This window comes from Hypanus sabinus, chromosome 6 (assembly GCF_030144855.1).
Source record: "Hypanus sabinus isolate sHypSab1 chromosome 6, sHypSab1.hap1, whole genome shotgun sequence".
Classification (NCBI taxonomy): Eukaryota; Metazoa; Chordata; class Chondrichthyes; order Myliobatiformes; family Dasyatidae; genus Hypanus; species Hypanus sabinus.
The window spans coordinates 111,555,487-111,626,736 of NC_082711.1; positions in this window are offsets into that span (position 1 = coordinate 111,555,487).

Sequence of the window (71,250 nt, forward strand, 5' to 3'; positions counted from 1 at the left end):
GTAGAGGACAAACAGTGGGAATGAGAGAGTGGAGAGTTTAGACGGTAGAGGACAGACAGAGGGAATGAGAGTGTGGAGAGTTCAGCCGGTAGAGGACAGACAGTGGGTATGAGAGTGTCGAGAGTTCAGACGGTAGAGGACAGACAATGGGAATGAGAGAGTGGAGAGTTCAGACAGTAGAGGACAGACAGAGGGAATGAGAGCGTGGAGAGTTCAGACGGTAGAGGACAGACAGTGGGAATGAGTGTGTGGAGAGTTCAGACGGTAGAGGACAGACAGTGGGAATGAGAGTGTCGAGAGTTCAGACGGTAGAGGACAGACAGTGGGAATGAGAGTGTGGAGAGCTCAGACGGTAGAGGACAGACAGTGGGAATGAGAGTGTGGAGAGTTCAGACGGTAGAGGACAGACAGAGGGAATGAGAGTGTGGAGAGTTCAGATGGTAGAGGACAGACAGTGGGAATGAGAGCGTGGAGAGTTCAGACGGTAGAGGACAGACAGTGGGAATGAGAGCGTGGAGAGTTCAGAAGGTAGAGGACAGACAGAGGGAATGAGAGCGTGGAGAGGTCAGACGGTAGAGGACAGACAGAGGGAATGGGAGTGTGGAGAGTTCAGACGGTGGAGGACAGACAGTGGGAATGAGAGTGTAAAGAGTTCAGACGGTAGAGGACAGACTGTGGGAATGAGAGCGTGGAGAGTTCAGACGGTAGAGGACAGACAGAGGGAATGAGAGCATAGAGAGTTCAGACGGTAGAGGACAGACAGAGGGAATGAGAGCGTGGAGAGTTCAGACGGTAGAGGACAGACAGTGGGAATGAGAGCATGGAGAGTTCAGACTGTAGAGGACAGACAGAGGGAATGAGAGCGTGGAGAGTTCAGACGGTAGAGGACAGACAGTGCGAATGAGAGCGTGGAGAGTTCAGACGGTAGACAGACAGTGGGAAAGAGAGCGTGGAGAGTTCAGACGTTAGAGGACAGACAGAGGGAATGAGAGCGTGGAGAGTTCAGACGGTAGAGGACAGACAGTGGTAATGAGAGCGTGGAGAGTTCAGACGGTAGAGGATAGACAGTGGGAATGAGAGAGTGGAGATTTCAGACGGTAGAGGACAGACAGTGGGAATGAGAGCGTGGAGAGTTCAGCCGGTAGAGGACAGACAGTCGGAATGATAGCGTGGAGAGTGCAGACGGTAGAGGACAGACAGTGGAAATGAGAGAGTGGACTGTTCAGACGGTAGAGGACAGACAGTGTGAATGAGAGTGTGTAGAGTTCAGACGGTAGAGGACTGACAGAGGGAATGAGAGTGTGGAGAGTTCAGACGGTAGAGGACAGACAGTGGGAATGAGAATGTGGAGAGTTTAGACGGTAGAGGACAGACAGAGGGAATGAGAGTGTGGAGAGTTCAGCCGGTAGAGGACAGACAGTGGGTATGAGAGTGTCGAGAGTTCAGACGGTAGAGGACAGACAATGGGAATGAGAGAGTGGAGAGTTCAGACAGTAGAGGACAGACAGAGGGAATGAGAGCGTGGAGAGTTCAGACGGTAGAGGACAGACAGAGCGAATGAGAGTGTCGAGAGTTCAGACGGTAGAGGACAGACAGTGGGAATGAGAGTGTGGAGAGTTCAGATGGTAGAGGACAGACAGTGGAAATGAGAGCGTGGAGAGTTCAGACGATAGAGGACAGACAGAGGGATTCAGAGCGTGGAAAGTTCAGACGGTAGAGGACAGACAGTCGGAATGATAGCGTGGAGAGTGCAGACGGTAGAGGACAGACAGTGGAAATGAGAGAGTGGACTGTTCAGACGGTAGAGGACAGACAGTGTGAATGAGAGTGTGTAGAGTTCAGACGGTAGAGGACTGACAGAGGGAATGAGAGTGTGGAGAGTTCAGACGGTAGAGGACAGACAGTGGGAATGAGAATGTGGAGAGTTTAGACGGTAGAGGACAGACAGAGGGAATGAGAGTGTGGAGAGTTCAGCCGGTAGAGGACAGACAGTGGGTATGAGAGTGTCGAGAGTTCAGACGGTAGAGGACAGACAATGGGAATGAGAGAGTGGAGAGTTCAGACAGTAGAGGACAGACAGAGGGAATGAGAGCGTGGAGAGTTCAGACGGTAGAGGACAGACAGAGCGAATGAGAGTGTCGAGAGTTCAGACGGTAGAGGACAGACAGTGGGAATGAGAGTGTGGAGAGTTCAGATGGTAGAGGACAGACAGTGGAAATGAGAGCGTGGAGAGTTCAGACGATAGAGGACAGACAGAGGGATTCAGAGCGTGGAAAGTTCAGACGGTAGAGGACAGACAGTGGGAATGAGAGCGTGGAGAGTTCAGACGGTAGAGGACAGACAGGGGGAATGTGAGCGTGGAGAGTTCAGACGGTAGAGGACAGACAGAGGGAATGAGAGCGTGGAGAGTTCAGACGGTAGAGGACAGACAGTGGGAATGAGTGTGTGGAGAGTTCAGATGGTAGAGGACAAACAGTGGGAATGAGAGAGTGGAGAGTTTAGACGGTAGAGGACAGACAGAGGGAATGAGAGTGTCGAGATTTCAGACGGTAGAGGACAGACAGTGGGAATGAGTGTGTGGAGAGTTCAGACGGTAGAGGACAGACAGTGGGAATGAGAGTGTCGAGAGTTCAGACGGTAGAGGACAGACAGTGGGAATGAGAGTGTGGAGAGCTCAGACGGTAGAGGACAGACAGTGGGAATGAGAGTGTAGAGAGTTCAGACGGTAGAGGACAGACAGAGGGAATGAGAGTGTGGAGAGTTCAGACGGTAGAGGACAGACAGTGGGAATGAGAGCGTGGAGAGTTCAGACGGTAGAGGACAGACAGTGGGAATGAGAGCGTGGAGAGTTCAGAAGATAGAGGACAGACAGAGGGAATGAGAGCGTGGAAAGGTCAGACGGTAGAGGACAGACAGAGGGAATGGGAGTGTGGAGAGTTCAGACGGTGGAGGACAGACAGTGGGAATGAGAGTGTAGAGAGTTCAGACGGTAGAGGACAGACAGTGGGAATGAGAGTGTGGAGAGTTCAGACGGTAGAGGACAGACAGAGGGAATGAGAGCATGGAGAGTTCAGACGGTAGAGGACAGTCAGAGGGAATGAGAGCGTGGAGAGTTCAGACGGTAGAGGACAGACAGTGGGAATGAGAGCACGGAGAGTTCAGACTGTAGAGGACAGACAGAGGGAATGAGAGCGTGGAGAGTTCAGACGGTAGAGGACAGACAGTGCGAATGAGAGCGTGGAGAGTTCAGACGGTAGACAGACAGTGGGAAAGAGAGCGTGGAGAGTTCAGACGTTAGAGGACAGACAGAGGGAATGAGAGCGTCGAGAGTTCAGACGGTAGAGGACAGACAGTGGTAATGAGAGTGTGGAGAGTTCAGACAGTAGAGGATAGACAGTGGGAATGAGAGAGTGGAGATTTCAGACGGTAGAGGACAGACAGTGGGAATGAGAGCGTGGAGAGTTCAGCCGGTAGAGGACAGACAGTCGGAATGAGAGCGTGGAGAGTTCAGACGTTAGAGGACAGACAGAGGGAATGAGAGCGTGGAGAGTGCAGACGGTAGAGGACAGACAGTGGAAATGAGAGTGTGGACTGTTCAGACGATAGAGGACAGACAGTGTGAATGAGAGTGTGGAGAGTTCAGACGGTAGAGGACTGACAGAGGGAATGAGAGTGTGGAGAGTTCAGACGGTAGAGGACAGACAGTGGGAATGAGAATGTGGAGAGTTTAGACGGTAGAGGACAGACAGAGGGAATGAGAGTGTAGAGAGTTCAGCCGGTAGAGGACAGACAGTGGGTATGAGAGTGTCGAGAGTTCAGACGGTAGAGGACAGACAGTGGGAATGAGAGCGTGGAGAGTTCAGACACTAGTGGACAGACAGAGGGAATGAGAGCGTGGAGAGTTCAGACGGTAGAGGACAGACAGTGGGAATGAGAGTGTCGAGAGTTCAGACGGTAGAGGACAGACAGTGGGAATGAGAGTGTGGAGAGCTCAGACGGTAGAGGACCGACAGTGGAAATGAGAGCGTGGAGAGTTCAGATGGTAGAGGACAGACAGTGGAAATGAGAGCGTGGAGAGCTCAGACGGTAGAGTACAGACAAAGGGATTCAGAGCGTGGAAAGTTCAGACGGTTGAGGACAGACAGTGGGAATGAGAGCGTGGAGAGTTCAGACGGTAGAGGACAGACAGGGGGAATGTGAGCGTGGAGAGTTCAGACAGTAGAGGACAGACAGAGGGAATGAGAGCGTGGAGAGTTCAGACGGTAGAGGACAGACAGTGGGAATGAGTGTGTGGAGAGTTCAGACGGTAGAGGACAAACAGTGGGAATGAGAGAGTGGAGAGTTTAGACGGTAGAGGACAGACAGAGGGAATGAGAGTGTCGAGAGTTCAGACGGTATAGGACAGACAGTGGGAATGAGTGTGCGGAGAGTTTAGACGGTAGAGGACAGACAGAGGGAATGAGAGTGTGGAGAGTTCAGCCGGTAGAGGACAGACAGTGGGTATGAGAGTGTCGAGAGTTCAGACGGTAGAGGACAGACTGTGGGAATGAGAGCGTGGAGAGTTCAGACGGTAGAGGACAGACAGTGGTAATGAGAGCGTGGAGAGTTCAGATGGTAGAGGACAGACAGTGGAAATGAGAGCGTGGAGAGTTCAGACGGTAGAGGACAGACAGAGGGATTCAGAGCGTGGAAAGTTCAGACGGTAGAGGACAGACAGTGGGAATGAGAGCGTGGAGAGTTCAGACGGTAGAGGACAGACAGGGGGAATGTGAGCGTGGAGAGTTCAGACGGTAGAGGACAGACAGAGGGAATGAGAGCGTGGAGAGTTCAGACGGTAGAGGACAGACAGTGGGAATGAGTGTGTGGAGAGTTCAGACGGTAGAGGACAAACAGTGGGAATGAGAGAGTGGAGAGTTTAGACGGTAGAGGACAGACAGAGGGAATGAGAGTGTCGAGAGTTCAGACGGTAGAGGACAGACAGTGGGAATGAGTGTGTGGAGAGTTCAGACGGTAGAGGACAGACAGTGGGAATGAGAGTGTCGAGAGTTCAGACGGTAGAGGACAGACAGTGGGAATGAGAGCGTGGAGAGTTCAGACGGTAGAGGACAGACAGGGGGAATGTGAGCGTGGAGAGTTCAGACGGTAGAGGACAGACAGAGGGAATGAGAGTGTGGAGAGTTCAGACGGTAGTGGACAGACAGTGGGAATGAGTGTGTGGAGAGTTCAGACGGTAGAGGACAAACAGTGGGAATGAGAGAGTGGAGAGTTTAGACGGTAGAGGACAGACAGAGGGAATGAGAGTGTCGAGAGTTCAGACGGTAGAGGACAGACAGTGGGAATGAGTGTGTGGAGAGTTCAGACGGTAGAGGACAGACAGTGGGAATGAGAGTGTCGAGAGTTCAGACGGTAGAGGACAGACAGTGGGAATGAGAGTGTGGAGAGCTCAGACGGTAGAGGACAGACAGTGGGAATGAGAGTGTGGAGGGTTCAGACGGTAGAGGACAGACAGAGGGAATGAGAGTGTGGAGAGTTCAGACGGTAGAGGACAGACAGTGGGAATGAGAGCGTGGAGAGTTCAGACGGTAGAGGACAGACAGTGGGAATGAGAGCGTGGAGAGTTCAGAAGGTAGAGGACAGACAGAGGGAATGAGAGCGTGGAGAGGTCAGACGGTAGAGGACAGACAGAGGGAATGGGAGTGTGGAGAGTTCAGACGGTGGACGACAGACAGTGGGAATGAGAGTTTAGAGAGTTCAGACGGTAGAGGACAGACAGTGGGAATGAGAGCGTGGAGAGTTCAGACGGTAGAGGACAGACAGAGGGAATGAGAGCATGGAGAGTTCAGACGGTAGAGGACAGACAGAGGGAATGAGAGCATGGAGAGTTCAGACGGTAGAGGACAGACAGTGGGAATGAGAGCATGTATAGTTCAGACTGTAGAGGACAGACAGAGGGAATGAGAGCATGGAGAGTTCAGACGGTAGAGGACAGACAGTGGGAATGAGAGCATGGAGAGTTCAGACGGTAGAGGACAGACAGTGGGAATGAGAGCGTGGAGAGTTCAAACGGTAGACAGACAGTGGGAAAGAGAGCGTGGAGAGTTCAGACGGTAGAGGACAGACAGAGGGAATGAGAGCGTGGAGAGTTCAGACGGTAGAGGACAGACAGTGGTAATGAGAGCGTGGAGAGTTCAGACGGTAGAGGATAGACAGTGGGAATGAGAGAGTGGAGATTTCAGACGGTAGAGGACAGACAGTCGGAATGAGAGCATGGAGAGTTCAGACGTTAGAGGACAGACAGAGGGAATATGAGCGTGGAGAGTGCAGACGGTAGAGGACAGACAGTGGAAATGAGAGTGCGGACTGTTCAGACGGTAGAGGACAGACAGTGTGAATGAGAGTGTGGAGAGTTCAGACGGTAGAGGACTGACAGAGGGAATGAGAGTGTGGAGAGTTCAGACGGTAGAGGACAGACAGTGGGAATGAGAATGTGGAGAGTTCAGACGGTAGAGGACAGACAGTGGGAATGAGAGCGTGGAGAGTTCAGACAGTAGAGGACAGACAGAGGGAATGAGAGCGTGGAGAGTTCAGATGGTAGAGGACAGACAGAGGGAATGTGAGCATGGATAGGTCAGACGGTAGAGGACAGACAGTGGGAATGAGAGTGTGGAGAGCTCAGACGGTAGAGGACAGACAGTGGGAATGAGAGTGTCGAGAGTTCAGACGGTAGAGGACAGACAGAGGGAATGAGAGTGTGGAGAGTTCAGACGGTAGAGGACAGACAGTGGGAATGAGAGTGTGGAGAGTTCAGACGGTAGGGGACAGACAGTGGGAATGAGAGTGTGGAGTGTTCAGATGGTAGAGGACAGACAGTGGGAATGAGAGTGTGGAGAGTTCAGACGGTAGAGGACAGACAGTGGGAATGAGAGTGTGGAGAGTTCAGATGGTAGAGGACAGACAGAGGGAATGAGAATGTGGAGAGTTCAGACGGTAGAGGACAAACAAAGGGAATGAGAGTTTGGAGATTTCAGACGGTAGAGGACAGACAGTGGGAATGAGAGTGTGGAGAGTTCAGACGGTAGAGGACAGACAGTGGGAATGAGAGCGTGGAGAGTTCAGACGGTAGAGGACAGACAGTGGGAATGAGAGCGTGGAGAGTTCAGACGGTAGAGGACAGACAGAGGGAATCAGAGCGTGGAGAGGTCAGACGGTAGAGGACAGACAGAGGGAATGAGAGCGTGGAGAGTTCAGACAGTAGAGGACAGACAGTGGGAATGATAGCGTGGAGAGTTCAGACGGTAGAGGACAGACAGAGGGAATGAGAGCGTGGAGAGTTCAGACGGTAGAGGACAGACAGAGGGAATGAGAGCATGGATAGGTCAGACGGTAGAGGACAGACAGAGGGAATGAGAGTGTGGAGAGCTCAGACGGTAGAGCACAGACAGTGGGAATGAGAGTGTGGAGAGCACAGACGGTAGAGGACAGACAGTGGGAATGAGAGTGTGGAGAGTTCAGAGGGTAGAGGACAGACAGAGGGAATGAGAGCGTGGAGAGTTCAGACAGTAGAGGACAGACAGTGGTAATGAGAGCTTGGAGAGTTCAGACGGTAGAGGATAGACAGTGGGAATGAGAGCGTGGAGAGTTCAGACGGTAGAGGACAGACAGTGGTAATGAGAGCGTGGAGAGTTCAGACGGTAGTGGTCAGACAGTGGGAATGAGAGCATGGAGAGTTCAGACGGTAGAGAACAGACAGAGGGAATGAGAGCGTGGAGAGTGCAGACGGTAGAGGACAGACAGTGGGAATGAGAGTGTGGACTGTTCAGACGGTAGAGGACAGACAGTGTGAATGAGAGTGTGGAGAGTTCAGACGGTAGAGGACAGACAGAGGGAATGAGAGTGTGGAGAGTTCAGCCGGTAGAGGACAGACAGTGGGTATGAGTGTGTCGCGAGTTCAGACGGTAGAGGACAGACAGTGGGAATGAGAGCGTGGAGATTTCAGATGGTAGAGGACAGACAGAGGGAATGAGAGCATGGATAGGTCAGACGGTAGAGGACAGACAGAGGGTATGAGAGTGTGGAGAGCTCAGACGGTAGTGGACAGACAGTGGGAATGAGAGTGTGGAGAGCTCAGACGGTAGAGGACAGACAGTGGGAATGAGAGTGTGGAGAGTTCAGACGGTAGAGGACAGACAGAGGGAATGAGAGTGTGGAGAGTTCAGACGGTAGAGGACAGACAGAGGGTATGAGAGTGTGGAGAGCTCAGACGGTAGTGGACAGACAGTGGGAATGAGAGTGTGGAGAGCTCAGACGGTAGAGGACAGACAGTGGGAATGAGAGTGTGGAGAGTTCAGACGGTAGAGGACAGACAGTGGGAATGAGAGTGTGGAGAGTTCAGATGGTAGAGGACAGACAGAGGGAATGAGAGTGTGGAGAGTTCAGACGGTAGAGGACAAACAAAGGGAATGAGAGTTTGGAGATTTCAGACGGTAGAGGACAGACAGTGGGAATGAGAGTGTGGAGAGTTCAGACGGTAGAGGACAGACAGTGGGAATGAGAGCGTGGAGAGTTCAGACGGTAGAGGACAGACAGTGGGAATGAGAGCGTGGAGAGTTCAGACGGTAGAGGACAGACAGAGGGAATCAGAGCGTGGAGAGGTCAGACGGTAGAGGACAGACAGAGGGAATAAGAGTGTGGAGAGTTCCGACGGTGGAGGACAGACAGTGGGAATGATAGTGTGGAGAGTTGAGACGGTAGAGGACAGACAGTGGGAATGAGAGCGTGGAGAGTTCAGACGGTAGAGGACAGACAGAGGGAATGAGAGCATGGAGAGGTCAGACGGTAGAGGACAGACAGTGGGAATGAGAGTGTGGAGAGCACAGACGGTAGAGGACAGACAGTGGGAATGAGAGTGTGGAGAGTTCAGAGGGTAGAGGACAGACAGAGGGAATGAGAGCGTGGAGAGTTCAGACAGTAGAGGACAGACAGTGGTAATGAGAGCTTGGAGAGTTCAGACGGTAGAGGATAGACAGTGGGAATGAGAGCGTGGAGAGTTCAGACGGTAGAGGACAGACAGTGGTAATGAGAGCGTGGAGAGTTCAGACGGTAGTGGTCAGACAGTGGGAATGAGAGCATGGAGAGTTCAGACGGTAGAGAACAGACAGAGGGAATGAGAGGGTGGAGAGTGCAGACGGTAGAGGACAGACAGTGGGAATGAGAGTGTGGACTGTTCAGACGGTAGAGGACAGACAGTGTGAATGAGAGTGTGGAGAGTTCAGACGGTAGAGGACAGACAGAGGGAATGAGAGTGTGGAGAGTTCAGCTGGTAGAGGACAGACAGTGGGTATGAGTGTGTCGCGAGTTCAGACGGTAGAGGACAGACAGTGGGAATGAGAGCGTGGAGAGTTCAGATGGTAGAGGACAGACAGAGGGAATGAGAGCATGGATAGGTCAGACGGTAGAGGACAGACAGAGGGTATGAGAGTGTGGAGAGCTCAGACGGTAGTGGACAGACAGTGGGAATGAGAGTGTGGAGAGCTCAGACGGTAGAGGACAGACAGTGGGAATGAGAGTGTGGAGAGTTCAGACGGTAGAGGACAGACAGAGGGAATGAGAGCATGGAGAGTTCAGACGGTAGAGGACAGACAGTGGGAATGAGAGCATGTATAGTTCAGACTGTAGAGGACAGACAGAGGGAATGAGAGTGTGGAGAGCTCAGACGGAGGAGCACAGACAGTGGGAATGAGAGTGTGGAGAGCTCAGACAGTAGAGGACAGACAGTGGGAATGAGAGTGTGGAGAGTTCAGACGGTAGAGGACAAACTGTGGGAATGAGAGCGTGGAGAGTTCAGACGGTAGAGTACAGACAGAGGGAATGAGAGCATGGATTGGTCAGAAAGTAGAGGACAGACAGAGGGAATGAGAGCGTGGAGACTTCAGATGGTAGAGGACAGACAGAGGGAGTGAGTGCATGGATAGGTCAGAAGGTAGAGGACGGACAGAGGGAATGAGAGTGTGGAGAGCTCAGACGGTAGAGCACAGACAGTGGGAATGAGAGCATGGAGAATTCAGATGGTAGAGGACAGACAGAGGGAATGAGAGCGTGGAGAGTTCAGATGGTAGAGGACAGACAGAGGGAATGAGAGCATGGATAGGTCAGATGGTAGAGGACAGACAGAGGGTATGAGAGTGTGGAGAGCTCAGACGGTAGTGGACAGACAGTGGGAATGAGAGTGTGGAGAGCTCAGACGGTAGAGGACAGACAGTGGGAATGAGAGTGTGGAGAGTTCAGACGGTAGAGGACAGACAGAGGGAATGAGAGTGTGGAGAGTTCAGACGGTAGAGGACAAACAGTGGGAATGAGAGCGTGGACAGTTCAGACGGTAGAGGACAGACAGTGGGAATGAGAGCGTGGAGAGTTCAGACGGTAGAGGACAGACAGAGGGAATGAGAGCGTGGAGAGGTCAGACGGTAGAGGACAGACAGAGGGAATGAGAGCGTGGAGAGCTCAGATGGTAGAGGACAGACAGTGGGAATGAGAGTGTAGAGAGTTCGGACGTTAGAGGACAGACAGTGGGAATGAGAGCGTGGAGAGTTCAGACGGTAGAGGACAGACAGAGGGAATGAGTGCATGGAGAGGTCAGACGGTAGAGGACAGACAGAGGGAATGAGAGAGTGGAGAGTTCAGACGGTAGAGGACAGACAGTGGGAAGGAGAGCATGGAGAGTTCAGACTGTAGAGGACAGACAGAGGGAATGAGAGCGTGGAGAGTTCAGACGGTAGAGGACAGACAGAGGGAATGAGTGCATGGAGAGGTCAGACAGTAGAGGACAGACAGAGGGAATGAGAGAGTGGAGAGTTCAGACGGTAGAGGACAGACAGTGGGAAGGAGAGCATGGAGAGTTCAGACTGTAGAGGACAGACAGAGGGAATGAGAGCGTGGATAGTTCAGACGGTAGAGGACAGACAGTGGGAATGAGAGCGTGGAGAGTTCAGACGGTAGACAGACAGTGGGAAAGAGAGCGTGGATAGTTCAGACGGTAGAGGACAGACAGAGGGAATGAGAGCGTGGAGAGTTCAGACGGTAGAGGACAGACAGTGGTAATGAGAGCGTGGAGAGCTCAGACGGTAGAGGATAGACAGTGGGAATGAGAGAGTGGAGAGTTCAGACGGTAGAGGACAGACAATGGGAATGAGAGCGTGGAGAGTTCAGACGGTAGAGGTCAGACAGTGGGAATGAGAGCGTGGAGAGTTCAGCCGGTAGAGGACAGACAGTGGGAATGAGAGCGTGGAGAGTTCAGATGGTAGAGGACAGACAGAGGGTATGAGAGCGTGGAGAGTGCAGACGGTAGAGGACAGACAGTGGGAATGAGAGTGTGGACAGTTCAGACGGTAGAGGACAGACAGTGTGAATGAGAGTGTGGAGAGTTCAGACGGTAGAGGACAGACAGAGGGAATGAGAGTGTGGAGAGTTCAGACGGTAGAGGACAGACAGTGGGAATGAGAATGTGGAGAGTTTAGACGGTAGAGGACAGACAGAGGGAATGAGAGTGTGGAGAGTTCAGATGGTAGAGGACAGACAGTGGGTATGAGTGTGTCGAGAGTTCAGACGGTAGAGGACACACAGAGAGAATGAGAGTGTGGAGAGATCAGACGGTAGAGGACAGACAGTGGGAATGAGACTGTGGAGAGTTCAGACGGTAGAGGACAGACAGTGGGAATGAGAGTGTGGAGAGTTCAGACGGTAGAGGACAGACTGAGGGAATGAGAGTGTGGAGAGTTCAGACGGAAGAGGACAGACTGAGGGAATGAGAATGTGTAGAGTTCAGACTGTAGAGGACAGACTGAGGGAATGAGAGTGTGGAGAGTTCAGACGGTAGAGGTCAGACAGTGGGAATGAGAGCGTGGAGAGTTCAGACGGTAGAGGACAGACAGTGGGAATGAGAGCGTGGAGAGTTCAGACGGTAGACAGACAGTGGGAATCAGAGCATGCAGAGGTCAGACGGTAGAGGACAGACAGAGGGAATGAGAGCGTGGATAGTTCAGACGGTAGAGGACAGACAGTGGGAATGAGAGCGTGGAGAGTTCAGACGGTAGACAGACAGTGGGAAAGAGAGCGTGGATAGTTCAGACGGTAGAGGACAGACAGAGGGAATGAGAGCGTGGAGAGTTCAGACGGTAGAGGACAGACAGTGGTAATGAGAGCGTGGAGAGCTCAGACGGTAGAGGATAGACAGTGGGAATGAGAGAGTGGAGAGTTCAGACGGTAGAGGACAGACAATGGGAATGAGAGCGTGGAGAGTTCAGACGGTAGAGGTCAGACAGTGGGAATGAGAGCGTGGAGAGTTCAGCCGGTAGAGGACAGACAGTGGGAATGAGAGCGTGGAGAGTTCAGATGGTAGAGGACAGACAGAGGGTATGAGAGCGTGGAGAGTGCAGACGGTAGAGGACAGACAGTGGGAATGAGAGTGTGGACAGTTCAGACGGTAGAGGACAGACAGTGTGAATGAGAGTGTGGAGAGTTCAGACGGTAGAGGACAGACAGAGGGAATGAGAGTGTGGAGAGTTCAGACGGTAGAGGACAGACAGTGGGAATGAGAATGTGGAGAGTTTAGACGGTAGAGGACAGACAGAGGGAATGAGAGTGTGGAGAGTTCAGATGGTAGAGGACAGACAGTGGGTATGAGTGTGTCGAGAGTTCAGAGGGTAGAGGACACACAGAGAGAATGAGAGTGTGGAGAGATCAGACGGTAGAGGACAGACAGTGGGAATGAGACTGTGGAGAGTTCAGACGGTAGAGGACAGACAGTGGGAATGAGAGTGTGGAGAGTTCAGACGGTAGAGGACAGACTGAGGGAATGAGAGTGTGGAGAGTTCAGACGGAAGAGGACAGACTGAGGGAATGAGAATGTGTAGAGTTCAGACTGTAGAGGACAGACTGAGGGAATGAGAGTGTGGAGAGTTCAGACGGTAGAGGACAGACAGTGGGAATGAGAGCGTGGAGAGTTCAGACGGTAGAGGACAGACAGAGGGAATGAGAGCATGGATAGGTCAGAAGGTAGAGGGCAGACAGAGGGAATGAGAGCGTGGAGACTTCAGATGGTAGAGGACAGACAGAGGGAGTGAGAGCATGGATAGGTCAGAAGGTAGAGGACGGACAGAGGGAATGAGAGTGTGGAGAGCTCAGACGGTAGAGCACAGACCGTGGGAATGAGAGCGTGGAGAATTCAGATGGTAGAGGACAGACAGAGGGAATGAGAGCATGGATAGTTCAGAAGGTAGAGGACAGACAGAGGGAATGAGAGTCTGGAGAGCTCAGAGGGTAGAGCACAGTCAGTGGGAATGAGAGTGTGGAGAGCTCAGACGGTACAGGACAGACAGTGGGAATGAGAGTGTGGAGAGTTCAGACGGTAGAGGACAGACAGGGGGAATGAGAGCGTGGAGAGTTCAGACGGTAGAGGACAGACAGTGGTAATGAGAGCGTGGAGAGTTCAGACGGTAGAGGATAGACAGTGGGAATGAGAGCGTGGAGAGTTCAGACGGTAGAGGACAGACAGTGGGAATGAGAGCGTGGAGAGTTCAGACGGTAGAGGTCAGACAGTGGGAATGAGAGCGTGGAGAGTTCAGACGGTAGAGGACAGACAGTGGGAATCAGAGCATGGAGAGGTCAGACGGTAGAGGACAGACAGAGGGAATGAGAGCGTGGAGAGTTCAGACGGCAGAGGACAGACAGTGGGAATGAGAGCGTGGAGAGTTCAGACGGTAGAGGACAGACAGAGGGAATGAGTGCATGGAGAGGTCAGACGGTAGAGGACAGACAGTGGGAATGAGACTGTGGAGAGTTCAGACGGTAGAGGACAGACAGTGGGAATGAGAGTGTGGAGAGTTCAGACGGTAGAGGACAGACTGAGGGAATGAGAGTGTGGAGAGTTCAGACGGAAGAGGACAGACTGAGGGAATGAGAATGTGTAGAGTTCAGACTGTAGAGGACAGACTGAGGGAATGAGAGTGTGGAGAGTTCAGACGGTAGAGGACAGACAGTGGGAATGAGAGCGTGGAGAGTTCAGACGGTAGAGGACAGACAGAGGGAATGAGAGCATGGATAGGTCAGAAGGTAGAGGGCAGAAAGAGGGAATGAGAGCGTGGAGACTTCAGATGGTAGAGGACAGACAGAGGGAGTGAGAGCATGGATAGGTCAGAAGGTAGAGGACGGACAGAGGGAATGAGAGTGTGGAGAGCTCAGACGGTAGAGCACAGACCGTGGGAATGAGAGCGTGGAGAATTCAGATGGTAGAGGACAGACAGAGGGAATGAGAGCATGGATAGGTCAGAAGGTAGAGGACAGACAGAGGGAATGAGAGTCTGGAGAGCTCAGACGGTAGAGCACAGTCAGTGGGAATGAGAGTGTGGAGAGCTCAGACGGTACAGGACAGACAGTGGGAATGAGAGTGTGGAGAGTTCAGACGGTAGAGGACAGACAGGGGGAATGAGAGCGTGGAGAGTTCAGACGGTAGAGGACAGACAGTGGTAATGAGAGCGTGGAGAGTTCAGACGGTAGAGGATAGACAGTGGGAATGAGAGCGTGGAGAGTTCAGACGGTAGAGGACAGACAGTGGGAATGAGAGCGTGGAGAGTTCAGACGGTAGAGGTCAGACAGTGGGAATGAGAGCGTGGAGAGTTCAGACGGTAGAGGACAGACAGTGGGAATCAGAGCATGGAGAGGTCAGACGGTAGAGGACAGACAGAGGGAATGAGAGCGTGGAGAGTTCAGACGGCAGAGGACAGACAGTGGGAATGAGAGCGTGGAGAGTTCAGACGGTAGAGGACAGACAGAGGGAATGAGTGCATGGAGAGGTCAGACGGTAGAGGACAGACAGAGGGAATGAGAGAGTGGAGAGTTCAGACGGTAGAGGACAGACAGTGGGAAGGAGAGCATGGAGAGTTCAGACTGTAGAGGACAGACAGAGGGAATGAGAGCGTGGAGAGTTCAGACGGTAGAGGACAGACAGTGGGAATGAGAGCGTGGAGAGTTCAGACGGTAGACAGACAGTGGGAAAGAGAGCGTGGATAGTTCAGACGGTAGAGGACAGACAGAGGGAATGAGAGCGTGGAGAGTTCAGACGGTAGAGGACAGACAGTGGTAATGAGAGCGTGGAGAGCTCAGACGGTAGAGGATAGACAGTGGGAATGAGAGAGTGGAGAGTTCAGACGGTAGAGGACAGACAATGGGAATGAGAGCGTGGAGAGTTCAGACGGTAGAGGTCAGACAGTGGGAATGAGAGCGTGGAGAGTTCAGCCGGTAGAGGACAGACAGTGGGAATGAGAGCGTGGAGAGTTCAGATGGTAGAGGACAGACAGAGGGTATGAGAGCGTGGAGAGTGCAGACGGTAGAGGACAGACAGTGGGAATGAGAGTGTGGACAGTTCAGACGGTAGAGGACAGACAGTGTGAATGAGAGTGTGGAGAGTTCAGACGGTAGAGGACAGACAGAGGGAATGAGAGTGTGGAGAGTTCAGACGGTAGAGGACAGACAGTGGGAATGAGAATGTGGAGAGTTTAGACGGTAGAGGACAGACAGAGGGAATGAGAGTGTGGAGAGTTCAGATGGTAGAGGACAGACAGTGGGTATGAGTGTGTCGAGAGTTCAGACGGTAGAGGACACACAGAGAGAATGAGAGTGTGGAGAGATCAGACGGTAGAGGACAGACAGTGGGAATGAGACTGTGGAGAGTTCAGACGGTAGAGGACAGACAGTGGGAATGAGAGTGTGGAGAGTTCAGACGGAAGAGGACAGACTGAGGGAATGAGAATGTGGAGAGTTCAGACTGTAGAGGACAGACTGAGGGAATGAGAGTGTGGAGAGTTCAGACGGTAGAGGACAGTCAGAGGGAATGAGAGCATGGATAGGTCAGAAGGTAGAGGGCAGACAGAGGGAATGAGAGCATGGATAGGTCAGAAGGTAGAGGACAGACAGAGGGAATGAGAGTCTGGAGAGCTCAGACGGTAGAGCACAGTCAGTGGGAATGAGAGTGTGGAGAGCTCAGACGGTACAGGACAGACAGTGGGAATGAGAGTGTGGAGAGTTCAGACGGTAGAGGACAGACAGGGGGAATGAGAGCGTGGAGAGTTCAGACGGTAGAGGACAGACAGTGGTAATGAGAGCGTGGAGAGTTCAGACGGTAGAGGATAGACAGTGGGAATGAGAGCGTGGAGAGTTCAGACGGTAGAGGACAGACAGTGGGAATGAGAGCGTGGAGAGTTCAGACGGTAGAGGACAGACAGAGGGAATGAGTGCATGGAGAGGTCAGACAGTAGAGGACAGACAGAGGGAATGAGAGAGTGGAGAGTTCAGACGGTAGAGGACAGACAGTGGGAAGGAGAGCATGGAGAGTTCAGACTGTAGAGGACAGACAGAGGGAATGAGAGCGTGGATAGTTCAGACGGTAGAGGACAGACAGTGGGAATGAGAGCGTGGAGAGTTCAGACGGTAGACAGACAGTGGGAAAGAGAGCGTGGATAGTTCAGACGGTAGAGGACAGACAGAGGGAATGAGAGCGTGGAGAGTTCAGACGGTAGAGGACAGACAGTGGTAATGAGAGCGTGGAGAGCTCAGACGGTAGAGGATAGACAGTGGGAATGAGAGAGTGGAGAGTTCAGACGGTAGAGGACAGACAATGGGAATGAGAGCGTGGAGAGTTCAGACGGTAGAGGTCAGACAGTGGGAATGAGAGCGTGGAGAGTTCAGCCGGTAGAGGACAGACAGTGGGAATGAGAGCGTGGAGAGTTCAGATGGTAGAGGACAGACAGAGGGTATGAGAGCGTGGAGAGTGCAGACGGTAGAGGACAGACAGTGGGAATGAGAGTGTGGACAGTTCAGACGGTAGAGGACAGACAGTGTGAATGAGAGTGTGGAGAGTTCAGACGGTAGAGGACAGACAGAGGGAATGAGAGTGTGGAGAGTTCAGACGGTAGAGGACAGACAGTGGGAATGAGAATGTGGAGAGTTTAGACGGTAGAGGACAGACAGAGGGAATGAGAGTGTGGAGAGTTCAGATGGTAGAGGACAGACAGTGGGTATGAGTGTGTCGAGAGTTCAGACGGTAGAGGACACACAGAGAGAATGAGAGTGTGGAGAGATCAGACGGTAGAGGACAGACAGTGGGAATGAGACTGTGGAGAGTTCAGACGGTAGAGGACAGACAGTGGGAATGAGAGTGTGGAGAGTTCAGACGGTAGAGGACAGACTGAGGGAATGAGAGTGTGGAGAGTTCAGACGGAAGAGGACAGACTGAGGGAATGAGAATGTGTAGAGTTCAGACTGTAGAGGACAGACTGAGGGAATGAGAGTGTGGAGAGTTCAGACCGTAGAGGTCAGACAGTGGGAATGAGAGCGTGGAGAGTTCAGACGGTAGAGGACAGACAGTGGGAATCAGAGCATGGAGAGGTCAGACGGTAGAGGACAGACAGAGGGAATGAGAGCGTGGATAGTTCAGACGGTAGAGGACAGACAGTGGGAATGAGAGCGTGGAGAGTTCAGACGGTAGACAGACAGTGGGAAAGAGAGCGTGGATAGTTCAGACGGTAGAGGACAGACAGAGGGAATGAGAGCGTGGAGAGTTCAGACGGTAGAGGACAGACAGTGGTAATGAGAGCGTGGAGAGCTCAGACGGTAGAGGATAGACAGTGGGAATGAGAGAGTGGAGAGTTCAGACGGTAGAGGACAGACAATGGGAATGAGAGCGTGGAGAGTTCAGACGGTAGAGGTCAGACAGTGGGAATGAGAGCGTGGAGAGTTCAGCCGGTAGAGGACAGACAGTGGGAATGAGAGCGTGGAGAGTTCAGATGGTAGAGGACAGACAGAGGGTATGAGAGCGTGGAGAGTGCAGACGGTAGAGGACAGACAGTGGGAATGAGAGTGTGGACAGTTCAGACGGTAGAGGACAGACAGTGTGAATGAGAGTGTGGAGAGTTCAGACGGTAGAGGACAGACAGAGGGAATGAGAGTGTGGAGAGTTCAGACGGTAGAGGACAGACAGTGGGAATGAGAATGTGGAGAGTTTAGACGGTAGAGGACAGACAGAGGGAATGAGAGTGTGGAGAGTTCAGATGGTAGAGGACAGACAGTGGGTATGAGTGTGTCGAGAGTTCAGACGGTAGAGGACACACAGAGAGAATGAGAGTGTGGAGAGATCAGACGGTAGAGGACAGACAGTGGGAATGAGACTGTGGAGAGTTCAGACGGTAGAGGACAGACAGTGGGAATGAGAGTGTGGAGAGTTCAGACGGTAGAGGACAGACTGAGGGAATGAGAGTGTGGAGAGTTCAGACGGAAGAGGACAGACTGAGGGAATGAGAATGTGTAGAGTTCAGACTGTAGAGGACAGACTGAGGGAATGAGAGTGTGGAGAGTTCAGACGGTAGAGGACAGACAGTGGGAATGAGAGCGTGGAGAGTTCAGACGGTAGAGGACAGACAGAGGGAGTGAGAGCATGGATAGGTCAGAAGGTAGAGGACGGACAGAGGGAATGAGAGTGTGGAGAGCTCAGACGGTAGAGCACAGACCGTGGGAATGAGAGCGTGGAGAATTCAGATGGTAGAGGACAGACAGAGGGAATGAGAGCATGGATAGGTCAGAAGGTAGAGGACAGACAGAGGGAATGAGAGTCTGGAGAGCTCAGACGGTAGAGCACAGTCAGTGGGAATGAGAGTGTGGAGAGCTCAGACGGTACAGGACAGACAGTGGGAATGAGAGTGTGGAGAGTTCAGACGGTAGAGGACAGACAGGGGGAATGAGAGCGTGGAGAGTTCAGACGGTAGAGGACAGACAGTGGTAATGAGAGCGTGGAGAGTTCAGACGGTAGAGGATAGACAGTGGGAATGAGAGCGTGGAGAGTTCAGACGGTAGAGGACAGACAGTGGGAATGAGAGCGTGGAGAGTTCAGACGGTAGAGGTCAGACAGTGGGAATGAGAGCGTGGAGAGTTCAGACGGTAGAGGACAGACAGTGGGAATCAGAGCATGGAGAGGTCAGACGGTAGAGGACAGACAGAGGGAATGAGAGCGTGGAGAGTTCAGACGGCAGAGGACAGACAGTGGGAATGAGAGCGTGGAGAGTTCAGACGGTAGAGGACAGACAGAGGGAATGAGTGCATGGAGAGGTCAGACGGTAGAGGACAGACAGAGGGAATGAGAGAGTGGAGAGTTCAGACGGTAGAGGACAGACAGTGGGAAGGAGAGCATGGAGAGTTCAGACTGTAGAGGACAGACAGAGGGAATGAGAGCGTGGAGAGTTCAGACGGTAGAGGACAGACAGTGGGAATGAGAGCGTGGAGAGTTCAGACGGTAGACAGACAGTGGGAAAGAGAGCGTGGATAGTTCAGACGGTAGAGGACAGACAGAGGGAATGAGAGCGTGGAGAGTTCAGACGGTAGAGGACAGACAGTGGTAATGAGAGCGTGGAGAGCTCAGACGGTAGAGGATAGACAGTGGGAATGAGAGAGTGGAGAGTTCAGACGGTAGAGGACAGACAATGGGAATGAGAGCGTGGAGAGTTCAGACGGTAGAGGTCAGACAGTGGGAATGAGAGCGTGGAGAGTTCAGCCGGTAGAGGACAGACAGTGGGAATGAGAGCGTGGAGAGTTCAGATGGTAGAGGACAGACAGAGGGTATGAGAGCGTGGAGAGTGCAGACGGTAGAGGACAGACAGTGGGAATGAGAGTGTGGACAGTTCAGACGGTAGAGGACAGACAGTGTGAATGAGAGTGTGGAGAGTTCAGACGGTAGAGGACAGACAGAGGGAATGAGAGTGTGGAGAGTTCAGACGGTAGAGGACAGACAGTGGGAATGAGAAAGTGGAGAGTTTAGACGGTAGAGGACAGACAGAGGGAATGAGAGTGTGGAGAGTTCAGATGGTAGAGGACAGACAGTGGGTATGAGTGTGTCGAGAGTTCAGACGGTAGAGGACACACAGAGAGAATGAGAGTGTGGAGAGATCAGACGGTAGAGGACAGACAGTGGGAATGAGACTGTGGAGAGTTCAGACGGTAGAGGACAGACAGTGGGAATGAGAGTGTGGAGAGTTCAGACGGAAGAGGACAGACTGAGGGAATGAGAATGTGGAGAGTTCAGACTGTAGAGGACAGACTGAGGGAATGAGAGTGTGGAGAGTTCAGACGGTAGAGGACAGACAGAGGGAATGAGAGCATGGATAGGTCAGAAGGTAGAGGGCAGACAGAGGGAATGAGAGCATGGATAGGTCAGAAGGTAGAGGACAGACAGAGGGAATGAGAGTCTGGAGAGCTCAGACGGTAGAGCACAGTCAGTGGGAATGAGAGTGTGGAGAGCTCAGACGGTACAGGACAGACAGTGGGAATGAGAGTGTGGAGAGTTCAGACGGTAGAGGACAGACAGGGGGAATGAGAGCGTGGAGAGTTCAGACGGTAGAGGACAGACAGTGGTAATGAGAGCGTGGAGAGTTCAGACGGTAGAGGATAGACAGTGGGAATGAGAGCGTGGAGAGTTCAGACGGTAGAGGACAGACAGTGGGAATGAGAGCGTGGAGAGTTCAGACGGTAGAGGTCAGACAGTGGGAATGAGAGCGTGGAGAGTTCAGACGGTAGAGGACAGACAGTGGGAATCAGAGCATGGAGAGGTCAGACGGTAGAGGACAGACAGAGGGAATGAGAGCGTGGAGAGTTCAGACGGCAGAGGACAGACAGTGGGAATGAGAGCGTGGACAGTTCAGACGGTAGATGACAGACAGAGGGAATGAGAGCGTGGAGAGTTCAGATGGTAGAGGACAGACAGAGGGAATGAGAGCATGGATAGGTCAGACGGTAGAGGACAGACAGAGCGAATGAGAGTGTGGAGAGCTCAGACGGTAGAGGACAGACAGTGGGGATGAGAGTGTGGAGAGGTCAGACGGTAGAGGACAGACAGTGGGAATGAGAGTGTGGAGAGTTCAGACGGTAGAGGACAGACAGAGGGAATGAGAATGTGGAGAGTTTAGACGGTAGAGGACAGACACTGGGAATGAGAGCGTGGAGAGTTCAGACGGTAGAGGACAGACAGTGGGAATGAGAGAGTGGAGAGTTCAGACGGTAGAGGACAGACAGAGGGAATGAGAGCATGGATAGGTCAGACGGTAGAGGACAGACAGAGGGAATGAGAGTGTGGAGAGCTCAGACGGAGGAGCACAGACAGTGGGAATGAGAGTGTGGAGAGCTCAGACAGTAGAGGACAGACAGTGGGAATGAGAGTGTGGAGAGTTCAGACGGTAGAGGACAAACTGTGGGAATGAAAGCGTGGAGAGTTCAGACGGTAGAGGACAGACAGAGGGAATGAGAGCATGGATTGTTCAGAAAGTAGAGGACAGACAGAGGGAATGAGAGCGTGGAGAGCTCAGACGGTAGAGCACAGACAGTGGGAATGAGAGCATGGAGAATTCAGATGGTAGAGGACAGACAGAGGGAATGAGAGCGTGGAGAGTTCAGATGGTAGAGGACAGACAGAGGGAATGAGAGCATGGATAGGTCAGATGGTAGAGGACAGACAGAGGGTATGAGAGTGTGGAGAGCTCAGACGGTAGTGGACAGACAGTGGGAATGAGAGTGTGGAGAGCTCAGACGGTAGAGGACAGACAGTGTGAATGAGAGTGTGGAGAGTTCAGACGGTAGAGGACAGACAGAGGGAATGAGAGTGTGGAGAGTTCAGACGGTAGAGGACAGACAGTGGGAATGAGAGCGTGGACAGTTCAGACGGTAGAGGACAGACAGTGGGAATGAGAGCGTGGAGAGTTCAGACGGTAGAGGACAGACAGAGGGAATGAGAGCGTGGAGAGGTCAGACGGTAGAGGACAGACAGAGGGAATGAGAGCGTGGAGAGCTCAGATGGTAGAGGACAGACAGTGGGAATGAGAGTGTAGAGAGTTCGGACGTTAGAGGACAGACAGTGGGAATGAGAGCGTGGAGAGTTCAGACGGTAGAGGACAGACAGAGGGAATGAGTGCATGGAGAGGTCAGACGGTAGAGGACAGACAGAGGGAATGAGAGAGTGGAGAGTTCAGACGGGAGAGGACAGACAGTGGGAAGGAGAGCATGGAGAGTTCAGACTGTAGAGGACAGACAGAGGGAATGAGAGCGTGGAGAGTTCAGACGGTAGAGGACAGACAGTGGTAATGAGAGCGTGGAGAGATCAGACGGTAGAGGATAGACAGTGGGAATGAGAGAGTGGAGAGTTCAGACGGTAGAGGACAGACAATGGGAATGAGAGCGTGGAGAGTTCAGACGGTAGAGGTCAGACAGTGGGAATGAGAGCGTGGAGAGTTCAGCCGGTAGAGGACAGACAGTGGGAATGAGAGCGTGGAGAGTTCAGATGGTAGAGGACAGACAGAGGGTATGAGAGCGTGGAGAGTGCAGACGGTAGAGGACAGACAGTGGGAATGAGAGTGTGGACAGTTCAGATGGTAGAGGACAGACAGTGTGAATGAGAGTGTGGAGAGTTCAGACGGTAGAGGACAGACAGAGGGAATGAGAGTGTGGAGAGTTCAGACGGTAGAGGACAGACAGTGGGAATGAGAGCGTGGAGAGTTCAGACGGTAGAGGACAGACAGAGGGAATGAGAGCATGGATAGGTCAGAAGGTAGAGGGCAGACAGAGGGAATGAGAGCGTGGAGACTTCAGATGGTAGAGGACAGACAGTGGGTATGAGTGTGTCGAGAGTTCAGACGGTAGAGGACAGACAGAGAGAATGAGAGTGTGGAGAGATCAGACGGTAGAGGACAGACAGTGGGAATGAGACTGTGGAGAGTTCAGACGGTAGTGGACAGACAGTGGGAATGAGAGTGTGGAGAGTTCAGACGGTAGAGGACAGACTGAGGGAATGAGAGTGTGGAGAGTTCAGACGGAAGAGGACAGACTGAGGGAATGAGAGTGTGGAGAGTTCAGACTGTAGAGGACAGACTGAGGGAATGAGAGTGTGGAGAGTTCAGACGGTAGAGGACAGACAGTGGGAATGAGAGCGTGGAGAGTTCAGACGGTAGAGGACAGACAGAGGGAGTGAGAGCATGGATAGGTCAGAAGGTAGAGGACGGACAGAGGGAATGAGAGTGTGGAGAGCTCAGACGGTAGAGCACAGACCGTGGAATGAGAGCGTGGAGAATTCAGATGGTAGAGGACAGACAGAGGGAATGAGAGCATGGATAGGTCAGAAAGTAGAGGACAGACAGAGGGAATGAGAGTGTGGAGAGCTCAGACGGTAGAGCACAGACAGTGGGAATGAGAGTGTGGAGAGCTCAGACGGTAGAGGACAGACAGTGGGAATGAGAGTGTGGAGAGTTCAGACGGTAGAGGACAGACAGGGGGAATGAGAGCGTGGAGAGTTCAGACGGTAGAGGACAGACAGTGGTAATGAGAGCGTGGAGAGTTCAGACGGTAGAGGATAGACAGTGGGAATGAGAGCGTGGAGAGTTCTGACGGTAGAGGACAGACAGTGGGAATGAGAGCGTGGAGAGTTCAGACGGTAGAGGTCAGACAGTGGGAATGAGAGCGTGGAGAGTTCAGACGGTAGAGGACAGACAGTGGGAATCAGAGCATGCAGAGGTCAGACGGTAGAGGACAGACAGAGGGAATGAGAGCGTGGAGAGTTCAGACGGTAGAGGACAGACAGTGGGAATGAGAGCGTGGAGAGTTCAGACGGTAGATGACAGACAGAGGGAATGAGAGCGTGGAGAGTTCAGATGGTAGAGGACAGACAGAGGGAATGAGAGCGTGGATAGGTCAGACGGTAGAGGACAGACAGAGCGAATGAGAGTGTGGAGAGCTCAGACGGTAGAGGACAGACAGTGGGAATGAGAGTGTGGAGAGTTCAGACGGTAGAGGACAGACAGAGGGAATGAGAATGTGGAGAGTTTAGACGGTAGAGGACAGACAGTGGGAATGAGAGCGTGGAGAGTTCAGACGGTAGAGGACAGACAGTGGGAATGAGAGCGTGGAGAGTTCAGACGGTAGAGGACAGACAGAGGGAATGAGAGCATGGATAGGTCAGACGGTAGAGGACAGACAGAGGGAATGAGAGTGTGGAGAGCTCAGACGGTAGAGCACAGACAGTGGGAATGAGAGTGTGGAGAGCTCAGACGGTAGAGGACAGACAGTGGGAATGAGAGTGTGGAGAGTTCAGACGGTAGAGGACAGACAGTGGGAAAGAGAGCGTGGAGAGTTCAGACGGTAGAGGACAGACAGAGGGAATGAGAGCATGGAGAATTCAGATGGTAGAGGACAGACAGAGGGAATGAGAGCATGGATAGGTCAGAAGGTAGAGGACAGACAGAGGGATTGAGAGTGTGGAGAGCTCAGACGGTAGAGGACAGACAGAGGGAATGAGAGCGTGGAGAGTTCAGACGGTAGAGGACAGACAGTGGTAATGAGAGCGTGGAGAGTTCAGACGGTAGTGGATAGACAGTGGGAATGAGAGCGTGGAGAGTTCAGACGGTAGAGGACAGACAGTGGGAATGAGAGCGTGGAGAGTTCAGACGGTAGAGGTCAGACAGTGGAAATGAGAGCGTGGAGAGTTCAGACGGTAGAGGACAGACTGAGGGAATGAGAGTGTGGAGAGTTCAGACGGAAGATGACAGACTGAGGGAATGAGAGTGTGGAGAGCTCAGACGGTAGAGCACAGACAGTGGGAATGAGAGCGTGGAGAATTCTGATGGTAGAGGACAGACAAAGGGAATGAGAGCATGGATAAGTCAGAAGGTAGAGGACAGACAGAGGGATTGAGAGTGTGGAGAGCTCAGACGGTAGAGCACAGACAGTGGGAATGAGAGTGTGGAGAGCTCAGACGGTAGAGGACAGACAGTGGGAATGAGAGTGTGGAGAGTTCAGACGGTAGAGGACAGACAGAGGGAATGAGAGCGTGGAGAGTTCAGACGGTAGAGGACAGACAGTGGTAATGAGAGCGTGGAGAGTTCAGACGGTAGAGGATAGACAGTGGGAATGAGAGCGTGGAGAGTTCAGACGGTAGAGGACAGACAGTGGGAATGAGAGCGTGGAGAGTTCAGACGGTAGAGTTCAGACAGTGGGAATGAGAGCGTGGAGAGTTCAGACGGTAGAGGATAGACAGTGGGAATGAGAGCGTGGAGAGCTCAGACGGTAGAGGACAGACAGTGGGAATGAGAGCGTGGAGAGTTCAGACGGTAGAGGTCAGACAGTGGGAATGAGAGCGTGGAGAGTTCAGACGGTAGAGGACAGACAGTGGGAATCAGAGCATGGAGAGGTCAGACGGTAGAGGACAGACAGAGGGAATGAGAGCGTGGAGAGTTCAGACGGCAGAGGACAGACAGTGGGAATGAGAGCGTGGAGAGTTCAGACGGTAGATGACAGACAGAGGGAATGAGAGCGTGGAGAGTTCAGATGGTAGAGGACAGACAGAGGGAATGAGAGCGTGGATAGGTCAGACGGTAGAGGACAGACAGAGCGAATGAGAGTGTGGAGAGCTCAGACGGTAGAGGACAGACAGTGGGAATGAGAGTGTGGAGAGCTCAGACGGTAGAGGACAGACAGAGGGAATGAGAATGTGGAGAGTTTAGACGGTAGAGGACAGACAGTGGGAATGAGAGAGTGGAGAGTTCAGACGGTAGAGGACAGACAGAGGGAATGAGAGCATGGATAGGTCAGACGGTAGAGGACAGACAGAGGGAATGAGAGTGTGGAGAGCTCAGACGGAGGAGCACAGACAGTGGGAATGAGAGTGTGGAGAGCTCAGACAGTAGAGGACAGACAGTGGGAATGAGAGTGTGGAGAGTTCAGACGGTAGAGGACAAACTGTGGGAATGAGAGCGTGGAGAGTTCAGACGGTAGAGGACAGACAGAGGGAATGAGAATGTGGAGAGTTTAGACGGTAGAGGACAGACACTGGGAATGAGAGCGTGGAGAGTTCAGACGGTAGAGGACAGACAGTGGGAATGAGAGAGTGGAGAGTTCAGACGGTAGAGGACAGACAGAGGGAATGAGAGCATGGATAGGTCAGACGGTAGAGGACAGACAGAGGGAATGAGAGTGTGGAGAGCTCAGACGGTAGAGCACAGACAGTGGGAATGAGAGTGTGGAGAGCTCAGACGGTAGAGGACAGACAGTGGGAATGAGAGTGTGGAGAGTTCAGACGGTAGAGGACAGACAGTGGGTATGAGAGAGTGGAGAGTTCAGACGGTAGAGGACAGACAGTGGGAATGAGAGCGTGGAGAGTTCAGACGGTAGAGGACAGACAGAGGGAATGGGAGCGTGGAGAGGTCAGACGGTAGAGGACAGACAGAGGGAATGGGAGTGTGGAGAGTTCAGACGGTGGAGGACAGACAGTGGGAATGAGAGTGTAGAGAGTTCAGACGGTAGTGGACAGACAGTGGGAATGAGAGCGTGGAGTGTTCAGACGGTAGAGGAAAGACAGAGGGAATGAGAGCATGGAGAGGTCAGACGGTAGAGGACAGACAGAGGGAATGAGAGCGTGGAGAGTTCAGACAGTAGAGGACAGACAGTGGGAATGAGAACATGGAGAGTTCAGACTGTAGAGGACAGACAGAGGGAATGAGAGCGTGGAGAGTTCAGACGGTAGAGGACACACAGTGGGAATGAGAGCGTGGAGAGTTCAGACGGTAGACAGACAGTGGGAAAGAGAGCGTGGATAGTTCAGACGGTAGAGGACAGACAGAGGGAATGAGAGCGTGGAGAGTTCAGACGGTAGAGGACAGACAGTGGTAATGAGAGCGTGGAGAGTTCAGACGGTAGAGGATAGACAGTGGGAATGAGAGAGTGGAGAGTTCAGACGGTAGAGGACAGACAGAGGGAATGAGAGCGTGGAGAGTTCAGACGGTAGAGGTCAGACAGTGGGAATGTGAGCGTGGAGAGTTCAGCCTGTAGAGGACAGACAGTGGGAATGAGAGCGTGGAGAGTTCAGACGGTAGAGGACAGACAGAGGGAATGAGAGCGTGGAGAGTGCAGACGGTAGAGGACAGACAGTGGGAATGAGAGTGTGGACAGTTCAGACGGTAGAGGACAGACAGTGTGAATGAGAGTGTGGAGAGTTCAGACGGTAGAGGACAGACAGAGGGAATGAGAGTGTGGAGAGTTGAGACGGAAGAGGATAGACAGTGGGAATGAGAACGTGGAGAGTTCAGACGGTAGAGGACAGACAATGGGAATGAGAGCGTGGAGAGTTCAGACGGTAGAGGATAGACAGTGGGAATGAGAGCGTGGAGAGTTCAGACGGTAGAGGACAGAGAGTGGGAATGAGAGCGTGGAGAGTTCAGACGGTAGAGGTCAGACAGTTGCAATGAGAGCGTGGAGAGTTCAGACGGTAGAGGACAGACAGTGGGAATCAGAGCATGGAGAGGTCAGACGGTAGAGGGCAGACAGAGGGAATGAGAGCGTGGAGAGTTCAGATGGTAGAGGACAGACAGTGGGAATGAGAGCGTGGAGAGTTCAGACGGTAGATGACAGACAGAGGGAACGAGAGCGTGGAGAGTTCAGATGGTAGAGGACAGACAGAGGGAATGAGAGCATGGATAGGTCAGACGGTAGAGGACAGACAGAGGGAATGAGAGTGTGGAGAGTTCAGATGGTAGAGGACAGACAGTGGGTATGAGAGTGTCGAGAGTTCAGACTGTAGAGGACAGACAGAGAGAATGAGAGTGTGGAGAGATCAGACGGTAGAGGACAGACAGTGGGAATGAGAGTGTGGAGAGTTCAGACGGTAGAGGACAGACAGTGGGAATGAGAGTGTGGAGAATTCAGACGGTAGAGGACAGACTGAGGGAATGAGAGTGTGGAGAGTTCAGACGGAAGAAGTCAGACTGAGGGAATGAGAGTGTGGAGAGCTCAGACGGTAGAGCACAGACAGTGGGAATGAGAGTGTGGAGAGCTCAGACGGTAGAGGACAGACTGTGGGAATGAGAGTGTGGAGAGTTCAGACGGTAGAGGACAGACAGAGGGAATGAGAGCGTGGAGAGTTCAGACGGTAGAGGACAGACAGAGGGAATGAGAGTGTGGAGAGCTCAGACGGTAGAGGACAGACAGTGGGAATGAGACTGTGGAGAGTTCAGACGGTAGAGGACAGACAGTGGGAATGAGAGCATGGAGAGATCAGACTGTAGAGGACAGACAGAGGGAATGAGAGCGTGGAGAGTTCAGACGGTAGAGTACAGACAGTGGGAATGAGAGCGTGGAGAGTTCAGACGGTAGACAGACAGTGGGAAAGTGAGCGTGGAGAGTTCAGACGGTAGAGGACAGACAGAGGGAATGAGAGCGTGGAGAGTTCAGACGGTAGAGGACAGACAGTGGGAATCAGAGCGTGGAGAGATCAGACGGTAGAGGACAGACAGAGGGAATGAGAGCTTGGAGAGTACAGACTGAAGAGGACAGACAGTGGGAATGAGAGTGTGGACAGTTCAGACGGTAGAGGACAGACAGTGGGAATGAGAGTGTGGAGAGTTCAGACGGTAGAAGACAGACAGAGGGAATGAGAGTGTGGAGAGTTCAGACGGTAGAGGACAGACAGTGGGAATGAGAATGTGGAGAGTTTAGACGGTAGAGGACAGACAGATGGAATGAGAGTGTGGAGAGTTCAGCCGGTAGAGGACAGACAGTGGGTATGAGAGTGTCGAGAGTTCAGACGGTAGAGGACAGACAGTGGGAATGAGAGCGTGGAGAGTTCAGACAGTAGAGGACAGACAGAGGGAATGAGAGCGTGGAGAGTTCAGATGGTAGAGGACAGACAGAGGGAATGAGAGCATGGATAGGTCAGACGGTAGAGGACAGACAGAGGGAATGAGAGTGTGGAGAGCTCAGACGGTAGAGGACAGACAGTAGGAATGAGAGTGTGGAGAGCTCAGACGGTAGAGGACAGACAGTGGGAATGAGAGTGTGGAGAGTTCAGACGGTAGAGGACAGACAGAGGGAATGAGAGTGTGGAGAGTTCAGACGGTAGAGGACAGACAGTGGGAATGACAGCGTGGAGAGTTCAGACGGTAGAGGACAGACAGTGGGAATGAGAGCGTGGAGAGTTCAGATGGTAGAGGACAGACAGAGGGAATGAGAGCGTGGAGACTTCAGACGGTAGAGGACAGACAGAGGGAATGGGAGTGTGGAGAGTTCAGATGGTGTAGGACAGATAGTGGGAATGAGAGTGTAGAGAGTTCAGACGGTAGAGGACAGACAGTGGGAATGAGAGCGTGGAGAGTTCAGACGGTAGAGGACAGACAGAGGGAATGAGAGTGTGGAGAGCTCAGACGGTAGAGGACAGACAGTGGGAATGAGAGCGTGGAGAGTTCAGACGGTAGAGGACAGACAGAGGGAATGGGAGCGTGGAGAGGTCAGACGGTAGAGGACAGACAGAGGGAATGGGAGTGTGGAGAGTTCAGACGGTGGAGGACAGACAGTGGGAATGAGAGTGTAGAGAGTTCAGACGGTAGTGGACAGACAGTGGGAATGAGAGCGTGGAGTGTTCAGACGGTAGAGGACAGACAGAGGGAATGAGAGCATGGAGAGGTCAGACGGTAGAGGACAGACAGAGGGAATGAGAGCGTGGAGAGTTCAGACAGTAGAGGACAGACAGTGGGAATCAGAGCATTGAGAGTTCAGACTGTAGAGGACAGACAGAGGGAATGAGAGCGTGGAGAGTTCAGACGGTAGAGGACACACAGTGGGAATGAGAGCGTGGAGAGTTCAGACGGTAGACAGACAGTGGGAAAGAGAGCGTGGATAGTTCAGACGGTAGAGGACAGACAGAGGGAATGAGAGCGTGGAGAGTTCAGACGGTAGAGGACAGACAGTGGTAATGAGAGCGTGGAGAGTTCAGACGGTAGAGGATAGACAGTGGGAATGAGAGAGTGGAGAGTTCAGACGGTAGAGGACAGACAGAGGGAATGAGAGCGTGGAGAGTTCAGACGGTAGAGGTCAGACAGTGGGAATGTGAGCGTGGAGAGTTCAGCCTGTAGAGGACAGACAGTGGGAATGAGAGCGTGGAGAGTTCAGACGGTAGAGGACAGACAGAGGGAATGAGAGCGTGGAGAGTGCAGACGGTAGAGGACAGACAGTGGGAATGAGAGTGTGGACAGTTCAGACGGTAGAGGACAGACAGTGTGAATGAGAGTGTGGAGAGTTCAGACGGTAGAGGACAGACAGAGGGAATGAGAGTGTGGAGAGTTGAGACGGAAGAGGATAGACAGTGGGAATGAGAACGTGGAGAGTTCAGACGGTAGAGGACAGACAATGGGAATGAGAGCGTGGAGAGTTCAGACGGTAGAGGATAGACAGTGGGAATGAGAGCGTGGAGAGTTCAGACGGTAGAGGACAGAGAGTGGGAATGAGAGCGTGGAGAGTTCAGACGGTAGAGGTCAGACAGTTGCAATGAGAGCGTGGAGAGTTCAGACGGTAGAGGACAGACAGTGGGAATCAGAGCATGGAGAGGTCAGACGGTAGAGGGCAGACAGAGGGAATGAGAGCGTGGAGAGTTCAGACGGTAGAGGACAGACAGTGGGAATGAGAGCGTGGAGAGTTCAGACGGTAGATGACAGACATAGGGAACGAGAGCGTGGAGAGTTCAGATGGTAGAGGACAGACAGAGGGAATGAGAGCATGGATAGGTCAGACGGTAGAGGACAGACAGAGGGAATGAGAGCGTGGAGAGTTCAGACGGTAGAGGACAGACAGAGGGAATCAGAGCATGGATAGGTCAGACGGTAGAGGACAGACAGAGGGAATGAGAGTGTGGAGAGCTCAGACGGTAGAGCACAGACAGTGGGAATGAGAGTGTGGAGAGCTCAGACGGTAGAGGACAGACAGAGGGAATGAGAGTGTGGAGAGTTCAGACGGTAGAGGACAGACAGAGGGAATGAGAGCGTGGAGAGTTCAGATGGTAAAGGACAGACATTGGTAATGAGAGCGTGGAGAGTTCAGATGGTAGAGGATAGACAGTGGGAATGAGAGCGTGGAGAGTTCAGACGGTAGAGGACAGACAGTGGGAATGAGAGCGTGGAGAGTTCAGACGGTAGAGGTCAGACAGTGGGAATGAGAGCGTGGACAGTTCAGCCAGTAGAGGACAGACAGTGGAAATCAGATCATGGAGAGGTCAGACGGTAGAGGACAGACAGAGGGAATGAGAGCGTGGAGAGTTCAGACGGTAGAGGACAGACGGTGGGAATGAGAGCGTGGAGAGTTCAGACGGTAGATGACAGACAGAGGGAATGAGAGCGTGGAGAGTTCAGATGGTAGAGGACAGACAGAGGGAATGAGAGCATGGATAGGTCAGACGGTAGAGGACAGACAGAGGGAATGAGAGTGTGGAGAGCTCAGACGGTAGAGGACAGACAGTGGGAATGAGAGTGTGGAGAGCTCAGACGGTAGAGGACAGACAGTGGGAATGAGACTGTGGAGAGTTCAGACGGTAGAGGACAGACCGAGGGAATGAGAGCGTGGAGAGTTCAGACGGTAGAGGACAGACAGTGGGAATGAGAGCGTGGAGAGTTCAGACGGTAGAGGACAGACAGTGGGAATGAGAGCGTGGAGAGGTCAGACGGTAGAGGACAGACAGAGGGAATCGGAGTGTGGAGAGTTCAGACGGTGGAGGACAGACAGTGGGAATGAGAGTGTAGAGAGTTCAGACGGTAGAGGACAGACAGTGGGAATGACAGCGTGGAGAGTTCAGATGGTAGAGGACAGACAGAGGGAATGGGAGCATGGAGAGGTCAGACGGTAGAGGACAGACAGAGGGAATGAGAGCGTGGAGAGTTCAGACGGTAGAGGACAGACAGTGGGAATCAGAGCATGGAGAGTTCAGATTGTAGAGGACAGACAGAGGGAATGAGAGCGTGGAGAGTTCAGACGGTAGAGGACAGACAGTGGGAATGAGAGCGTGGAGAGTTCAGACGGTAGACAGACAGTGGGAAAGAGAGCGTGGAGAGTTCAGACGGTAGAGGACAGACAGAGGGAATGAGAGCGTGGAGAGTTCAGACGGTAGAGGACAGACAGTGGTAATGAGAGCGTGGAGAGTTCAGACGGTAGAGGATAGACAGTGGGAATGAGAGCGTGGAGAGTTCAGCCGGCAGAGGACAGACAGTGGGAATGAGAGCGTGGAGAGTTCAGACGGTAGAGGACAGACAGAGGGAATGAGAGCGTGGAGAGTGCAGACTGTAGAGGACAGACAGTGGGAATGAGAGTGTGGACAGTTCAGACGGTAGAGGACAGACAGTGGGAATGAGAGTGTGGAGAGTTCAGACGGTAGAGGACAGACAGAGGGAATGAGAGTCTGGAGAGTTCAGACGGTAGAGGACAGACAGTGGGAATGAGAGTGTCGAGAGTTCAGACGGTAAAGGACAGACAGTGGGAATGAGAGCGTGGAGAGTTCAGACAGTAGAGGACAGACAGAGGGAATGAGAGCGTGGAGATTTCAGATGGTAGAGGACAGACAGAGGGAATGAGAGCATGGATAGGTCAGACGGTAGAGGACAGACAGAGGGAATGAGAGTGTGGAGAGCTCAGACGGTAGAGGACAGACAGTGGGAATGAGAGTGTGGAGAGTTCAGACGGTAGAGGACAGACAGAGAGAATGAGAGTGTGGAGAGTTCAGACGGTAGAGGACAGACAGTGGGAATGAGAGAGTGGAGAGTTCAGACGGTAGAGGACAGACAGTGGGAATGAGAGCGTGGAGAGTTCAGACGGTAGAGGACAGACAGAGGGAATGGGAGCGTGGAGAGGTCAGACGGCAGAGGACAGACAGAGGGAATGGGAGTGTGGAGAGTTCAGACGGTGGAGGACAGACAGTGGGAATGAGAGTGTAGAGAGTTCAGACGGTAGTGGACAGACAGTGGGAATGAGAGCGTGGAGTGTTCAGACGGTAGAGGACAGACAGAGGGAATGAGAGCATGGAGAGGTCAGACGGTAGAGGACAGACAGAGGGAATGAGAGCGTGGAGAGTTCAGACAGTAGAGGACAGACAGTGGGAATGAGAGCATGGAGAGTTCAGACTGTAGAGGACAGACAGAGGGAATGAGAGCGTGGAGAGTTCAGACGGTAGAGGACACACAGTGGGAATGAGAGCGTGGAGAGTTCAGACGGTAGACAGACAGTGGGAAAGAGAGCGTGGATAGTTCAGACGGTAGAGGACAGACAGAGGGAATGAGAGCGTGGAGAGTTCAGACGGTAGAGGACAGACAGTGGTAATGAGAGCGTGGAGAGTTCAGACGGTAGAGGATAGACAGTGGGAATGAGAGAGTGGAGAGTTCAGACGGTAGAGGACAGACAGAGGGAATGAGAGCGTGGAGAGTTCAGACGGTAGAGGTCAGACAGTGGGAATGTGAGCGTGGAGAGTTCAGCCTGTAGAGGACAGACAGTGGGAATGAGAGCGTGGAGAGTTCAGACGGTAGAGGACAGACAGAGGGAATGAGAGCGTGGAGAGTGCAGACGGTAGAGGACAGACAGTGGGAATGAGAGTGTGGACAGTTCAGACGGTAGAGGACAGACAGTGTGAATGAGAGTGTGGAGAGTTCAGACGGTAGAGGACAGACAGAGGGAATGAGAGTGTGGAGAGTTGAGACGGAAGAGGATAGACAGTGGGAATGAGAACGTGGAGAGTTCAGACGGTAGAGGACAGACAATGGGAATGAGAGCGTGGAGAGTTCAGACGGTAGAGGATAGACAGTGGGAATGAGAGCGTGGAGAGTTCAGACGGTAGAGGACAGAGAGTGGGAATGAGAGCGTGGAGAGTTCAGACGGTAGAGGTCAGACAGTTGCAATGAGAGCGTGGAGAGTTCAGACGGTAGAGGACAGACAGTGGGAATCAGAGCATGGAGAGGTCAGACGGTAGAGGGCAGACAGAGGGAATGAGAGCGTGGAGAGTTCAGATGGTAGAGGACAGACAGTGGGAATGAGAGCGTGGAGAGTTCAGACGGTAGATGACAGACAGAGGGAACGAGAGCGTGGAGAGTTCAGATGGTAGAGGACAGACAGAGGGAATGAGAGCATGGATAGGTCAGACGGTAGAGGACAGACAGAGGGAATGAGAGTGTGGAGAGTTCAGATGGTAGAGGACAGACAGTGGGTATGAGAGTGTCGAGAGTTCAGACTGTAGAGGACAGACAGAGAGAATGAGAGTGTGGAGAGATCAGACGGTAGAGGACAGACAGTGGGAATGAGAGTGTGGAGAGTTCAGACGGTAGAGGACAGACAGTGGGAATGAGAGTGTGGAGAATTCAGACGGTAGAGGACAGACTGAGGGAATGAGAGTGTGGAGAGTTCAGACGGAAGAAGTCAGACTGAGGGAATGAGAGTGTGGAGAGCTCAGACGGTAGAGCACAGACAGTGGGAATGAGAGTGTGGAGAGCTCAGACGGTAGAGGACAGACTGTGGGAATGAGAGTGTGGAGAGTTCAGACGGTAGAGGACAGACAGAGGGAATGAGAGCGTGGAGAGTTCAGACGGTAGAGGACAGACAGAGGGAATGAGAGTGTGGAGAGCTCAGACGGTAGAGGACAGACAGTGGGAATGAGACTGTGGAGAGTTCAGACGGTAGAGGACAGACAGTGGGAATGAGAGCATGGAGAGATCAGACTGTAGAGGACAGACAGAGGGAATGAGAGCGTGGAGAGTTCAGACGGTAGAGTACAGACAGTGGGAATGAGAGCGTGGAGAGTTCAGACGGTAGACAGACAGTGGGAAAGTGAGCGTGGAGAGTTCAGACGGTAGAGGACAGACAGAGGGAATGAGAGCGTGGAGAGTTCAGACGGTAGAGGACAGACAGTGGGAATCAGAGCGTGGAGAGATCAGACAGTAGAGGACAGACAGAGGGAATGAGAGCTTGGAGAGTACAGACTGAAGAGGACAGACAGTGGGAATGAGAGTGTGGACAGTTCAGACGGTAGAGGACAGACAGTGGGAATGAGAGTGTGGAGAGTTCAGACGGTAGAAGACTGACAGAGGGAATGAGAGTGTGGAGAGTTCAGACGGTAGAGGACAGACAGTGGGAATGAGAATGTGGAGAGTTTAGACGGTAGAGGACAGACAGATGGAATGAGAGTGTGGAGAGTTCAGCCGGTAGAGGACAGACAGTGGGTATGAGAGTGTCGAGAGTTCAGACGGTAGAGGACAGACAGTGGGAATGAGAGCGTGGAGAGTTCAGACAGTAGAGGACAGACAGAGGGAATGAGAGCGTGGAGAGTTCAGATGGTAGAGGACAGACAGAGGGAATGAGAGCATGGATAGGTCAGACGGTAGAGGACAGACAGAGGGAATGAGAGTGTGGAGAGCTCAGACGGTAGAGGACAGACAGTAGGAATGAGAGTGTGGAGAGCTCAGACGGTAGAGGACAGACAGTGGGAATGAGAGTGTGGAGAGTTCAGACGGTAGAGGACAGACAGAGGGAATGAGAGTGTGGAGAGTTCAGACGGTAGAGGACAGACAGTGGGAATGACAGCGTGGAGAGTTCAGACGGTAGAGGACAGACAGTGGGAATGAGAGCGTGGAGAGTTCAGATGGTAGAGGACAGACAGAGGGAATGAGAGCGTGGAGACTTCAGACGGTAGAGGACAGACAGAGGGAATGGGAGTGTGGAGAGTTCAGACGGTGTAGGACAGATAGTGGGAATGAGAGTGTAGAGAGTTCAGACGGTAGAGGACAGACAGTGGGAATGAGAGTGTGGAGAGCTCAGACGGTAGAGGACAGACAGTGGGAATGAGAGCGTGGAGAGTTCAGACGGTAGAGGACAGACAGAGGGAATGGGAGCGTGGAGAGGTCAGACGGTAGAGGTCAGACAGAGGGAATGGGAGTGTGGAGAGTTCAGACGGTGGAGGACAGACAGTGGGAATGAGAGTGTAGAGAGTTCAGACGGTAGTGGACAGACAGTGGGAATGAGAGCGTGGAGTGTTCAGACGGTAGAGGACAGACAGAGGGAATGAGAGCATGGAGAGGTCAGACGGTAGAGGACAGACAGAGGGAATGAGAGCGTGGAGAGTTCAGACAGTAGAGGACAGACAGTGGGAATGAGAGCATTGAGAGTTCAGACTGTAGAGGACAGACAGAGGGAATGAGAGCGTGGAGAGTTCAGACGGTAGAGGACACACAGTGGGAATGAGAGCGTGGAGAGTTCAGACGGTAGACAGACAGTGGGAAAGAGAGCGTGGATAGTTCAGACGGTAGAGGACAGACAGAGGGAATGAGAGCGTGGAGAGTTCAGACGGTAGAGGACAGACAGTGGTAATGAGAGCGTGGAGAGTTCAGACGGTAGAGGATAGACAGTGGGAATGAGAGAGTGGAGAGTTCAGACGGTAGAGGACAGACAGAGGGAATGAGAGCGTGGAGAGTTCAGACGGTAGAGGTCAGACAGTGGGAATGTGAGCGTGGAGAGTTCAGCCTGTAGAGGACAGACAGTGGGAATGAGAGCGTGGAGAGTTCAGATGGTAGAGGACAGACAGAGGGAATGAGAGCGTGGAGACTTCAGACGGTAGAGGACAGACAGAGGGAATGGGAGTGTGGAGAGTTCAGACGGTGTAGGACAGATAGTGGGAATGAGAGTGTAGAGAGTTCAGACGGTAGAGGACAGACAGTGGGAATGAGAGTGTGGAGAGCTCAGACGGTAGAGGACAGACAGTGGGAATGAGAGCGTGGAGAGTTCAGACGGTAGAGGACAGACAGAGGGAATGGGAGCGTGGAGAGGTCAGACGGTAGAGGACAGACAGAGGGAATGGGAGTGTGGAGAGTTCAGACGGTGGAGGACAGACAGTGGGAATGAGAGTGTAGAGAGTTCAGACGGTAGTGGACAGACAGTGGGAATGAGAGCGTGGAGTGTTCAGACGGTAGAGGACAGACAGAGGGAATGAGAGCATGGAGAGGTCAGACGGTAGAGGACAGACAGAGGGAATGAGAGCGTGGAGAGTTCAGACAGTAGAGGACAGACAGTGGGAATGAGAGCATTGAGAGTTCAGACTGTAGAGGACAGACAGAGGGAATGAGAGCGTGGAGAGTTCAGACGGTAGAGGACACACAGTGGGAATGAGAGCGTGGAGAGTTCAGACGGTAGACAGACAGTGGGAAAGAGAGCGTGGATAGTTCAGACGGTAGAGGACAGACAGAGGGAATGAGAGCGTGGAGAGTTCAGACGGTAGAGGACAGACAGTGGTAATGAGAGCGTGGAGAGTTCAGACGGTAGAGGATAGACACTGGGAATGAGAGAGTGGAGAGTTCAGACGGTAGAGGACAGACAGAGGGAATGAGAGCGTGGAGAGTTCAGACGGTAGAGGTCAGACAGTGGGAATGTGAGCGTGGAGAGTTCAGCCTGTAGAGGACAGACAGTGGGAATGAGAGCGTGGAGAGTTCAGACGGTAGAGGACAGACAGAGGGAATGAGAGCGTGGAGAGTGCAGACGGTAGAGGACAGACAGTGGGAATGAGAGTGTGGACAGTTCAGACGGTAGAGGACAGACAGTGTGAATGAGAGTGTGGAGAGTTCAGACGGTAGAGGACAGACAGAGGGAATGAGAGTGTGGAGAGTTGAGACGGAAGAGGATAGACAGTGGGAATGAGAACGTGGAGAGTTCAGACGGTAGAGGACAGACAATGGGAATGAGAGCGTGGAGAGTTCAGAAGGTAGAGGATAGACAGTGGGAATGAGAGCGTGGAGAGTTCAGACGGTAGAGGACAGAGAGTGGGAATGAGAGCGTGGAGAGTTCAGACGGTAGAGGTCAGACAGTTGCAATGAGAGCGTGGAGAGTTCAGACGGTAGAGGACAGACAGTGGGAATCAGAGCATGGAGAGGTCAGACGGTAGAGGGCAGACAGAGGGAATGAGAGCGTGGAGAGTTCAGACGGTAGAGGACAGACAGTGGGAATGAGAGCGTGGAGAGTTCAGACGGTAGATGACAGACAGAGGGAACGAGAGCGTGGAGAGTTCAGATGGTAGAGGACAGACAGAGGGAATGAGAGCATGGATAGGTCAGACGGTAGAGGACAGACAGAGGGAATGAGAGTGTGGAGAGTTCAGATGGTAGAGGACAGACAGTGGGTATGAGAGTGTCGAGAGTTCAGACTGTAGAGGACAGACAGAGAGAATGAGAGTGTGGAGAGATCAGACGGTAGAGGACAGACAGTGGGAATGAGAGTGTGGAGAGTTCAGACGGTAGAGGACAGACAGTGGGAATGAGAGTGTGGAGAATTCAGACGGTAGAGGACAGACTGAGGGAATGAGAGTGTGGAGAGTTCAGACGGAAGAAGTCAGACTGAGGGAATGAGAGTGTGGAGAGCTCAGACGGTAGAGCACAGACAGTGGGAATGAGAGTGTGGAGAGCTCAGACGGTAGAGGACAGACTGTGGGAATGAGAGTGTGGAGAGTTCAGACGGTAGAGGACAGACAGAGGGAATGAGAGCGTGGAGAGTTCAGACGGTAGAGGACAGACAGAGGGAATGAGAGTGTGGAGAGCTCAGACGGTAGAGGACAGACAGTGGGAATGAGACTGTGGAGAGTTCAGACGGTAGAGGACAGACAGTGGGAATGAGAGCATGGAGAGATCAGACTGTAGAGGACAGACAGAGGGAATGAGAGCGTGGAGAGTTCAGACGGTAGAGTACAGACAGTGGGAATGAGAGCGTGGAGAGTTCAGACGGTAGACAGACAGTGGGAAAGTGAGCGTGGAGAGTTCAGACGGTAGAGGACAGACAGAGGGAATGAGAGCGTGGAGAGTTCAGACGGTAGAGGACAGACAGTGGGAATCAGAGCGTGGAGAGATCAGACGGTAGAGGACAGACAGAGGGAATGAGAGCTTGGAGAGTACAGACTGAAGAGGACAGACAGTGGGAATGAGAGTGTGGACAGTTCAGACGGTAGAGGACAGACAGTGGGAATGAGAGTGTGGAGAGTTCAGACGGTAGAAGACAGACAGAGGGAATGAGAGTGTGGAGAGTTCAGACGGTAGAGGACAGACAGTGGGAATGAGAATGTGGAGAGTTTAGACGGTAGAGGACAGACAGATGGAATGAGAGTGTGGAGAGTTCAGCCGGTAGAGGACAGACAGTGGGTATGAGAGTGTCGAGAGTTCAGACGGTAGAGGACAGACAGTGGGAATGAGAGCGTGGAGAGTTCAGACAGTAGAGGACAGACAGAGGGAATGAGAGCGTGGAGAGTTCAGATGGTAGAGGACAGACAGAGGGAATGAGAGCATGGATAGGTCAGACGGTAGAGGACAGACAGAGGGAATGAGAGTGTGGAGAGCTCAGACGGTAGAGGACAGACAGTAGGAATGAGAGTGTGGAGAGCTCAGACGGTAGAGGACAGACAGTGGGAATGAGAGTGTGGAGAGTTCAGACGGTAGAGGACAGACAGAGGGAATGAGAGTGTGGAGAGTTCAGACGGTAGAGGACAGACAGTGGGAATGACAGCGTGGAGAGTTCAGACGGTAGAGGACAGACAGTGGGAATGAGAGTGTGGAGAGTTCAGATGGTAGAGGACAGACAGAGGGAATGAGAGCGTGGAGACTTCAGACGGTAGAGGACAGACAGAGGGAATGGGAGTGTGGAGAGTTCAGACGGTATAGGACAGATAGTGGGAATGAGAGTGTAGAGAGTTCAGACGGTAGAGGACAGACAGTGGGAATGAGAGCGTGGAGAGTTCAGACGGTAGAGGACAGACAGAGGGAATGAGAGTGTGGAGAGCTCAGACGGTAGAGGACAGACAGTGGGAATGAGACTGTGGAGAGTTCAGACGGTAGAGGACAGACAGTGGGAATGAGAGCATGGAGAGATCAGACTGTAGAGGACAGACAGAGGGAATGAGAGCGTGGAGAGTTCAGACGGTAGAGGACAGACAGTGGGAATGAGAGCGTGGAGAGTTCAGACGGTAGACAGACAGTGGGAAAGTGAGCGTGGAGAGTTCAGACGGTAGAGGACAGACAGAGGGAATGAGAGCGTGGAGAGTTCAGACGGTAGAGGACAGACAGTGGTAATGAGAGCGTGGAGAGTTCAGAAGGTAGAGGATAGACAGTGGGAATGAGAGCGTGGAGAGTTCAGCCGGTAGAGGACAGACAGTGGGAATGAGAGCGTGGAGAGATCAGACGGTAGAAGACAGACAGAGGGAATGAGAGCTTGGAGAGTACAGACTGAAGAGGAGAGACAGTGGGAATGAGAGTGTGGACAGTTCAGACGGTAGAGGACAGACAGTGGGAATGAGAGTGTGGAGAGTTCAGATGGTAGAAGACAGACAGAGGGAATGAGAGTGTGGAGAGTTCAGACGGTAGAGGACAGACAGTGGGAATGAGAATGTGGAGAGTTTAGACGGTAGAGGGCAGACAGATGGAATGAGAGTGTGGAGATTTCAGCCGGTAGAGGACAGACAGTGGGTATGAGAGTGTCGAGAGTTCAGACGGTAGAGGACAGACAGTGGGAATGAGAGTGTGGAGAGTTCAGACGGTAGAGGACAGACAGAGAGAATGAGAGTGTGGAGAGTTCAGACGGTAGAGGACAGACAGTGGGAATGAGAGAGTGGAGAGTTCAGACGGTAGAGGACAGACAGTGGGAATGAGAGCGTGGAGAGTTCAGACGGTAGAGGACAGACAGAGGGAATGGGAGCGTGGAGAGGTCAGACGGTAGAGGACAGACAGAGGGAATGGGAGTGTGGAGAGTTCAGACTGTGGAGGACAGACAGTGGGAATGAGAGTGTAGAGAGTTCAGACGGTAGAGGACAGACAGTGGGAATGAGAGCGTGGAGTGTTCAGACGGTAGAGGACAGACAGAGGGAATGAGAGCATGGAGAGGTCAGACGGTAGAGGACAGACAGAGGGAATGAGAGCGTGGAGAGTTCAGACGGTAGAGGACAGACATTGGGAATGAGAGCATGGAGAGTTCAGACTGTAGAGGACAGACAGAGGGAATGAGAGCGTGGAGAGTTCAGACGGTAGAGGACAGACAGTGGGAATGAGAGCGTGGAGAGTTCAGACGGTAGACAGACAGTGGGAAAGAGAGCGTGGATAGTTCAGACGGTAGAGGACAGACAGAGGGAATGAGAGCGTGGAGAGTTCAGACGGTAGAGGACAGACAGTGGTAATGAGAGCGTGGAGAGTTCAGACGGTAGAGGATAGACAGTGGGAATGAGAGAGTGGAGAGTTCAGACGGTAGAGGACAGACAGAGGGAATGAGAGCGTGGAGAGTTCAGACGGTAGAGGTCAGACAGTGGGAATGTGAGCGTGGAGAGTTCAGCCTGTAGAGGACAGACAGTGGGAATGAGAGCGTGGAGAGTTCAGACGGTAGAGGACAGACAGAGGGAATGAGAGCGTGGAGAGTGCAGACGGTAGAGGACAGACAGTGGGAATGAGAGTGTGGACAGTTCAGACGGTAGAGGACAGACAGTGTGAATGAGAGTGTGGAGAGTTCAGACGGTAGAGGACAGACAGAGGGAATGAGAGTGTGGAGAGTTGAGACGGAAGAGGATAGACAGTGGGAATGAGAACGTGGAGAGTTCAGACGGTAGAGGACAGACAATGGGAATGAGAGCGTGGAGAGTTCAGACGGTAGAGGATAGACAGTGGGAATGAGAGCGTGGAGAGTTCAGACGGTAGAGGACAGAGAGTGGGAATGAGAGCGTGGAGAGTTCAGACGGTAGAGGTCAGACAGTTGCAATGAGAGCGTGGAGAGTTCAGACGGTAGAGGACAGACAGTGGGAATCAGAGCATGGAGAGGTCAGACGGTAGAGGACAGACAGTGGGAATGAGAGTGTGGAGAGTTCAGACGGTAGAGGACAGACAGAGGGAATGAGAGCGTGGAGAGTTCAGACGGTAGAGGACAGACAGAGGGAATGAGAGCATGGAGAGTTCAGACGGTAGAGGACAGACAGTGGTAATGAGAGCATGGAGAGTTCAGAAGGTAGAGGATAGACAGTGGGAATGAGAGCGTGGAGAGTTCAGCCGGTAGAGGACAGACAGTGGGAATGAGAGCGTGGAGAGATCAGACGGTAGAGGACAGACAGTGGGAATGAGAGTGTGAAGAGTTCCAACGGTAGAGGACAGACATAGGGAATGAGAGTGTGGAGAGTTCAGACGGTAGAGGACAGACAGTGGGAATGAGAGTGTGGAGAGTTCAGACGGTACAGGACAGACTGAGTGAATGAGAGTGTGGAGAGTTCAGACGGTAGAGGACAGACAGTGGGAATGAGAGTGTGGAGAGTTCAGACGGCAGAGGACAGACAGGGGAATGAGAGTGTGGAGAGTTCAGACGGTAGAGGACAGACAGTGGGAATGAGAGTGTGGAGAGTTTAGACGGTAGAGGACAGACAGAGGGAATGAGAGTCTGGAGAGTTCAGAAGGTAGAAGACAGACAGTGGGAATGAGAGTGTGGAGAGTTCAGACGGTAGAGGACAGACAGTGGGAATGAGAGTGTGGAGAGTTTAGACGGTAGAGGACAGACAGAGGGAATGAGAGTGTGGAGAGTTCAGAAGGTAGAGAACAGACAGTGGGAATGAGAGTGTGGAGAGTTTAGACGGTAGAGAACAGACAGTGGGAATGAGAGTGTGGAGAGTTCAGAAGGTAGAGGACAGACAGTGGGAATGAGATTGTGGAGAGTTCAGACGGTAGAGGACAGACAGTGGGAATGAGAGTGTGGAGAGTTCAGACGGTAGAGGACAGACAGAGGGAATGAGAGCGTGGAGAGTTCAGAAGGTAGAGGACAGACAGTGGGAATGAGAGTGTGGAGAGTTCAGACGGTAGGGGACAGACAGTGGGAATTAGAGTGTGGAGAGTTCAGACGGGAGAGTATAGACAGTGGGAATGAGAGTGTGGGGAGTTCAGACGGTAGAGGACAGACAGTGGGAATGAGAGTGTGGAGAGTTCAGACTGTAGAGGACAGACTGAGGGAATGAGAGTGTGGAGAGTTCAGACGGTAGAGGACAGACTGAGGGAATGAGAGTGTGGAGAGTTCAGACGGTAGAGGACAGACTGTGGGAATGAGAGTGTGGAGAGTTCAGACGGTAGAGGACAGACAGTGGGAATGAGAGTGTGGAGAGTTCAGACTGTAGAGGACAGACTGAGGGAATGAGAGTGTGGAGAGTTCAGACGGTAGAGGACAGACTGAGGGAATGAGAGTGTGGAGATTTCAGACGGTAGAGGACAGACTGAGGGAATGGGAGTGTGGAGAGTTCAGACGGTAGAGGACAGACAGTGGGAATGAGAGTGTGGAGAGTTCCGAGTGTAGAGGACAGACAGTGGGAATGAGAGTGTGGACAGTTCAGACGGTAGAGGACAGACAGTGGGAATGAGAGTGTGGACAGTTCAGACGGTAGAGGACAGAGTGTGGGAATGAGAGTGTGGAGAGTTCAGACGGTAGAGGACAGACAGTGGGAATGAGAGTGTGGAGAATTCAGACGGTAGAGGACAGACTGAGGGAATGGGAGTGTGGAGAGTTCAGACGGTAGAGGACAGACAGAGGGATTGAGAGTGTGGAGAGTTCAGACGGTAGAGGACAGACAGTGGGAATGAGAGTGTGGAGAGTTCCGAGTGTAGAGGACAGACAGTGGGAATGAGAGTGTGGACAGTTCAGACGGTAGAGGACAGACAGTGGGAATGAGAGTGTGGACAGTTCAGACGGTAGAGGACAGAGTGTGGAAATGAGAGTGTGGAGAGTTCAGACGGTAGAGGACAGACAGTGGGAATGAGAGTGTGGAGAATTCAGACGGTAGAGTACAGACAGTGGGAATGAGAGTGTGGAGAATTCAGACGGTAGAGGACAGACAGTGGGAATGAGAGTGTGAAGAGTTCCAACGGTAGAGGACAGACATAGGGAATGAGAGTGTGGAGAGTTCAGACGGTAGAGGACAGACAGTGGGAATGAGAGTGTGGAGAGTTCAGACGGTACAGGACAGACTGAGTGAATGAGAGTGTGGAGAGTTCAGACGGTAGAGGACAGACAGTGGGAATGAGAGTGTGGAGAGTTCAGACGGCAGAGGACAGACAGGGGAATGAGAGTCTGGAGAGTTCAGACGGTAGAGGACAGACAGTGGGAATGAGAGTGTGGAGAGTTTAGACGGTAGAGGACAGACAGAGGGAATGAGAGTCTGGAGAGTTCAGAAGGTAGAAGACAGACAGTGGGAATGAGAGTGTGGAGAGTTCAGACGGTAGAGGACAGACAGTGGGAATGAGAGTGTGGAGAGTTTAGACGGTAGAGGACAGACAGAGGGAATGAGAGTGTGGGGAGTTCAGACGGTAGAGGACAGACAGTGGGAATGAGAGTGTGGAGAGTTCAGACTGTAGAGGACAGACTGAGGGAATGAGAGTGTGGAGAGTTCAGACGGTAGAGGACAGACTGAGGGAATGAGAGTGTGGAGAGTTCAGACGGTAGAGGACAGACTGTGGGAATGAGAGTGTGGAGAGTTCAGACGGTAGAGGACAGACAGTGGGAATGAGAGTGTGGAGAGTTCAGACTGTAGAGGACAGACTGAGGGAATGAGAGTGTGGAGAGTTCAGACGGTAGAGGACAGACTGAGGGAATGAGAGTGTGGAGATTTCAGACGGTAGAGGACAGACTGAGGGAATGGGAGTGTGGAGAGTTCAGACGGTAGAGGACAGACAGTGGGAATGAGAGTGTGGAGAGTTCCGAGTGTAGAGGACAGACAGTGGGAATGAGAGTGTGGACAGTTCAGACGGTAGAGGACAGACAGTGGGAATGAGAGTGTGGACAGTTCAGACGGTAGAGGACAGAGTGTGGGAATGAGAGTGTGGAGAGTTCAGACGGTAGAGGACAGACAGTGGGAATGAGAGTGTGGAGAATTCAGACGGTAGAGGACAGACTGAGGGAATGGGAGTGTGGAGAGTTCAGACGGTAGAGGACAGACAGAGGGATTGAGAGTGTGGAGAGTTCAGACGGTAGAGGACAGACAGTGGGAATGAGAGTGTGGAGAGTTCCGAGTGTAGAGGACAGACAGTGGGAATGAGAGTGTGGACAGTTCAGACGGTAGAGGACAGACAGTGGGAATGAGAGTGTGGACAGTTCAGACGGTAGAGGACAGAGTGTGGAAATGAGAGTGTGGAGAGTTCAGACGGTAGAGGACAGACAGTGGGAATGAGAGTGTGGAGAATTCAGACGGTAGAGTACAGACAGTGGGAATGAGAGTGTGGAGAGTTCAGACGGTAGAGGACAGACAGTGGGAATGAGAGTTTGGAGAGTTCAGAAGGTAGAGGACAGACAGTGGGAATGAGAGTGTGGAGAGTTCCGAGTGTAGAGGACAGACAGTGGGAATGAGAGTGTGGACAGTTCAGACGGTAGAGGACAGACAGTGGGAATGAGAGTGTGGACAGTTCAGACGGTAGAGGACAGACAGTGGGAATGAGAGTGTGGACAGTTCAGACGGTAGAGGACAGAGAGTGGGAATGAGAGTGTGGAGAGTTCAGACGGTAGAGGACAGACAGTGGGAATGAGAATGTGGAGAGTTCGGACGGCAGAGGACAGACAGAGGGAATGAGAGTGTGAAGAGTTCGGACGGCAGAGGACAGACAGAGGGAATGAGTGTGTGGAGAGTTCGGACGGCAGAGGACAGACAGAGGGAATGAGAGTGTGGAGAGTTCAGACGGCAGACAGTGGGAATGAGAGTGTGGAGAGTTCAGACGGTAGAGGACAGACAGAGGGAATGGGAGCATGGAGAGGTCAGACGGTAGAGGACAGACAGAGGGAATGAGAGCGTGGAGAGTTCAGACGGTAGAGGACAGACAGTGGGAATCAGAGCATGGAGAGTTCAGACTGTAGAGGACAGACAGAGGGAATGAGAGCGTGGAGAGTTCAGACGGTAGAGGACAGACAGTGGGAATGAGAGCGTGGAGAGTTCAGACGGTAGACAGACAGTGGGAAAGAGAGCGTGGAGAGTTCAGACGGTAGAGGACAGACAGAGGGAATGAGAGCGTGGAGAGTTCAGACGGTAGAGGACAGACAGTGGGAATGAGAGCGTGGAGAGTTCAGACAGTAGAGGACAGACAGATGGAATGAGAGCGTGGAGAGTTCAGATGGTAGAGGACAGACAGAGGGAATGAGAGCATGGATAGGTCAGACGGTAGAGGACAGACAGAGGGAATGAGAGTGTGGAGAGCTCAGACGGTAGAGGACAGACAGTGGGAAAGAGAGTGTGGGGAGCTCAGATGGTAGAGGACAGACAGTGGGAATGAGAGTGTGGAGAGTTCAGACGGTAGAGGACAGACTGTGGGAATGAGAGTGTGGAGAGTTCAGACGGTAGAGGACAGACAGTGGGAATGAGAGTGTGGAGAGTTCAGACTGTAGAGGACAGACTGAGGGAATGAGAGTGTGGAGAGTTCAGACGGTAGAGGACAGACTGAGGGAATGAGAGTGTGGAGATTTCAGACGGTAGAGGACAGACTGAGGGAATGGGAGTGTGGAGAGTTCAGACGGTAGAGGACAGACAGAGGGATTGAGAGTGTGGAGAGTTCAGACGGTAGAGGACAGACAGTGGGAATGAGAGTGTGGAGGGTTCCGAGTGTAGAGGACAGACAGTGGGAATGAGAGTGTGGACAGTTCAGACGGTAGAGGACAGAGTGTGGGAATGAGAGTGTGGAGAGTTCAGACGGTAGAGGACAGACAGTGGGAATGAGAGTGTGGAGAATTCAGACGGTAGAGGACAGACAGTGGGAATGAGAGTGTGGAGAGTTCAGACGGTAGAGGACAGACAGTGGGAATGAGAGTTTGGAGAGTTCAGAAGGTAGAGGACAGACAGTGGGAATGAGAGTGTGGAGAGTTCCGAGTGTAGAGGACAGACAGTGGGAATGAGAGTGTGGACAGTTCAGACGGTAGAGGACAGACAGTGGGAATGAGAGTGTGGACAGTTCAGACGGTAGAGGACAGAGAGTGGGAATGAGAGTGTGGAGAGTTCAGACGGTAGAGGACAGACAGTGGGAATGAGAATGTGGAGAGTTCGGACGGCAGAGGACAGACAGAGGGAATGAGAGTGTGAAGAGTTCGGACGGCAGAGGACAGACAGAGGGAATGAGTGTGTGGAGAGTTCGGACGGCAGAGGACAGACAGAGGGAATGAGAGTGTGGAGAGTTCAGACGGCAGACAGTGGGAATGAGAGTGTGGAGAGTTCAGACGGCAGAGGACAGACAGAGGGAATGAGAGTGTGGAGTGTTCCGATGGTAGAGGACAGACAGAGGGAATGAGAGTGTGGAGAGTTCAGACGGCAGACAGTGGGAATGAGAGTGTGGAGAGTTCAGACGGCAGAGGACAGACAGTGGGAATGAGAGTGTGGAGAGTTCAGACGGCAGAGGACAGACAGTGGGAATGAGATTGTGGAGAGTTCAGACGGCAGAGGACAGACAGTGGGAATGAGAGTGTGGAGAGTTCAGACGGCAGAGGACAGACAGTGGGAATGAGAGTGTGGAGAGTTCAGACGGCAGAGGACAGACAGTGGGAATGAGAGTGTGGAGAGTTCAGACGGCAGAGGACAGACAGTGGGAATGAGAGTGTGGAGAGTTCGGACGGCAGAGGACAGACAGAGGGAATCGGAGTGTGGAGAGTTCGGACGGCAGTGGGCAGACAGTGGCAATGAGAGTGTAGAGAGTTCGGACGGTAGAGGACAGACAGTGGGAATGAGAGCGTGGAGAGTTCAGACGGTAGAGGACAGACAGAGGGAATGGGAGCATGGAGAGGTCAGACGGTAGAGGACAGACAGAGGGAATGAGAGCGTGGAGAGTTCAGACGGTAGAGGACAGATAGTGGGAATCAGAGCATGGAGAGTTCAGACTGTAGAGGACAGACAGAGGGAATGAGAGCGTGGAGAGTTCAGACGGTAGAGGACAGACAGTGGGAATGAGAGCGTGGAGAGTTCAGACGGTAGACAGACAGTGGGAAAGAGAGCGTGGAGAGTTCAGACGGTGAGGTCAGACAGAGGGAATGAGAGCGTGGAGAGTTCAGACGGTAGAGGACAGACAGTGGGAATGAGAGCGTGGAGAGTTCAGACAGTAGAGGACAGACAGAGGGAATGAGAGCGTGGAGAGTTCAGATGGTAGAGGACAGACAGAGGGAATGAGAGCATGGATAGGTCAGACGGTAGAGGACAGACAGAGGGAATGAGAGTGTGGAGAGCTCAGACGGTAGAGGACAGACAGTGGGAAAAAGAGTGTGGGGAGCTCAGATGGTAGAGGACAGACAGTGGGAATGAGAGTGTGGAGAGTTCAGACGGTAGAGGACAGACAGAGAGAATGAGAGTGTGGAGAGTTCAGACGGTAGAGGACAGACAGTGGGAATGAGAGAGTGGAGAGTTCAGACGGTAGAGGACAGACAGTGGGAATGAGAGCGTGGAGAGTTCAGACGGCAGAGGACAGACAGAGGGAATGAGAGCGTGGAGAGGTCAGACGGTAGAGGACAGACAGAGGGAATGGGAGTGTGGAGAGTTCAGACTGTGGAGGACAGACAGTGGGAATCAGAGCATGGAGAGGTCAGACGGTAGAGGACAGACAGAGGGAATGAGAGCGTGGAGAGTTCTGACGGTAGAGGACAGACAGTGGGAATGAGAGCGTGGAGAGTTCTGACGGTAGATGACAGACAGAGGGAATGAGAGCGTGGAGAGTTCAGATGGTAGAGGACAGACAGAGGGAATGAGAGCATGGATAGGTCAGACGGCAGAGGACAGACAGAGGGAATCAGAGTGTGGAGAGTTCAGATGGTAGAGGACAGACAGTGGGTATGAGAGTGTCGAGAGTTCAGACGGTAGAGGACAGACAGAGAGAATGAGAGTGTGGAGAGATCAGACGGTAGAGGACAGACAGTGGGAATGAGAGTGTGGAGAGTTCAGACAGTAGAGGACAGACAGTGGGAATGAGAGTGTGGAGAGCTCAGACGGTAGAGGACAGACTGAGGGAATGAGAGTGTGGAGAGTTCAGATGGAAGAGGACAGACTGAGGGAATGAGATTGTGGAGAGTTCAGACTGTAGAGGACAGACTGAGGGAATGAGAGTGTGGAGAGTTCAGACGGTAGCGGACAGACAGTGGGAATGAGAGCGTGGAGAGTTCAGACGGTAGAGGACAGACAGAGGGAATCAGAGCATGGAGAGGTCAGACGGTAGAGGACAGACAGAGGGAATGAGAGCGTGGAGAGTTCTGACGGTAGAGGACAGACAGTGGGAATGAGAGCGTGGAGAGTTCTGACGGTAGATGACAGACAGAGGGAATGAGAGCGTGGAGAGTTCAGATGGTAGAGGACAGACAGAGGGAATGAGAGCATGGATAGGTCAGACGGCAGAGGACAGACAGAGGGAATGAGAGTGTGGAGAGTTCAGATGGTAGAGGACAGACAGTGGGTATGAGAGTGTCGAGAGTTCAGACGGTAGAGGACAGACAGAGAGAATGAGAGTGTGGAGAGATCAGACGGTAGAGGACAGACAGTGGGAATGAGAGTGTGGAGAGTTCAGACAGTAGAGGACAGACAGTGGGAATGAGAGTGTGTAGAGTTCAGACGGTAGAGGACAGACTGAGGGAATGAGAGTGTGGAGAGTTCAGACGGAAGAGGACAGACTGAGGGAATGAGATTGTGGAGAGTTCAGACTGTAGAGGACAGACTGAGGGAATGAGAGTGTGGAGAGTTCAGACGGTAGCGGACAGACAGTGGGAATGAGAGCGTGGAGAGTTCAGACGGTAGAGGACAGACAGAGGGAATCAGAGCATGGATAGGTCAGACGGTAGAGAACAGACAGAGGGAATGAGAGTGTGGAGAGCTCAGACGGTAGAGCACAGACAGTGGGAATGAGAGTGTGGAGAGCTCAGACGGTAGAGGACAGACAGTGGAAATGAGAGTGTGGAGAGTTCAGACGGTAGAGGACAGACAGAGGGAATGAGAGCGTGGAGAGTTCAGACGGTAGAGGACAGACATTGGTAATGAGAGCGTGGAGAGTTCAGACGGTAGAGAATAGACAGTGGGAATGAGAGCGTGGAGAGTTTAGACGGTAGAGGACAGACAGAGGGAATGAGAGTGTGGAGAGTTCGGACGGCAGTGGGCAGACAGTGGGAATGAGAGTGTAGAGAGTTCGGACGGTAGAGGACAGACAGTGGGAATGAGAGCGTGGAGAGTTCAGACGGTAGAGGACAGACAGAGGGAATGGGAGCATGGAGAGGTCAGACGGTAGAGGACAGACAGAGGGAATGAGAGCGTGGAGAGTTCAGACGGTAGAGGACAGACAGTGGGAATCAGAGCATGGAGAGTTCAGACTGTAGAGGACAGACAGAGGGAATGAGAGCGTGGAGAGTTCAGATGGTAGAGGACAGACAGTGGGAATGAGAGCGTGGAGAGTTCAGACGGTAGACAGACAGTGGGAAAGAGAGCGTGGAGAGTTCAGACGGTGAGGACAGACAGAGGGAATGAGAGCGTGGAGAGTTCAGACGGTAGAGGACAGACAGTGGGAATGAGAGCGTGGAGAGTTCAGACAGTAGATGGCAGACAGAGGGAATGAGAGCGTGGAGAGTTCAGATGGTAGAGGACAGACAGAGGGAATGAGAGCATGGATAGGTCAGACGGAAGAGGACAGACAGAGGGAATGAGAGTGTGGAGAGCTCAGACGGTAGAGGACAGACAGTGGGAAAGAGAGTGTGGGGAGCTCAGATGGTAGAGGACAGACAGTGGTAATGAGAGTGTGGAGAGTTCAGACGGTAGAGGACAGACAGAGAGAATGAGAGTGTGGAGAGTTCAGACGGTAGAGGACAGACAGTGGGAATGAGAGAGTGGAGAGTTCAGACGGTAGAGGACAGACAGTGGGAATGAGAGTGTGGAGAGTTCGGACGGCAGAGGACAGACAGAGGGAATCGGAGTGTGGAGAGTTCGGACGGCAGTGGGCAGACAGTGGGAATGAGAGTGTAGAGAGTTCGGACGGTAGAGGACAGACAGTGGGAATGAGAGCGTGGAGAGTTCAGACGGTAGAGGACAGACAGAGGGAATGGGAGCATGGAGAGTTCAGACGGTAGAGGACAGACAGAGGGAATGAGAGCGTGGAGAGTTCAGACGGTAGAGGACAGACAGTGGGAATCAGAGCATGGAGAGTTCAGACTGTAGAGGACAGACAGAGGGAATGAGAGCGTGGAGAGTTCAGACGGTAGAGGACAGACAGTGGGAATGAGAGCGTGGAGAGTTCAGACGGTAGACAGACAGTGGGAAAGAGAGCGTGGAGAGTTCAGACGGTGAGGTCAGACAGAGGGAATGAGAGCGTGGAGAGTTCAGACGGTAGAGGACAGACAGTGGGAATGAGAGCGTGGAGAGTTCAGACAGTAGAGGACAGACAGAGGGAATGAGAGCGTGGAGAGTTCAGATGGTAGAGGACAGACAGAGGGAATGAGAGCATGGATAGGTCAGACGGTAGAGGACAGACAGAGGGAATGAGAGTGTGGAGAGCTCAGACGGTAGAGGACAGACAGTGGGAAAAAGAGTGTGGGGAGCTCAGATGGTAGAGGACAGACAGTGGGAATGAGAGTGTGGAGAGTTCAGACGGTAGAGGACAGACAGAGAGAATGAGAGTGTGGAGAGTTCAGACGGTAGAGGACAGACAGTGGGAATGAGAGAGTGGAGAGTTCAGACGGTAGAGGACAGACAGTGGGAATGAGAGCGTGGAGAGTTCAGACGGCAGAGGACAGACAGAGGGAATGAGAGCGTGGAGAGGTCAGACGGTAGAGGACAGACAGAGGGAATGGGAGTGTGGAGAGTTCAGACGGTGGAGGACAGACAGTGGGAATCAGAGCATGGAGAGGTCAGACGGTAGAGGACAGACAGAGGGAATGAGAGCGTGGAGAGTTCAGACGGTAGAGGACAGACAGTGGGAATGAGAGCGTGGAGAGTTCTGACGGTAGATGACAGACAGAGGGAATGAGAGCGTGGAGAGTTCAGATGGTAGAGGACAGACAGAGGGAATGAGAGCATGGATAGGTCAGACGGCAGAGGACAGACAGAGGGAATGAGAGTGTGGAGAGTTCAGATGGTAGAGGACAGACAGTGGGTATGAGAGTGTCGAGAGTTCAGACGGTAGAGGACAGACAGAGAGAATGAGAGTGTGGAGAGATCAGACGGTAGAGGACAGACAGTGGGAATGAGAGTGTGGAGAGTTCAGACAGTAGAGGACAGACAGTGGGAATGAGAGTGTGGAGAGTTCAGACGGTAGAGGACAGACTGAGGGAATGAGAGTGTGGAGAGTTCAGACGGAAGAGGACAGACTGAGGGAATGAGATTGTGGAGAGTTCAGACTGTAGAGGACAGACTGAGGGAATGAGAGTGTGGAGAGTTCAGACCGTAGCGGACAGACAGTGGGAATGAGAGCGTGGAGAGTTCAGACGGTAGAGGACAGACAGAGGGAATCAGAGCATGGATAGGTCAGACGGTAGAGAACAGACAGAGGGAATGAGAGTGTGGAGAGCTCAGACGGTAGAGCACAGACAGTGGGAATGAGAGTGTGGAGAGCTCAGACGGTAGAGGACAGACAGTGGAAATGAGAGTGTGGAGAGTTCAGACGGTAGAGGACAGACAGAGGGAATGAGAGCGTGGAGAGTTCAGACGGTAGAGGACAGACATTGGTAATGAGAGCGTGGAGAGTTCAGACGGTAGAGAATAGACAGTGGGAATGAGAGCGTGGAGAGTTTAGACGGTAGAGGACAGACAGAGGGAATGAGAGTGTGGAGAGTTCGGACGGCAGTGGGCAGACAGTGGGAATGAGAGTGTAGAGAGTTCGGACGGTAGAGGACAGACAGTGGGAATGAGAGCGTGGAGAGTTCAGACGGTAGAGGACAGACAGAGGGAATGGGAGCATGGAGAGGTCAGACGGTAGAGGACAGACAGAGGGAATGAGAGCGTGGAGAGTTCAGACGGTAGAGGACAGACAGTGGGAATCAGAGCATGGAGAGTTCAGACTGTAGAGAACAGACAGAGGGAATGAGAGCGTGGAGAGTTCAGACGGTAGAGGACAGACAGTGGGAATGAGAGCGTGGAGAGTTCAGACGGTAGACAGACAGTGGGAAAGAGAGCGTGGAGAGTTCAGACGGTGAGGACAGACAGAGGGAATGAGAGCGTGGAGAGTTCAGACGGTAGAGGACAGACAGTGGGAATGAGAGCGTGGAGAGTTCAGACAGTAGATGACAGACAGAGGGAATGAGAGCGTGGAGAGTTCAGATGGTAGAGGACAGACAGAGGGAATGAGAGCATGGATAGGTCAGACGGAAGAGGACAGACAGATGGAATGAGAGTGTGGAGAGCTCAGACGGTAGAGGACAGACAGTGGGAAAGAGAGTGTGGGGAGCTCAGATGGTAGAGGACAGACAGTGGTAATGAGAGTGTGGAGAGTTCAGACGGTAGAGGACAGACAGAGAGAATGAGAGTGTGGAGAGTTCAGACGGTAGAGGACAGACAGTGGGAATGAGAGAGTGGAGAGTTCAGACGGTAGAGGACAGACAGTGGGAATGAGAGCGTGGAGAGTTCAGACGGCAGAGGACAGACAGAGGGAATGAGAGCGTGGAGAGGTCAGACGGTAGAGGACAGACAGAGGGAATGGGAGTGTGGAGAGTTCAGACGGTGGAGGACAGACAGTGGGAATGAGAGTGTGGAGAGTTCCGAGTGTAGAGGACAGACAGTGGGAATGAGAGTGTGGACAGTTCAGACGGTAGAGGACAGACAGTGGGAATGAGAGTGTGGACAGTTCAGACGGTAGAGGACAGAGTGTGGGAATGAGAGTGTGGAGAGTTCAGACGGTAGAGGACAGACAGTGGGAATGAGAGTGTGGAGAATTCAGACGGTAGAGGACAGACAGTGGGAATGAGAGTGTGGAGAGTTCAGACGGTAGAGGACAGACAGTGGGAATGAGAGTTTGGAGAGTTCAGAAGGTAGAGGACAGACAGTGGGAATGAGAGTGTGGAGAGTTCCGAGTGTAGAGGACAGACAGTGGGAATGAGAGTGTGGACAGTTCAGACGGTAGAGGACAGACAGTGGGAATGAGAGTGTGGACAGTTCAGACGGAAGAGGACAGAGAGTGGGAATGAGAGTGTGGAGAGTTCAGACGGTAGAGGACAGACAGTGGGAATGAGAATGTGGAGAGTTCGGACGGCAGAGGACAGACAGAGGGAATGAGAGTGTGAAGAGTTCGGACGGCAGAGGACAGACAGAGGGAATGAGTGTGTGGAGAGTTCGGACGGCAGAGGACAGACAGAGGGAATGAGAGTGTGGAGAGTTCAGACGGCAGACAGTGGGAATGAGAGTGTGGAGAGTTCAGACGGCAGAGGACAGACAGAGGGAATGAGAGTGTGGAGTGTTCCGATGGTAGAGGACAGACAGAGGGAATGAGAGTGTGGAGAGTTCAGACGGCAGACAGTGGGAATGAGAGTGTGGAGAGTTCAGACGGCAGAGGACAGACAGTGGGAATGAGAGTGTGGAGAGTTCAGACGGCAGAGGACAGACAGTGGGAATGAGAGTGTGGAGAGTTCAGACGGCAGAGGACAGACAGTGGGAATGAGAGTGTGGAGAGTTCAGACGGCAGAGGACAGACAGTGGGAATGAGAGTGTGGAGAGTTCAGACGGCAGAGGGCAGACAGTGGGAATGAGAGTGTGGAGAGTTCAGACGGCAGAGGACAGACAGTGGGAATGAGAGTGTGGAGAGTTCGGACGGCAGAGGACAGACAGAGGGAATCGGAGTGTGGAGAGTTCGGACGGCAGTGGGCAGACAGTGGGAATGAGAGTGTAGAGAGTTCGGACGGTAGAGGACAGACAGTGGGAATGAGAGCGTGGAGAGTTCAGACGGTAGAGGACAGACAGAGGGAATGGGAGCATGGAGAGGTCAGACGGTAGAGGACAGACAGAGGGAATGAGAGCGTGGAGAGTTCAGACGGTAGAGGACAGACAGTGGGAATCAGAGCATGGAGAGTTCAGACTGTAGAGGACAGACAGAGGGAATGAGAGCGTGGAGAGTTCAGACGGTAGAGGACAGACAGTGGGAATGAGAGCGTGGAGAGTTCAGACGGTAGACAGACAGTGGGAAAGAGAGCGTGGAGAGTTCAGACGGTGAGGTCAGACAGAGGGAATGAGAGCGTGGAGAGTTCAGACGGTAGAGGACAGACAGTGGGAATGAGAGCGTGGAGAGTTCAGACAGTAGAGGACAGACAGAGGGAATGAGAGCGTGGAGAGTTCAGATGGTAGAGGACAGACAGAGGGAATGAGAGCATGGATAGGTCAGACGGTAGAGGACAGACAGAGGGAATGAGAGTGTGGAGAGTTCAGACGGCAGAGGACAGACAGAGGGAATGAGAGTGTGGAGTGTTCCGATGGTAGAGGACAGACAGAGGGAATGAGAGTGTGGAGAGTTCAGACGGCAGACAGTGGGAATGAGAGTGTGGAGAGTTCAGACGGCAGAGGACAGACAGTGGGAATGAGAGTGTGGAGAGTTCAGACGGCAGAGGACAGACAGTGGGAATGAGAGTGTGGAGAGTTCAGACGGCAGAGGACAGACAGTGGGAATGAGAGTGTGGAGAGTTCAGACGGCAGAGGACAGACAGTGGGAATGAGAGTGTGGAGAGTTCAGACGGCAGAGGGCAGACAGTGGGAATGAGAGTGTGGAGAGTTCAGACGGCAGAGGACAGACAGTGGGAATGAGAGTGTGGAGAGTTCGGACGGCAGAGGACAGACAGAGGGAATCGGAGTGTGGAGAGTTCGGACGGCAGTGGGCAGACAGTGGGAATGAGAGTGTAGAGAGTTCGGACGGTAGAGGACAGACAGTGGGAATGAGAGCGTGGAGAGTTCAGACGGTAGAGGACAGACAGAGGGAATGGGAGCATGGAGAGGTCAGACGGTAGAGGACAGACAGAGGGAATGAGAGCGTGGAGAGTTCAGACGGTAGAGGACAGACAGTGGGAATCAGAGCATGGAGAGTTCAGACTGTAGAGGACAGACAGAGGGAATGAGAGCGTGGAGAGTTCAGACGGTAGAGGACAGACAGTGGGAATGAGAGCGTGGAGAGTTCAGACGGTAGACAGACAGTGGGAAAGAGAGCGTGGAGAGTTCAGACGGTGAGGTCAGACAGAGGGAATGAGAGCGTGGAGAGTTCAGACGGTAGAGGACAGACAGTGGGAATGAGAGCGTGGAGAGTTCAGACAGTAGAGGACAGACAGAGGGAATGAGAGCGTGGAGAGTTCAGATGGTAGAGGACAGACAGAGGGAATGAGAGCATGGATAGGTCAGACGGTAGAGGACAGACAGAGGGAATGAGAGTGTGGAGAGCTCAGACGGTAGAGGACAGACAGTGGGAAAAAGAGTGTGGGGAGCTCAGATGGTAGAGGACAGACAGTGGGAATGAGAGTGTGGAGAGTTCAGACGGTAGAGGACAGACAGAGAGAATGAGAGTGTGGAGAGTTCAGACGGTAGAGGACAGACAGTGGGAATGAGAGAGTGGAGAGTTCAGACGGTAGAGGACAGACAGTGGGAATGAGAGCGTGGAGAGTTCAGACGGCAGAGGACAGACAGAGGGAATGAGAGCGTGGAGAGGTCAGACGGTAGAGGACAGACAGAGGGAATGGGAGTGTGGAGAGTTCAGACGGTGGAGGACAGACAGTGGGAATAAGAGTGTAGAGAGTTCAGACGGTAGTGGACAGACAGTGGGAATGAGAGCGTGGAGAGTTCAGACGGCAGAGGACAGAGAGTGGGAATGAGAGTGTGGTTAGTACAGACTGCAGAGGACAGACAGTGGGAATGACAGTGTGGAGAGTTCAGACGGTAGAGGAGAGACGGAGGGAATGAGAGTGTGGAGAGTTCAGACGGAAGAGGATAGACAGTGTGAATGAGAGCGTGGAGAATTCAGACGGTAGAGGACAGACAATGGGAATGAGAGCGTGGAGAGTTCAGACGGTAGAGGATAGACAGTGGGAATGAGAGCGTGGAGAGTTCAGACGGTAGAGGACAGAGAGTGGGAATGAGAGCGTGGAGAGTTCAGACGGTAGAGTTCAGACAGTGGGAATGAGAGCGTGGAGAGTTCAGACGGTAGAGGACAGACAGTGGGAATCAGAGCATGGAGAGGTCAGACGGTAGAGGACAGACAGAGGGAATGAGAGCGTGGAGAGTTCAGACGGTAGAGGACAGACAGTGGGAATGAGAGCGTGGAGAGTTCTGACGGTAGATGACAGACAGAGGGAATGAGAGCGTGGAGAGTTCAGATGGTAGAGGACAGACAGAGGGAATGAGAGCATGGATAGGTCAGACGGCAGAGGACAGACAGAGGGAATGAGAGTGTGGAGAGTTCAGATGGTAGAGGACAGACAGTGGGTATGAGAGTGTCGAGAGTTCAGACGGTAGAGGACAGACAGAGAGAATGAGAGTGTGGAGAGATCAGACGGTAGAGGACAGACAGTGGGAATGAGAGTGTGGAGAGTTCAGACGGTAGAGGACGGTCAGTGGGAATGAGAGTGTGGAGAGTTCAGACGGTAGAGGACAGACTGAGGGAATGAGAGTGTGGAGAGTTCAGACGGAAGAGGACAGACTGAGGGAATGAGATTGTGGAGAGTTCAGACTGTAGAGGACAGACTGAGGGAATGAGAGTGTGGAGAGTTCAGACGGTAGCGGACAGACAGTGGGAATGAGAGCGTGGAGAGTTCAGACGGTAGAGGACAGACAGAGGGAATCAGAGCATGGATAGGTCAGACGGTAGAGAACAGACAGAGGGAATGAGAGTGTGGAGAGCTCAGACGGTAGAGCACAGACAGTGGGAATGAGAGTGTGGAGAGCTCAGACGGTAGAGGACAGACAGTGGAAATGAGAGTGTGGAGAGTTCAGACGGTAGAGGACAGACAGAGGGAATGAGAGCGTGGAGAGTTCAGACGGTAGAGGACAGACATTGGTAATGAGAGCGTGGAGAGTTCAGACGGTAGAGAATAGACAGTGGGAATGAGAGCGTGGAGAGTTTAGACGGTAGAGGACAGACAGAGGGAATGAGAGTGTGGAGAGTTCGGACGGCAGTGGGCAGACAGTGGGAATGAGAGTGTAGAGAGTTCGGACGGTAGAGGACAGACAGTGGGAATGAGAGCGTGGAGAGTTCAGACGGTAGAGGACAGACAGAGGGAATGGGAGCATGGAGAGGTCAGACGGTAGAGGACAGACAGAGGGAATGAGAGCGTGGAGAGTTCAGACGGTAGAGGACAGACAGTGGGAATCAGAGCATGGAGAGTTCAGACTGTAGAGGACAGACAGAGGGAATGAGAGCGTGGAGAGTTCAGACGGTAGAGGACAGACAGTGGGAATGAGAGCGTGGAGAGTTCAGACGGTAGACAGACAGTGGGAAAGAGAGCGTGGAGAGTTCAGACGGTGAGGACAGACAGAGGGAATGAGAGCGTGGAGAGTTCAGACGGTAGAGGACAGACAGTGGGAATGAGAGCGTGGAGAGTTCAGACAGTAGAGGACAGACAGAGGGAATGAGAGCGTGGAGAGTTCAGATGGTAGAGGACAGACAGAGGGAATGAGAGCATGGATAGGTCAGACGGAAGAGGACAGACAGAGGGAATGAGAGTGTGGAGAGCTCAGACGGTAGAGGACAGACAGTGGGAAAGAGAGTGTGGGGAGCTCAGATGGTAGAGGACAGACAGTGGGAATGAGAGTGTGGAGAGTTCAGACGGTAGAGGACAGACAGAGAGAATGAGAGTGTGGAGAGTTCAGACGGTAGAGGACAGACAGTGGGAATGAGAGAGTGGAGAGTTCAGACGGTAGAGGACAGACAGTGGGAATGAGAGCGTGGAGAGTTCAGACGACAGAGGACAGACAGAGGGAATGAGAGCGTGGAGAGGTCAGACGGTAGAGGACAGACAGAGGGAATGGGAGTGTGGAGAGTTCAGACGGTGGAGGACAGACAGTGGGAATAAGAGTGTAGAGAGTTCAGACGGTAGAGGACAGACAGTGGGAATGAGATTGTGGAGAGTTCAGACGGCAGAGGACAGAGAGTGGGAATGAGATTGTGGTTAGTACAGACTGCAGAGGACAGACAGTGGGAATGACAGTGTGGAGAGTTCAGACGGTAGAGGAGAGACGGAGGGAATGAGAGTGTGGAGAGTTCAGACGGAAGAGGATAGACAGTGTGAATGAGAGCGTGGAGAATTCAGACGGTAGAGGACAGACAATGGGAATGAGAGCGTGGAGAGTTCAGACGGTAGAGGATAGACAGTGGGAATGAGAGCGTGGAGAGTTCAGACGGTAGAGGACAGAGAGTGGGAATAAGAGCGTGGAGAGTTCAGACGGTAGAGGACAGACAGTGGGAATCAGAGCATGGAGAGGTCAGACGGTAGAGGACAGACAGAGGGAATGAGAGCGTGGAGAGTTCAGACGGTAGAGGACAGACAGTGGGAATGAGAGCGTGGAGAGTTCAGACGGTAGATGACAGACAGAGGGAATGAGAGCGTGGAGAGTTCAGATGGTAGAGGACAGACAGAGGGAATGAGAGCATGGATAGGTCAGACGGCAGAGGACAGACAGAGGGAATGAGAGTGTGGAGAGTTCAGATGGTAGAGGACAGACAGTGGGTATGAGAGTGTCGAGAGTTCAGACGGTAGAGGACAGACAGAGAGAATGAGAGTGTGGAGAGATCAGACGGTAGAGGACAGACAGTGGGAATGAGAGTGTGGAGAGTTCAGACGGTAGAGGACAGACAGTGGGAATGAGAGTGTGGAGAGTTCAGACGGTAGAGGACAGACTGAGGGAATGAGAGTGTGGAGAGTTCAGACGGAAGAGGACAGACTGAGGGAATGAGATTGTGGAGAGTTCAGACTGTAGAGGACAGACTGAGGGAATGAGAGTGTGGAGAGTTCAGACGGTAGTGGACAGACAGTGGGAATGAGAGCGTGGAGAGTTCAGACGGTAGAGGACAGACAGAGGGAATCAGAGCATGGATAGTTCAGACGGTAGAGAACAGACAGAGGGAATGAGAGTGTGGAGAGCTCAGACGGTAGAGCACAGACAGTGGGAATGAGAGTGTGGAGAGCTCAGACGGTAGAGGACAGACAGTGGAAATGAGAGTGTGGAGAGTTCAGACGGTAGAGGACAGACAGAGGGAATGAGAGCGTGGAGAGTTCAGACGGTAGAGGACAGACATTGGTAATGAGAGCGTGGAGAGTTCAGACGGTAGAGGATAGACAGTGGGAATGAGAGCGTGGAGAGTTTAGACGGTAGAGGACAGACAGAGGGAATGAGAGTGTGGAGAGTTCGGACGGCAGTGGGCAGACAGTGGGAATGAGAGTGTAGAGAGTTCAGACGGTAGAGGACAGACAGAGGGAATGGGAGCATGGAGAGGTCAGACGGTAGAGGACAGACAGAGGGAATGAGAGCGTGGAGAGTTCAGACTGTAGAGGACAGACAGAGGGAATGAGAGCGTGGAGAGTTCAGACGGTAGAGGACAGACAGTGGGAATGAGAGCGTGGAGAGTTCAGACGGTAGACAGACAGTGGGAAAGAGAGCGTGGAGAGTTCAGACGGTGAGGACAGACAGAGGGAATGAGAGCGTGGAGAGTTCAGACGGTAGAGGACAGACAGTGGGAATGAGAGCGTGGAGAGTTCAGACAGTAGAGGACAGACAGAGGGAATGAGAGCGTGGAGAGTTCAGATGGTAGAGGACAGACAGAGGGAATGAGAGCATGGATAGGTCAGACGGTAGAGGACAGACAGCGGGAATGAGAGTGTGGAGAGCTCAGACGGTAGAGGACAGACAGTGGGAAAGAGAGTGTGGGGAGCTCAGATGGTAGAGGACAGACAGTGGGAATGAGAGTGTGGAGAGTTCAGACGGTAGAGGACAGACAGAGAGAATGAGAGTGTGGAGAGTTCAGACGGTAGAGGACAGACAGTGGGAATGAGAGAGTGGAGAGTTCAGACGGTAGAGGACAGACAGTGGGAATGAGAGCGTGAAGAGTTCAGACGGCAGAGGACAGACAGAGGGAATGAGAGCGTGGAGAGGTCAGACGGTAGAGGACAGACAGAGGGAATGGGAGTGTGGAGAGTTCAGACGGTGGAGGACAGACAGTGGGAATAAGAGTGTAGAGAGTTCAGACGGTAGAGGACAGACAGTGGGAATGAGAGCGTGGAGAGTTCAGACGGCAGAGGACAGAGAGTGGGAATGAGAGTGTGGTTAGTACAGACTGCAGAGGACAGACAGTGGGAATGACAGTGTGGAGAGTTCAGACGGTAGAGGAGAGACGGAGGGAATGAGAGTGTCTAGAGTTCAGACGGAAGAGGATAGACAGAGTGAATGAGAGCGTGGAGAATTCAGACGGTAGAGGACAGACAATGGGAATGAGAGCGTGGAGAGTTCAGACGGTAGAGGATAGACAGTGGGAATGAGAGCGTGGAGAGTTCAGACGGTAGAGGACAGAGAGTGGGAATGAGAGCGTGGAGAGTTCAGACGGTAGAGTTCAGACAGTGGGAATGAGAGCGTGGAGAGTTCAGACGGTAGAGGACAGACAGTGGGAATCAGAGCATGGAGAGGTCAGACGGTAGAGGACAGACAGAGGGAATGAGAGCGTGGAGAGTTCAGACGGTAGAGGACAGACAGTGGGAATGAGAGCGTGGAGAGTTCAGACGGTAGATGACAGACAGAGGGAATGAGAGCGTGGAGAGTTCAGATGGTAGAGGACAGACAGAGGGAATGAGAGCATGGATAGGTCAGACGGCAGAGGACAGTCAGAGGGAATGAGAGTGTGGAGAGTTCAGATGGTAGAGGACAGACAGTGGGTATGAGAGTGTCGAGAGTTCAGACGGTAGAGGACAGACAGAGAGAATGAGAGTGTGGAGAGATCAGACGGTAGAGGACAGACAGTGGGAATGAGAGTGTAGAGAGTTCAGACGGTAGAGGACAGACAGTGGGAATGAGAGTGTGGAGAGTTCAGACGGTAGAGGACAGACTGAGGGAATGAGAGTGTGGAGAGTTAAGACGGAAGAGGACAGACTGAGGGAATGAGATTGTGGAGAGTTCAGACTGTAGAGGACAGACTGAGGGAATGAGAGTGTGGAGAGTTCAGACGGTAGCGGACAGACAGTGGGAATGAGAGCGTGGAGAGTTCAGACGGTAGAGGACAGACAGAGGGAATCAGAGCATGGATAGGTCAGACGGTAGAGAACAGACAGAGGGAATGACAGTGTGGAGAGCTCAGACGGTAGAGCACAGACAGTGGTAATGAGAGTGTGGAGAGCTCAGACGGTAGAGGACAGACAGTGGAAATGAGAGTGTGGAGAGTTCAGACGGTAGAGGACAGACAGAGGGAATGAGAGCGTGGAGAGTTCAGACGGTAGAGGACAGACATTGGTAATGAGAGCGTGGAGAGTTCAGACGGTAGAGGATAGACAGTAGGAATGAGAGCGTGGAGAGTTCAGACGGTAGAGGACAGACAGTGGGAATGAGAGCGTGGAGAGTTCAGACGGTAGAGGTCAGACAGTGGGAATGAGAGCGTGGACAGTTCAGACGGTAGAGGACAGACAGTGGGAATCAGAGCATGGAGAGGTCAGACGGTAGAGGACAGACAGAGGGAATGAGAGCGTGGAGAGTTCAGACGGTAGAGGACAGACAGTGGGAATGAGAGTGTGGAGAGTTCAGACGGCAGAGGACAGACAGAGGGAATGAGAGTGTGGAGTGTTCCGATGGTAGAGGACAGACAGAGGGAATGAGAGTGTGGAGAGTTCAGACGGCAGACAGTGGGAATGAGAGTGTGGAGAGTTCAGACGGCAGAGGACAGACAGTGGGAATGAGAGTGTGGAGAGTTCAGACGGCAGAGGACAGACAGTGGGAATGAGAGTGTGGAGAGTTCAGACGGCAGAGGACAGACAGTGGGAATGAGAGTGTGGAGAGTTCGGACGGCAGAGGACAGGCAGAGGGAATCGGAGTGTGGAGAGTTCGGACGGCAGTGGGCAGACAGTGGGAATGAGAGTGTAGAGAGTTCAGACGGTAGAGGACAGACAGAGGGAATGGGAGCATGGAGAGGTCAGACGGTAGAGGACAGACAGAGGGAATGAGAGCGTGGAGAGTTCAGACGGTAGAGGACAGACAGTGGGAATCAGAGCATGGAGAGTTCAGACTGTAGAGGACAGACAGAGGGAATGAGAGCGTGGAGAGTTCAGACGGTAGAGGACAGACAGTGGGAATGAGAGCGTGGAGAGTTCAGACGGTAGACAGACAGTGGGAAAGAGAGCGTGGAGAGTTCAGACGGTGAGGTCAGACAGAGGGAATGAGAGCGTGGAGAGTTCAGACGGTAGAGGACAGACAGTGGGAATGAGAGCGTGGAGAGTTCAGATGGTAGAGGACAGACAGAGGGAATGAGAGCATGGATAGGTCAGACGGTAGAGGACAGACAGAGGGAATGAGAGTGTGGAGAGCTCAGACGTTAGAGGACAGACAGTGGGAATGAGAGTGTGGAGAGCTCAGACGGTAGAGGACAGACAGTGGGAATGAGACTGTGGAGAGTTCAGACGGTAGAGGACAGACAGTGGGAATGAGAGCATGGAGAGATCAGACTGTAGAGGACAGACAGAGGGAATGAGAGCGTGGAGAGTTCAGACGGTAGAGGACAGACAGTGGGAATGAGAGCGTGGAGAGTTCAGACGGTAGACAGACAGTGGGAAAGTGAGCGTGGAGAGTTCAGACGGTAGAGGACAGACAGAGGGAATGAGAGCGTGGAGAGTTCAGACGGTAGAGGACAGACAGTGGTAATGAGAGCGTGGAGAGTTCAGAAGGTAGAGGATAGACAGTGGGAATGAGAGCGTGGAGAGTTCAGCCGGTAGAGGACAGACAGTGGGAATGAGAGCGTGGAGAGATCAGACGGTAGAGGACAGACAGAGGGAATGAGAGCTTGGAGAGTACAGACTGTAGAGGACAGACAGTGGGAATGAGAGTGTGGACAGTTCAGACGGTAGAGGACAGACAGTGGGAATGAGAGTGTGGAGAGTTCAGACGGTAGAAGACAGACAGAGGGAATGAGAGTGTGGAGAGTTCAGACGGTAGAGGACAGACAGTGGGAATGAGAATGTGGAGAGTTTAGACGGTAGAGGACAGACAGATGGAATGAGAGTGTGGAGAGTTCAGCCGGTAGAGGACAGACAGTGGGTATGAGAGTGTCGAGAGTTCAGACGGTAGAGGACAGACAGTGGGAATGAGAGCGTGGAGAGTTCAGACAGTAGAGGACAGACAGAGGGAATGAGAGCGTGGAGAGTTCAGATGGTAGAGGACAGACAGAGGGAATGAGAGCATGGATAGGTCAGACGGTAGAGGACAGACAGTGGGAATGAGAGTGTGGAGAGCTCAGACGGTAGAGGACAGACAGTAGGAATGAGAGTGTGGAGAGCTCAGACAGTAGAGGACAGACAGTGGGAATGAGAGTGTGGAGAGTTCAGACGGTAGAGGACAGACAGTGTGAATGAGAGCGTGGAGAGTTCAGACGGTAGAGGACAGACAGTGGGAATGAGAGCGTGGAGAGTTCAGATGGTAGAGGACAGACAGAGGGAATGAGAGCGTGGAGACTTCAGACGGTAGAGGACAGACAGAGGGAATGGGAGTGTGGAGAGTTCAGACGGTGGAGGACAGATAGTGGGAATGAGAGTGTAGAGAGTTCAGACGGTAGAGGACAGACAGTGGGAATGAGAGCGTGGAGAGTTCAGACGGTAGAGGACAGACAGAGGGAATGAGAGCATGGAGAGGTCAGACGGTAGAGGACAGACAGAGCGAATGAGAGCGTGGAGAGTTCAGACGGTAGAGGACAGACAGTGGGAATGAGAGTGTGGAGAGTTCAGACGGTAGAGGACAGACAGTGGGAATGAGAGTGTGGAGAGTTCTAACGGTAGAGGACAGACAGTGGGAATGAGAGTGTGGAGAGTTCAGACGGTAGAGGACAGACAGTGGGAATGAGAGCGTGGAGAGTTCAGACGGTAGAGGACAGACAGTGGGAATGAGAGCGTGGAGAGTTCAGACGGTGGAGGACAGACAGTGGGAATGAGAGTGTAGAGAGTTCAGACGGTAGAGGACAGAAAGAGGGAATGAGAGTGTGGAGAGTTCAGACGGTAGAGGACAGGCTGAGGGATTGAGAGTGTGGAGACTTCAGACGGTAGAGGACAGACAGACGGAATGAGAGTGTGGTGAGTTCAGATGGTAGACGACAGACAGATGGAATGAGAGTGTGGAGAGTTCAGTCCGTAGAGGACAGACAGTGGGAATGAGAGTGTGGAGAGTTCCAACGGTAGAGGACAGACATAGGGAATGAGAGTGTGGAGAGTTCAGACGGTAGAGGACAGACAGTGGGAATGAGAGTGTGGAGAGTTCAGACGGTACAGGACAGACTGAGTGAATGAGAGTGTGGAGAGTTCAGACGGTAGAGGACAGACAGTGGGAATGAGAGTGTGGAGAGTTCAGACGGCAGAGGACAGACAGGGGAATGAGAGTGTGGAGAGTTCAGACGGTAGAGGACAGACAGTGGGAATGAGAGTGTGGAGAGTTTAGACGATAGAGGACAGACAGAGGGAATGAGAGTCTGGAGAGTTCAGAAGGTAGAAGACAGACAGTGGGAATGAGAGTGTGGAGAGTTCAGACGGTAGAGGACAGACAGTGGGAATGAGAGTGTGGAGAGTTTAGACGGTAGAGGACAGACAGAGGGAATGAGAGTGTGGAGAGTTCAGAAGGTAGAGAACAGACAGTGGGAATGAGAGTGTGGAGAGTTTAGACGGTAGAGGACAGACAGAGGGAATGAGAGTGTGGAGAGTTCAGAAGGTAGAGGACAGACAGTGGGAATGAGATTGTGGAGAGTTCAGACGGTAGAGGACAGACAGTGGGAATGAGAGTGTGGAGAGTTCAGACGGTAGAGGACAGACAGAGGGAATGAGAGCGTGGAGAGTTCAGAAGGTAGAGGACAGACAGTGGGAATGAGAGTGTGGAGAGTTCAGACGGTAGGGGACAGACAGTGGGAATTAGTGTGTGGAGAGTTCAGACGGGAGAGGATAGACAGTGGGAATGAGAGTGTGGGGAGTTCAGACGGTAGAGGACAGACAGTGGGAATCAGAGTGTGGAGAGTTCAGACTGTAGAGGACAGACTGAGGGAATGAGAGTGTGGAGAGTTCAGACGGTAGAGGACAGACTGAGGGAATGAGAGTGTGGAGAGTTCAGACGGTAGAGGAAAGACTGTGGGAATGAGAGTGTGGAGAGTTCAGACGGTAGAGGACAGACAGTGGGAATGAGAGTGTGGAGAGTTCAGACTGTAGAGGACAGACAGAGGGAATGAGAGTGTGGAGAGCTCAGACGGTAGAGGACAGACAGTAGGAATGAGAGTGTGGAGAGCTCAGACAGTAGAGGACAGACAGTGGGAATGAGAGTGTGGAGAGTTCAGACGGTAGAGGACAGACAGTGTGAATGAGAGCGTGGAGAGTTCAGACGGTAGAGGACAGACAGTGGGAATGAGAGCGTGGAGAGTTCAGATGGTAGAGGACAGACAGAGGGAATGAGAGCGTGGAGACTTCAGACGGTAGAGGACAGACAGAGGGAATGGGAGTGTGGAGAGTTCAGACGGTGGAGGACAGATAGTGGGAATGAGAGTGTAGAGAGTTCAGACGGTAGAGGACAGACAGTGGGAATGAGAGCGTGGAGAGTTCAGACGGTAGAGGACAGACAGAGGGAATGAGAGCATGGAGAGGTCAGACGGTAGAGGACAGACAGAGCGAATGAGAGCGTGGAGAGTTCAGACGGTAGAGGACAGACAGTGGGAATGAGAGTGTGGAGAGTTCAGACGGTAGAGGACAGACAGTGGGAATGAGAGTGTGGAGAGTTTAGACGATAGAGGACAGACAGAGGGAATGAGAGTCTGGAGAGTTCAGAAGGTAGAAGACAGACAGTGGGAATGAGAGTGTGGAGAGTTCAGACGGTAGAGGACAGACAGTGGGAATGAGAGTGTGGAGAGTTTAGACGGTAGAGGACAGACAGAGGGAATGAGAGTGTGGAGAGTTCAGAAGGTAGAGAACAGACAGTGGGAATGAGAGTGTGGAGAGTTTAGACGGTAGAGGACAGACAGAGGGAATGAGAGTGTGGAGAGTTCAGAAGGTAGAGGACAGACAGTGGGAATGAGATTGTGGAGAGTTCAGACGGTAGAGGACAGACAGTGGGAATGAGAGTGTGGAGAGTTCAGACGGTAGAGGACAGACAGAGGGAATGAGAGCGTGGAGAGTTCAGAAGGTAGAGGACAGACAGTGGGAATGAGAGTGTGGAGAGTTCAGACGGTAGGGGACAGACAGTGGGAATTAGTGTGTGGAGAGTTCAGACGGGAGAGGATAGACAGTGGGAATGAGAGTGTGGGGAGTTCAGACGGTAGAGGACAGACAGTGGGAATCAGAGTGTGGAGAGTTCAGACTGTAGAGGACAGACTGAGGGAATGAGAGTGTGGAGAGTTCAGACGGTAGAGGACAGACTGAGGGAATGAGAGTGTGGAGAGTTCAGACGGTAGAGGAAAGACTGTGGGAATGAGAGTGTGGAGAGTTCAGACGGTAGAGGACAGACAGTGGGAATGAGAGTGTGGAGAGTTCAGACTGTAGAGGACAGACAGAGGGAATGAGAGTGTGGAGAGCTCAGACGGTAGAGGACAGACAGTAGGAATGAGAGTGTGGAGAGCTCAGACAGTAGAGGACAGACAGTGGGAATGAGAGTGTGGAGAGTTCAGACGGTAGAGGACAGACAGTGTGAATGAGAGCGTGGAGAGTTCAGACGGTAGAGGACAGACAGTGGGAATGAGAGCGTGGAGAGTTCAGATGGTAGAGGACAGACAGAGGGAATGAGAGCGTGGAGACTTCAGACGGTAGAGGACAGACAGAGGGAATGGGAGTGTGGAGAGTTCAGACGGTGGAGGACAGATAGTGGGAATGAGAGTGTAGAGAGTTCAGACGGTAGAGGACAGACAGTGGGAATGAGAGCGTGGAGAGTTCAGACGGTAGAGGACAGACAGAGGGAATGAGAGCATGGAGAGGTCAGACGGTAGAGGACAGACAGAGCGAATGAGAGCGTGGAGAGTTCAGACGGTAGAGGACAGACAGTGGGAATGAGAGTGTGGAGAGTTCAGACGGTAGAGGACAGACAGTGGGAATGAGAGTGTGGAGAGTTCTAACGGTAGAGGACAGACAGTGGGAATGAGAGTGTGGAGAGTTCAGACGGTAGAGGACAGACAGTGGGAATGAGAGCGTGGAGAGTTCAGACGGTAGAGGACAGACAGTGGGAATGAGAGCGTGGAGAGTTCAGACGGTAGAGGACAGACAGAGGGAATGAGAGCGTGGAGACGTCAGACGGTAGAGTACAGACAGAGGGAATGGGAGTGTGGAGAGTTCAGACGGTGGAGGACAGACAGTGGGAATGAGAGTGTAGAGAGTTCAGACGGTAGAGGACAGAAAGAGGGAATGAGAGTGTGGAGAGTTCAGACGGTAGAGGACAGGCTGAGGGATTGAGAGTGTGGAGACTTCAGACGGTAGAGGACAGACAGACGGAATGAGAGTGTGGTGAGTTCAGATGGTAGACGACAGACAGATGGAATGAGAGTGTGGAGAGTTCAGTCCGTAGAGGACAGACAGTGGGAATGAGAGTGTGGAGAGTTCCAACGGTAGAGGACAGACATAGGGAATGAGAGTGTGGAGAGTTCAGACGGTAGAGGACAGACAGTGGGAATGAGAGTGTGGAGAGTTCAGACGGTACAGGACAGACTGAGTGAATGAGAGTGTGGAGAGTTCAGACGGTAGAGGACAGACAGTGGGAATGAGAGTGTGGAGAGTTCAGACGGCAGAGGACAGACAGGGGAATGAGAGTGTGGAGAGTTCAGACGGTAGAGGACAGACAGTGGGAATGAGAGTGTGGAGAGTTTAGACGATAGAGGACAGACAGAGGGAATGAGAGTCTGGAGAGTTCAGAAGGTAGAAGACAGACAGTGGGAATGAGAGTGTGGAGAGTTCAGACGGTAGAGGACAGACAGTGGGAATGAGAGTGTGGAGAGTTTAGACGGTAGAGGACAGACAGAGGGAATGAGAGTGTGGAGAGTTCAGAAGGTAGAGAACAGACAGTGGGAATGAGAGTGTGGAGAGTTTAGACGGTAGAGGACAGACAGAGGGAATGAGAGTGTGGAGAGTTCAGAAGGTAGAGGACAGACAGTGGGAATGAGATTGTGGAGAGTTCAGACGGTAGAGGACAGACAGTGGGAATGAGAGTGTGGAGAGTTCAGACGGTAGAGGACAGACAGAGGGAATGAGAGCGTGGAGAGTTCAGAAGGTAGAGGACAGACAGTGGGAATGAGAGTGTGGAGAGTTCAGACGGTAGGGGACAGACAGTGGGAATTAGTGTGTGGAGAGTTCAGACGGGAGAGGATAGACAGTGGGAATGAGAGTGTGGGGAGTTCAGACGGTAGAGGACAGACAGTGGGAATCAGAGTGTGGAGAGTTCAGACTGTAGAGGACAGACTGAGGGAATGAGAGTGTGGAGAGTTCAGACGGTAGAGGACAGACTGAGGGAATGAGAGTGTGGAGAGTTCAGACGGTAGAGGACTGACTGTGGGAATGAGAGTGTGGAGAGTTCAGACGGTAGAGGACAGACTGAGGGAATGAGAGTGTGGAGAGTTCAGACGGTAGAGGACTGACTGTGGGAATGAGAGTGTGGAGAGTTCAGACGGGAGAGGATAGACACTGGGAATGAGAGTGTGGGGAGTTCAGACGGTAGAGGACAGACAGTGGGAATCAGAGTGTGGAGAGTTCAGACTGTAGAGGACAGACTGAGGGAATGAGAGTGTGGAGAGTTCAGACGGTAGAGGACAGACTGAGGGAATGAGAGTGTGGAGAGTTCAGACGGTAGAGGACAGACTGTGGGAATGAGAGTGTGGAGAGTTCAGACGGTAGAGGACAGACAGTGGGAATGAGAGTGTGGAGAGTTCAGACTTTAGAGGACAGACTGAGGGAATGAGAGTGTGGAGAGTTCAGACGGTAGAGGACAGACTGAGGGAATGAGAGTGTGGAGATTTCAGACGGTAGAGGACAGACTGAGGGAATGGGAGTGTGGAGAGTTCAGACGGTAGAGGACAGACAGAGGGATTGAGAGTGTGGAGAGTTCAGACGGTAGAGGACAGACAGTGGGAATGAGAGTGTGGAGAGTTCCGAGTGTAGAGGACAGACAGTGGGAATGAGAGTGTGGACAGTTCAGACGGTAGAGGACAGACAGTGGGAATGAGAGTGTGGACAGTTCAGACGGTAGAGGACAGACAGTGGGAATGAGAGTGTGGACAGTTCAGACGGTAGAGGACAGACAGTGGGAATGAGAGTGTGGAGAATTCAGACGGTAGAGGACAGACAGTGGGAATGAGAGTGTGGAGAGTTCAGACCGTAGAGGACAGACAGTGGGAATGAGAGTTTGGAGAGTTCAGAAGGTAGAGGACAGACAGTGGGAATGAGAGTGTGGAGAGTTCCGAGTGTAGAGGACAGACAGTGGGAATGAGAGTGTGGACAGTTCAGACGGTAGAGGACAGACAGTGGGAATGAGAGTGTGGACAGTTCAGACGGTAGAGGACAGAGAGCGGGAATTAGAGTGTGGAGAGTTCAGACGGTAGAGGACAGACAGTGGGAATGAGAATGTGGAGAGTTCGGACGGCAGAGGAGAGACAGAGGGAATGAGAGTGTGAAGAGTTCGGACGGCAGAGGACAGACAGAGGGAATGAGTGTGTGGAGAGTTCGGACGGCAGAGGACAGACAGAGGGAATGAGAGTGTGGAGAGTTCAGACGGCAGACAGTGGGAATGAGAGTGTGGAGAGTTCAGACGGCAGAGGACAGACAGAGGGAATGAGAGTGTGGAGTGTTCCGATGGTAGAGGACAGACAGAGGGAATGAGAGTGTGGAGAGTTCAGACGGCAGAGGACAGACAGTGGGAATGAGAGCGTGGAGAGTTCAGACGGCAGAGGACAGACAGTGGGAATGAGAGTGTGGAGAGTTCAGACGGCAGAGGACAGACAGTGGGAATGAGAGTGTGGAGAGTTCAGACGGCAGAGGACATACAGTGGGAATGAGAGTGTGGAGAGTTCAGACGGCAGAGGACAGACAGTGGGAATGAGAGTGTGGAGAGTTCAGACGGCAGAGGACAGACAGTGGGAATGAGAGTGTGGAGAGTTCAGACGGCAGAGGACAGACAGTGGGAATGAGAGTGTGGAGAGTTCGGACGGCAGAGGACAGACAGAGGGAATGAGAGTGTGGAGAGTTCGGACGGCAGTGGGCAGACAGTGGGAATGAGAGTGTGGAGAGTTCGGACGGCAG